Source organism: Maylandia zebra, linkage group LG14 (assembly GCF_041146795.1).
Source record: "Maylandia zebra isolate NMK-2024a linkage group LG14, Mzebra_GT3a, whole genome shotgun sequence".
Classification (NCBI taxonomy): Eukaryota; Metazoa; Chordata; class Actinopteri; order Cichliformes; family Cichlidae; genus Maylandia; species Maylandia zebra.
The window spans coordinates 23361208-23433296 of NC_135180.1; the positions used below are offsets into that span (position 1 = coordinate 23361208).

A 72089-nucleotide genomic window follows, 5' to 3' on the forward strand; every position below is an offset into this window, starting at 1 on the left:
ATATGATATCAGATATGATAGTTATCTATTTAAGAAAGAGGGGGGGGGGGCAGGAGGGGGAAGAGAATAAAGATATGATGCACCAATGCAGACCAGTTCATTGCTATTGAGAAGTTGGATATGGTTATTGTCCGTGAGAGGGGGGCAGAGAGTTCAGGAGCCTCACAGCCTGTGGATACAGGCTGTTGGCCAGTCTGGATGTTCTGGCCTGTATAGACCTGTACCTTCTCCCTGAGGGCAGCAGATGGAAAAGGTGGCGCGCAGGGTGATGTTGGTCCCGCAGGATACTGTGCACCCTCCTCAGACAGCGAGTGGGGAAGATATTACTGATCTCTGGCAGACTTGTTCCAATAATTCTGCCAGCTTCTTTCACCACCCGCTGGAGTGCTTGCTGATCGGCCTTGGTGCAGCTGGGGAACCACACTAGAAATCCATACGTCAGAACGCTGCTGATGGCACAGTTGTAGAAGTTCAACATCAGAGATCAACATCAGAGATCTGGGAATGTGTGCGCTCCGCAGTCTCCTCAGGTAGTAGAGGCGCTGTTGGGCCTTGTACATATATTTATTAGTTTCAGATTTAGCCATTCTTGTATTTTGCTTGTTTACATTATTGTATTTTGCACAACTCTGTTTCTTGTGAAGCTCGCACACAAGAATTTCACTCACATGTACTGTACCAATGTACCTGCACATGTGATGTGACAATAAAAGTGATTTGATTTGATTACTATACTCAAAATAACTACTGACATTAAATAACCTACCACAAAATAACTATTTAAAATAACTATTTAAATAAATTTACATGATTAAATTGCTTTATTTTACCATCATGCAATTCTGTTATTCCAACTTAATGTACTTGAATTGGACCAACTTAATCAATTAATGATGAATCAATTTATTTACTGCAGTTGAGTCCAACTTAATTTAATCCTGCTGATCCAACCCACGCAAATTATGTTAGTCGAACAGAATTATTGCATCTAATAGAAAGCCATTTATTAACGTGGAAATCCTTTTCATGATTATTTTAAATTCATTTAAAGCGTTATTTTTTGGAGTGTTCAACAAAGTCTAGAGTCTGCTTAACATTAAAAAAAATCTTTTTTTTCCCTGCACTTTGATCAGTTTTAAACAAAATTCACGTAGCTGTCGCTCCATCCATCCTCTTCCACTTGTCCTTTTCAGGGTTTCAGGGAGGCAGGAGCATATGTCATGGGGCATTGGAGGAGAGGTGGAGTATACCCTGGATAGATCACCAGTCTATTGCAGGTCTAACACAGAGAAACAGACAACCATTCACCCTCACACCTATGGGCAATTTAGAATGATCAATTAACCTAGCCCCACTAACTGCATGTCTGCGGTCTGTGGGAGGAAGCAGGGGTATCTGGAGAACACCCATGCAAACACGTGAAGAACATGCAAACTCTATGAGGGCAACAGTGCTATGCACTTCATGTTTTTGTCCTTGACAGGTTAAACTGCAATGAATAGCAATAGCATACTTGTCCTATGTGTGCATGCTTTTCTGCTTCTTATAACCCAGTGATTTTCCTGTGGTTTGAAATCTTGAAATCAGAGGACAGAGGAGGATACTACGGATAGGGCGAGATCGAGGCAGATGAGTTACTTTGGTGATTTCTAAAAGAGGCAGCTAAAAGAAGAATGTTCTGGAAAATATTTATAACTTTCATACTGACCCTGACTTAAGCATTCAGCTGGGTCTTAAGGGACTATACTTTCTACTTTCTCAATGCATCAGTTGGAATTAGAGTACAGTGGTCCCTCGCTATAACGCGGTTCACTTTTCGCAGGCTCGCTGATGCACAGATTTTTTTGTGCAATTTTGAATGCTTTTTGGGGTTTTTTTACAGTGCATTATGTTCTGTGTCCTGATTGGCTGTAGGCCATTGTCAATCAATCTCGTGCCATGTCTCCTGTACAGTACAGAATGTGTTCAGTTTGTCAAATTTACATAAATCTTTGATCGCTAGCAGTGTGACTCTGAACTGCTGTACTGTATGTTTATAAGTTTTCTCCCCAACAAACACAACAATGTCGATGAAATGTTTTCCACCCTCATAGGCACCTGCAGTAGCACCCAAAGGGCAGAGGAAGATGCTAACCACCGCACAAAAAGTTGGAGTTCTGGACATGCTAAAGGAAGGGGGAAGTTACCTATTTTTCAGACCATAAGGCACACGCATTGTGAGGTGCAAATCATCCTTCTTGCTTCCTCCACTTATGTACCATTGATTCATTAGTGTTAAATTCTCTTACAGCTGCACTATTCCCATGTTCTGGAACTGAAAACAGGGTTTGGATTCATTCTATAATATTGGACTTATTTTTCTACAAAGGTTTGAACTTTGAGAGAGTTTAAACAAGAGAGAAAAGTGTGAAAATGTTCATGCCTGTCTGAGAAAAGTGTATAAAGTGTGTAGTGAGGGGTTATACGGCCTTAAAACAACTATAATAATTGTAAAAAATAAAGCTAGCTACTTTGCGGATTCCACCTATCGCGCGTTATTTTTAGAACCTAACTCCCGCAATAAACGAGGAACCACTGTATACATAATAGACTTTCTGTATAAAAGATTGTACATGGGAACAAGAGGTCAAAGACAAGAGAGTGATCACAGTTGAACAGGGCGAATTAATCTTTCATGTGTAACCCAGGTCCCACGTAGCTATGGTAAAGCTAGAGTATATAGTACAATGAGACTGGGCCTGGGTTCGTAGTGCTACTAGTAATGATACCTGATACTAGGGCTGGGCGATATGACCCAAAATTCATATCTCGATATTTTTTAGCTGGATGGCGATATAAGATATATATCTCGATATATTTTTTTAAAGTCATAAAGTAAGAACAAAAAGAGAGTTCTTAGTCAAAGCTGTGTCCCAGATGTCACACAGGCACTTTTATTAACATAGAGCAGATGTACATAAAATTTACTCAAAAATAAATTATGAGCATTTATTAAATAATAATGATCCATAAATAAAAGAAAATAATGTTGTTTTTGTGCATAACAAAAAGCTCACAATTGTGCAGTCAAAATGTAAACTAAAAGACGCTAAGCATAGTAACAAAGACAGATTTCACAGCTGCTCTGTTCCCAACTTGTACTGCGTGACTGACAACCTGGAGTTTGAAATCCGCTTCGCAACCACGTCTCTTAACAGGTGCCATTTATGGTCCTTATACACAGTAGGGTAATATTACGTTGAAGCACAGTACGTATCACTCCGCGAGGCTCAGCCGTAATCCTCCGACAATCCATCAAGCGGTGCAGCTCCGTAGCTTATCAAAGTCGTACTAAAGCATTTTTTGACAGATTGCTGAGCGCCGTGTTCCACATAAAATCGGTTCGCGGCCATCAAGCACAACCAGAATTCATACATAAGGCGCGCTGTCAACTTTTGAGAAAATGAAAGGATTTTAGTCCGTGCAGCCCCTGGGCTGCATGGCGTTAGCGTCGTTAGCTCGTTAGCGCGGTTAGCTAGCTAACACGTTGACGTCGTCCAGCCCCACACACGGGGCGATGCGCAGTAACTCGTTAACGGAGATTTGCCGTGTCCATCTTGTCGCTTCCTGCAGGTGAAGCGATGGGGGAGGAGGGGGAGTTGTGTTCAGTGAAGGAGAGGCGAGGCCGAGTAACGTTGCGTAAAGACGAAAGTGGACGAAAGAGAGGCAAACTTGCGGCTCCACAAGTATAATTATAACGTAACATAGACTATATCGATATAAAGGATATTGTCACATCTTATATCTCGTATAAAAATATATCGATATTTTTTAAAAACTCGATATATCGCCCAGCTCTACCTGATACCCTCTAATTTAACTAATAAGGACCACCACAACTGTATTTTACACAAATTTATCCCTCACCGGGTATTTATTTAGACAAAAAGAAATGAATAAAATAAACAGTTACTTTTATAAAATGAATTGAATTCAAATAAACAAACAAAAATACTGTAAATGTGACTACATGGATTATAAATAAAAGATTATCAACACAAAATACCTCTTTCTTAGGTGCCAACTGTTATTTCAGTTACAACAGCTCACACCTTTAAAATGGATGAATTTCAACCTTTGATAATAACTTTGATTAAAACTACACACTTACTCAATTTAAACCAAATTTGTAACAGTGGGCACACACACACACACACACACACACTTTAACCTGTCCACACTACACCTGTAGCACGGTGCTTGTTGCAGGCCTGATTCGAAGTTCGGGTGCGGTGAGGCCTAAAACTGATGGCCGCTTCACTCAAACTGAGCCATAAAACAAAATACGTGCACTTTAGTTCCAGTTAGTACTCACGAGTCCAATGAGTTTGTTAGTGGGGCAATCAGAAATGGGCAGTTAGTTCACCAGTAGTGAAGACAGTCAGGGGTGAGAAAACAGCCAGGGGTGAGAAAACAGCCAGGGGTGAGAAAACAGCAGGGTCCATCTGGGTAGACACCTCTCTCTCCCTCTCCTTTCAGAGCGTCCCTTGGCTTCTAAACATATTAAAACACGTGAGCTACAATACCAAATGCTATCACATAACGATTTAGCATTAGCATGCTTTGACTGAAAATCACAGAGCTAAACATACAGCATGGCATCACAGCACATAACGCGGTAAGCTGCACTAATTAGCAAGCCGCTAGTTAGCATCACATATCACGCTATTTTATCACTATAACGAATAGTTACAGTACAAATGTCAAGGCACACAGTCTCATTTACCTCTTGCAGATCACAAATAAGTAATATCAGGACCACGGGTAGTCGACCTCAATGATACACTTAGATGCAAAATCCACACCACGTTTGCCTTACGACATCTCTCTCTTCGGACTTAGCTTCTGTGTCCGCTCCCACAGATTCACACAAACATTACCACTCGTCCCGCCCCCATAACATAGAAGAGTGACATTGACTGGCTCGTCAGCACAACAACCAATGACAATACAACATTGAGGTAACTGACATTAGATGGGTAAATAAACTTAGGTTACACCCCAACATATTGATTCTGCACAGAAAATGAACTCTAAATCATGAAACCCTTTTATTTATTGGACTCTTAACTGTAAATGAAATACATTTGTACCAAAGCATATGATTTTAAACCTTTTATCAACTATTTATATTTTAACCATTTTTTTATAACAGTAGACTTTTTTTTCTTTACCCTGTAAGCCTGAATAATTTCAGACAGGGCTACACATGTATAGAATAATTTTGACATTTAATACCGTTTGATCACTCTGCCTTCAAGATTATAGTTCAATGCATTAGAAAGTGGTTTAAATAAACTTAAATATATACAAAATTTAGTACAACAGTCAAACCTTCTTTGGAAAATCTATGTTGTGTTCCTCTTTGTGGTTCCGCCAATTACTAGTAGATTGCCTTCAACTTAATTCTGCTTTCTTACTTCTCCTAATTCAAGTCTTAAACTTTGTCTCCATAGTATGCAAATGTCAGTGAGTTCTGTTGTCCACATGTGACCAGTACATAGCCACATACATAAATCGTAGTTAGATGGATTGGCAATATTCATCTTGGCTACTGTATTTAAGATGGTGGTGCAAAAAACTGGCCCCAGTCTTATGTATTTTAATGGATTCATTTTAAGCCCTTGAACTACATCGGTTTGTTGGAAGACAGAATTAGACAATAATAAATGTGCATTTATGAGTACAATATTGTTTTCTTTAATAAATCAACTCAAAAAATGACAGATGTCAGCAACTTCTAATAAAGCAATATACAGTACAAAAATGGCAAACCTTTACCCTGGGTCAATTGCAGACCATATGAACTGGAAGAACAACCAACTTTGACAGGAGTCATTCAACACAAGTCACATTATTATTCTATAGAAAAATTAAATATAAATACATGCATAGCACCAAACATTCACAGAGAAATATTTAAAAAAAATGCATCTGTCTTATATTGCAGAGGAAAAGAGACAGAAGTGCAGAAGTGGCTCAATAAACCTAAGTAAATATCTTGAACAGATTTCCATTTATTTCGAAACCTTTGAATAGGGTCATGATTTAAAACTAGCTTCACAACCTGACGAATCTTTCTTTTTTTTTTTTTTTTTGTTTCAAAGAGAAAGGCACTTCCCAAAGTTTGACCTGGATGGGTCCAAGGTTTGTTTGGCGTTTTTTTTAATCACCAAATTGTGTGAATTAGTGTAACTTAGTTACAGTATAGCATACAATTCAGCTCAGGAGGCACTATAACTTTATTGGGTGAGCCTGGACCCCTGGGGCTCATCCATAGTACCCACTCTGCATCTGCCAGTTACAGTACTCTATCTTTAATCACATTACGTAAATCACATTCTCGTTAAAAAGTAACTACAGCTTACACAAAGGTGAACACAGTTGGGTAGTTAAGAAGAAATAGCAATTCTTATAACATCTATGGCATTCAGAAGTAAGTGCTTATTGTTCTCTAGCTTTAGCTAGTAAAATAAAACATATGATTTATAATACATGCATACATTCAATAGTGTGGGTTTGACTTAAAAAAACAGTTTTAGCTTTTTCATGTATGCAACAATGCAACAATTAAGTGGGCTCACCTTGCAGAAACACAAAAAATACAGTGGTGTACAACATTGAGCAATTGAGATTAGTGCAATACATTGATTTCACTGTGAGAAGCATCTATCCATTGCTGCAAACAGGATTCAATTCTTGTCAAGAACCTGAAAAAGGACCCTAAGACCCTGAGCAGTGCTTAAGATCAGTGGTCCCCAACCCCCGGGCCTCGGACCGGTACCGGTCCGTGAGTCGTTTGGTACCAGGCTGCGAGAGTAGAGGCTCAGGTATGAAATGTATGGTTTTCAGGGTTTTTATCAGTTTTCAGCGTTATTTTGTTATCGTTTTGCTCGTTAACTCGGTTTTCCTGGGTCTTTTCACGTGTGTTAAAGGTCCGTCCATGAAAATATTGTCGGGCATAAAAAGGTTGGGGACCGCTGCTTAAGATGACTGTGTCAATTCCAGAGAACTCTACTGAACTGGCTATTTGAAAATTTTGAGCTGTTTTTCCACTAACTTTGCTGGTAATTGTGGCTATACCTAAAGATGATCACGTTTATATCTTCTTTTTTTGTTGTGTGGGTCTGTAAGGTTGAATGTTGTACTGTTACATAAAGATGGGATGGTTCCCATAAACAGTAAGAAATTACACATTGCTCATTGTTTTTTTTAAAAGTAACACAAGTAAAGACATAATTGTAACTAAAGTAATTAAAGTTTGACATTTCTTGGTGATTTTGAAGTAGTTATTACTTCCTTAATTACTTTACATTTTAAATAGTTTTATAAATAAATAATTTTTATTCATCTTATCTTTTTTTGCATTACTCTAACATGACCTTAGGTGTACCATCACACTAGTTAGACTACAGTCCCAAATAAACAGAATGAGGACTCTAGCTGCTTGGCTGGGATCAATGTGCATGTCACTTTCAAGCTCGAAGTAGTTTGTACTTGCACGTTCTTGTCCTTCAATGCACTAAAATGAAAGAAATGCCCATATGGCACTTTTAATGATTTTCTCTTCTTCTAATCTGTCTTCAAGGAGATGACCTTTGTAACACAAGTAAGAATACAGTTGTAACTAGAATGTGATTACTGGTCTAAGGTGAACACTTGGAAAAAATGAAATGCAGTGATTGAAGAACAGATTGATGATTGAAATCAGTGAAAATATTAACGTTGTTAAAGATATAGATCTTCCCAGGAATCAGTTTAGGGGAGCTGCAGTGATCAACTATTTTCAGGGTGTACGGCAAAGACAAAGCTTTGACTTTGGCCTTCTTCCCATGGACTTTTAGCATGCTCTTGAAAACAATGCTATGCAGAGACACACTTTCCACAATCCCAATGCGCACTAAACAGAGATGCAGAACATTGCATTACAAATACACATTATTTTTCAATGGCATTCCAATATGTGTATATATTTCATACCTTTATTGCAAAGAGAAGTTTTGTTCAGATTATTCACAGAGAAATGTCGGTATTCTGAAAAAAAAAGTGTATAGACATATTATTGGTAAAATGCAGAATCTGGGCTGTGCCATCATGTTAAAATGACACAAAATGAAGTTCTACTTTGTGAGAGGACATCTAAATGTATGCGACTGACCATTAATCATCTTTCTCTGATCCTGTTCTGATTCATTGATTAATGTAAGCCTCCCAGCGCAGCACGACCACAAAGTGGTGTTGTAATAGAGGTGACCACAGCATCCAAATCCTGTCTTGACAGTGTAAAGCACCTCTTTGTCCTCACCTGAGCAGCAAATCTCCTGGTTTTGAAAAGATATTATGTGTTATTGTTAATAAAAACATAATTGTTTGCAGTCACTGAGGCATTGTGTTAATTCAGTCAGGCCACATTACATGTTAAGCCAATAATCTTGCTACATCCTCAGTTATCAGCTCTTTGTTACAAAAACATTGTAACATTAGCAGAGAAAATTTGGCAAGCTTTTTATGGGTGCAACCCCGATATTCAACTTTGCTATTTAGAAGATTTCCAGTTGTATAACATTCATTACTAAACAGTACTTTCAATGGCGTAGTGGGAGGGAGCTGCTGCTTTCTTAAGTTTTTCCCCAGACCTATATCAATTAATTTTCTTCAAAAAATACGCTTCATGTTCCTTCACAAAAAAATCTAGCATTAAAAGTTAGCATCAGTTATGCTAACCACTGTAGCCAAAAGTAACTTTAAATCATGTTTCGTGCCTACAACAGGCAGAAGCCTGTTTAAAGGGGGTGAAGCAGTGGTAGGAAATACAAAATACTTTGTTGACGTCATCAATATCACTGACTCTACCTGTGGCTTTTGCAGAATGGATCCACAGCACTGTGCATCCCCTCCATGCTCATCTAATGATGTCAGATTGTACAGTGTTCCTGCACAGCACTTCATCTGTGGGTCTTTAATGTTGTAGGCTTTGACCCCACAGCAGTGGATGTTTCTCAGTCTGGGATGTCTGGTTGGAAAACAGAGGTATCAATTAATATCAAATATGGAGAGTGAGATGAAAAATGTAAGCTTATTGGAGCCTGAGTTATATGAGCCATTATCTATATTGATAGATTTCAGCCTGAAAGGTATTATCTTCATTTCTTCAGCACAGGGTTTACACAGTGAAAGAAAAATATTGGAGCTGCAGTTTCAGCACTCCGTCAGGATCTACACAGAATGCATTTATACCCAGAGCCATTCTCAACCACACTTTCACAGCTACTACAAGTAGAAACGAACTTATGAGAGCAGCCAAGACTCAACCAGTTCAACTGATACAAAACTGAACATAAATGAAGAACTAAAACCCAGATATAAATAGCTGCTGATTTGGGTGATAACTCTGATAACATTACAACGGTTTCCAACCCATTTATCAATACAAAATATTGAATGGTACAATAAATTAAACTCCTAAATATTTTAGTTCTTCTAAATAGATAAATTACTGGAATGGTGGCAAGCAAACAGACAGTTTTCCACAATAAATTTGATCTCAAATTGTGCCAAATACTGTCAGAGACTCAGAAAGAAGAAATTCTTTAATAATCCATGTGAAGCACACACACACACGCACACACACGCACACACGCACACACACACACACACGCACACACACACACACACAATCACCTGTGTCCATTGCAGCAAATCTCAACATCAGGCTGGTAAATTTCAGTCCCACAGCAGTGTTGTCCTGGGCTGCCATGAAAGTGAGAACAACACATGGTCCCTTTAGCCGGGTTGTAAGGAATACCTATCTCCGAACATTCCTCTCCATCGTCTCTGCCCTCGTACAAGCTCTTATTACAACACAGAACTCCACGTTGTGCTGAGCCATACGGCGTCTCTCCACAGCACTGGAAGAATCAGAGATAATACAGTAACATTGCAGCGTTGTGACACAACCTGTCTCTGTAACGTTAAAATTTTATTGCACATAGGTGAACACAAAAATGTATTAGTTTTGGAAAATAAAAAGATGAAAAATTGAAAATCAGTAATATTAAAAGCAAAGAAAAAGGGTTACAATTTTACATTACAGTTTTTTACAGCCGCTAGGACACATTTCACAATACTTAGGTCACTTTTGCAAAACTCTTCACACAATTCTCCTAACTGACCTTCAGCTTGGCAAAGCAGTTCATTTCACATTCAAAATGCACTACAACTACCAAAACACTTTATTCAGGTCTCAAATAAACTCATTCTTCCAGAACACTAGCAAAGGTTGACAGCCGACAAACACACTTTGTCACCCACAAAACAATGACCTAAAAAACACTAACAACATGTAGCATTACACAGTGTTTTCTTGTGTAAATCAAGGACACATCTCTGTTTATAATTTCAATATATGTTACTGGAATGAATCGGACATCATGCAGAATTCGTTAATATTTGTTTATGTATTTTTTTGCACTAAGTAATCCCAAAATACAAGAATTTGTATACACACCATCCACTGATACACATACAATAGTAATGCTAATCTACTCGGTCTCCTCCATTTGGCCACAGGTTCTCATCCACATCACATCTCATGTCATCTAGGGCAATACACCTAGGAAAGAATCTTCTGGCATGCCAGAATTGAAGGAGTTGAAAAATTGAAGGAGTAACACCTGTGTAGATGTTCATCTACAATGAGAATAAGCTGTGGCTGGTTAAACTGCATTTTTAGATTTAAAATATGTTTCACTAAAATATTGCTGTTGGATTTTGCTGTCTTTTTAAGTTTTGCATTGTGTTATTGTTTTGGCCATAAGTTTAACAGTTTTGAAAACAGTATGTAAGCACATGCAAAATGTCCTGTACGTACAAAGATTTTTGGCAGTTGTTGTGTCTGAGTGAGAAAATAATTCATGAAATTTGAGAGATGTAGTCATTGAATGCATTTTGTGCCAAAACAATGATAACTGATCCTCAGTTTAGCCCACATAGACTTCTGTTGTGCTCACTGTGTGAGGAGTTTTGCAAAAGTGACCTAAGTATTGAGAAATGTGTCCTAGCGTCTGTAAAAAACTGTAAGTACATCTAATTTCATAATGTGTCTTGTTTTAGTCTTACCAGACTTGGTATCCTTTTGCAGCAGTGGTAAGTATGCCTTTAGATGACTTTTACGCACCACATTAAAAACACCCAGTTACTTTATAAAAGGAGCGGGGTGGAGCTCCATGCTTTCTCGTGGAAGGTGCATACAAAGAACTTGCATTTCTGGAATGACTGGGACCCTGTTGTTAGCTCTATACATTTTAAGTTATTTTAACTGAATTTAATACTGTAATGTATGTGCTAACATTTACTTAGTCAAAATCTCACTAGTATGGCCTTAATACATTTTTCTCTCTCTTTTTTAAGGAACAGTGCTTTGGTCTTCTGGCTTCATAAGGAAAGAGTGGGTTGATTTTGCCACAGACATTGTTGACTTGCACTGAAATGAAAAATTCATCTAGTTGATCAGGGTTGAAAAAAAAATGAACAATGAAAACATTACTTGATCTATCCAAGGCTTCTTTCCTGATACACATCCATCACAACAGACTTGTGTATGGGGGTTGTACACAGTGGGTGGTGTCTTCCTTTGACCTAAATAGAGAGGTGTGATGGTCAGAAGGGTGGAAAGATGAGTGAGTGCAGAGTAAACATGTTGAGATGAATAATGTCCACAAAAGATGACTCAAAGGGTCTGAGAGAGAACAAATTATACATGTTCACATTCAGCATGTTTACTTGTAGCTGCATTTTCTAATACAATACCCTCTTTCATATTCACAAGTAAGAGCCTGCTTATTTTCCCATCCTTTGCACTGTACTGATGATAAAATTGAGATTTCAGCTCAGTCATGTCTGTGAAGCAATCAACAATCTGATCTTCCTTCCCTCTCCTCTGCCATGTATTGCTTATCCACATGTTAAAAATGCTAAAATGCCAAATCATGCTTTGTTTTTACCAGCAAGAGTTGGATGTTTTATATCTTGCGAAACGTAAGCAAGAGGTGATGTAATCTCCTCAGAGGAAGGGAAAGACCCTAGTGTGGGCTTAACCCATATTCACTTTTAAAACCCTTAACGTCTGGGAAAAACTCCGAAAGGCAAAACATTAGACAGATGTGGAGGAATTACCAACCACAAAAAAACTGAAGCATGTGAAGCCAAATGTGCGAAAATCAGAGTGAAAGAGAAACAGTGGTAAAGTGGAGAGAGTGGAAAACATCTCGTAAGCAGAAACTAAAAGTTGGCTGACTTTCTGGTTCAACAACTGCCCCTGTAACTTGACATAACAAGTTACAGGGGTACTGCAAAGTTCATGAACCCATTCAGAGCTCCAGGCAGTTTTTTTTAAAACAAACAAGCTGCTGTTTGAAGTTTATTGTTACGTCAGTAATCTTTTTAGTGCCTCTAATGATTATTCTTTAATTATTCTCAAATCTCATTATAGTTTTTAAAGGATTTATCAAAGAATGTCAGCGTAGGTCTCAATCATCCAGGTCATCCTGGTAATCTAAGGAGCCTGGAAAAACAAAATGACCAGACTTCTTTGCTTCACCTCGTATCTGACAAGCTTCTTCAGTCCAAAACAAATGGTGGAGACTGAGAGTCCCAAATACTTAAACCGTAGTGGGATTTGTCCCTTAAGAGAGTCATTGACCCACTATTGATCCCATACCTCATCAAATGGGCCAAGTTGTGGAAAAGGATGTGAGTCATTATTAGCAGAGGTTTCAGGTGAAACCATCATGTGACCTATTGAGGTTAACTGACTGAGTGAAGATGTGAGTGGGCGTCAAGGCCCCTGGGAAGGAATCTCAAAACTGGATTGTAGGTTACAGTCAGTTGGTGTCGTAAGGAGTTTGCCCTACCAGCATGACATCTCAGCGCACTTCGAACCCAGCCAGACACTCTGGTTAATCCCAAGGACAAAATGCTCAAACACAAGCTAAACTAGTGTTTCCTACCCACCTGCTGCTCATAGGTGTGCTGTGAGAAATGATCAGGTGTACCGTGGAAGATTATGTGGTTCCACCTGATTAGTACTGTAAGCGAACGGTGCGAGTAATGGGCAGAACAATTACATTATCTACCACTAGAGGGAAGTACAACTACCTCCTCTAATTAAATAGGTTGCCAACTGCCAGTAAAACAGAAGAAGACCAAGGAGAAATTACATAATAATCATGCTGAGTGAGACAACTCAGTGTGTAAAAGCAATAAATATTGAAAAGAATAAGTAGTCAATCTGACCTGGATCCTGGAGAAAATTCTGACCCAGATGAATGCCCTAGTATGAGTAGTGGTCTGAAGAAAGCAAAAAAGGTATACTGGGGACAAACCGAGCCAATTCTGCTATGCATGGTGTGCCGGGAAAAATGATCAATGGTGGTGTGCTGTGTGATTTTACTCATGTGAAATATGTGCCATGGTTCCAAAAGATTGGGAAACACTGCTCTACCATTTTTATTTTATTTATTTATTTTTTATTACAAAGCTTAATGATTTATAGGATGATGGAAGAAGATATGTGATAAGTTACGGTTGTCATGTGGGCCAAAATGCCAGGAGATTTTTTATGACACATTTCAGCCCTACACTAATGCTGCACATAATGACAACATTGGCACTACAGACATGTTACATTAAAACAGGTTGCTACTAAACATTTAGATGTCTGTATCCATAGAGTGAAAATAAAAGCACTTCAATACATGCAGGCTTGTTTACAACCTTTTTCAGACGTCATTGCATTGCTTTTCTTTTACGCATCATTCCATCTTTCCTGATGGAAGACAGATAGTACTTCACTGTCTGCAAGTATGACGTGACATTCTTCACTGTCATTAAATATAAGACATAATTTTGCGAAGTACTAAATCTTTCAGTTTGTATGAAGAAACATTGTTCACTGTTTTATGTATTTCAGCAACCTGGGGGACTAAAGTCGGACAAAAACAGCTTTTGTCCTTTTGGTTCTTTATTCCCAAGAAAGTATAGTAAACAAAAAACGTATTCACACACCTAAGATTAGAATTTAACACAACTTGTTTCTGCTCTTTTTGTGTAAAGGTAATTCCTAAAAAATGTTTCTCTGGTAAATTTTGGTAGGAAGGACACTTTCTTGGCAGGCTTATAGCAGTCTTTTTCTTAAGATGACAGCTTAAATGCACCCATTTTACTACATGCCAACAAAAAAACATCAAGCCATTCACTTCTCAGTAGTGCGCAGGACTTGAGTTACTTGTACCATGAAATTCCTATTAATGCTTTGACATAAATAGAGGATTTGGAGGAACTTCTGCCAGTTCTGCAAGTTAGACGATGTAAAATGATTGCTTATAACAGCATGACTCTGTAGAAGAGACCTGAATTGACTTGAGAACATTCAGAAAATACAAAGTGCAATTCAAAATCAAAAATACAAAAAAAGAAGTACAGAGGTACAGATGTTCCTTTCCCAGAAGGAATTGCATTTGAGATTTTTGACTTCCAAATTAGCAAAAATCCATCAAAAATAAGTACAATATCTCAGTTTCTTAATGTGCTATTCTGCCATAGTGTTACTTCAGATTTAAGATATTTAGTTTGAAAGTGTTTCTTTGAAAGATGTTTTTCTCTTTCACACAAGATAAAAAAAACTGAGCTAACTGCTTTGCTGGAAGCCGTGCTGGCATCACAGAGTGATGGGTAAGTCCCATGAGATGGTAACTGACAGATAAGGCAACCACATATCAAAACAAACAAACATGGAGACGGTGTTACCTGAGGCACAGAACCAGTGAGATTCTTGATTTCTCTCACAGCAGCGACGTTCCTTTGGATTGTAACATAACGACCCACAGAGATGTGTTTTTGGTTCAGTGCTGTGGATGTACAAAGACAAAAATAAACACAAACAGTCCACATCAACTTGTTATTATTGTGATGATCTATGTTTTTTTTGTCTTTATTTGGCATTTTCAGTTTCCTTGTGCTTCCTGGTTTAATCATTTGTATTGATAGTTATTAGTTACTTGTTTATTTAGTTTTAGTTAGTTATTTAGCTCATGTTCTCGTTGTCTTGGTCTCGTCTGTGTTCTCCCCGGCCTGTCATGTCTCCCTTGCTCTCTCACTGTCCTCGCTCTCTTGCTGTCCCTCGCTCTCTGTCTCTGTGTTGTGTTTCCTGTTTTATTTTGATAGTCCATGTCTCAAGTGCATTGTGTTCAGTTTTAATTCCCTTGTCTTGTTATGTCTGATTTTTTCCACCTGTTGCCCATCCCCTTGTTATCCTGTGCATTTAAGTCCTCAGTCTCCCTCTGCTCATTGCTGCGTCGTCCCAGTTTGCTGCATTTGCCTGCGTGTTCCCTTTTTTATCCCTAGTTTTGAGTTCCTAGTTTCAGTCCCCAGCTCTTGGTTTTTGAGTTTTGTATACTTGTACTTTTAAGCATTTTGTTACAGTGAATTAAGCTGCCTCCTTCAGTTAATTCCTTTGTCTCTGAGTCCTGCATTGTGTCCTGCCTCTGCTTTTCATACAGCACAACAATGACACTGCAGATGTTGTCCCTGGAATCTGCTTGAGCCAGTCTTCCAGTATTTGGATTACAGTTCCTAATGTTCCTACCACTGGGACCACTTTGGACTTTGACTTCCACGAAATCTGAATGTTGTGACATTTGAATAAAGTTATATTAAGAGTAAAACCTTTAGTCAACTTACCACTTAGACTGGCGCTCAACTGTCTGACAAAAAAAAAAAAGAAATAAAAAGGATGTTTTAATGCACCCATATTGGCAAATAAAGGACCAAAATGTTTCTTTACTGATCACTGTATGAATGAATACAAAGAGAATAAGAACCCTACATTTATTGGAGTGTATTTCTTACCTTTTCTCTCACACCTGTGGACATAAAGGATAAAGGCTTTTGACTGAAAATAAACAAATAAATAAAACAAATAATAGGATTTGGTTTATAAAATGGTGCCAGATGGAACAAAGTGTAATCTTGACATTGTTTTTTTTTTACAAGATTTTGAATTGCAATTAAATTAAATATAAAGTTAGGTATAAAACTTTTAAACTACTAAAAGTAAACACTTTTTAAAAATAGATTTCTAATATCTGTATGAATTTGTCTTTGGCAAGTTCTGACTTTCACATAAAGCTGACTTACAGCCAGATGGATCCTTAGGTTGAATCTCAAGAACACCCTCCTTATTCAAAAAGCAACACTGAGTGTCAGTGTCATAATGGTTGTGACCACAGCACTGGTGATTACCGGAATTCCTCATTAGAATTATTTTGTTATTACTTGGGCCACAACACAGCTCCTTTTCCACATCATATGCCCCTGTGGAAAAGATCCAGATCTTAAAAACTGAAACACATACAGTGTATCGTAATCGTAGCTAAGTTCATGTTATGCTACCACTGGGTTTACCTTTTTATCATGCAGTATAGCTTTAAAATACTGTTCTTGTGTTTAAGTGGAATGCTTATTCTATAATTAGCTCGACTTACTTTTATCACAACATTTGTACTTCTGTGGAGACTTGTGAACAACATTTAACTGACAGCATAGTTGCGTATGTTTGTTGAAGGTTATATTTCCACATGGAAGAACTGCAGAGACAAAGAGAAAGTCAACATACAGGCATCAGCTACAGTAATTTACACAACCTTCCTTTAACTACTGTATGATTAGTTTTGGACTTCGTGAAGATAAGAGATGATCAAAGGAAAATAGAAAATACAAAATTTGTTACTGTTTAGCATAAGCAACATTGTTGTTAGCTGTTGTCATATTGATAATCATCTATTACTGCTCTTGGCGGAGGCGGATGCATCCTATTTCCCTCTCCCTCCCTTATCTTTCCTGTTTGGCTTCTATGTCCTTGTCTAGTGTTTGGAACAATGATAACAGAGTTCTGGCTGATTGGAGCTGGCTTGGACCTGTTTTATCATAGAACAAAGAAAGTAGTTACAGTTGTTCAAAACCCCACAAGGCTGGCCGACACAATTGAAGATGAGTGAGTACTCAGACTGTCTTTATTGAACGCAATATTGATAAGATCTTGGAGAAGCTCATGGCTCTGCAATGGGAATTGAGAGACCTGATGACCAGTGATGGACATTCAGACCAACTTGGAAATTGGAATGCAGTTGTTCGTTCAAACCCAAACAACTATCTCCTACATGTGGCTACCCAAGGTCAAGACTGGCCAGAACAACAATCTTCATTGATGACATAACTGTGTTTTGACTATCTGCTCCTATCCTTTAAGGTCACAGGTCAAATGACACTCTCTCTCAAGTAGAACTTGTGTTCTACTTGAGAGAGTACTTTACTCCCACCGTGCTGTCTACATGGGTTAATACCTAACCTCGCCACCCCCCTTGCAAGTCATGTGATTTTATGTCGTAAGACCTGAAGATTTAGGTGCTTTCTGTGCTGAGGTGTTTTTTTCTGTTCTTAAACTGCTCTCCCCTTGGAGCTCAGTCTGGGAGAAGTTCTTTTTTCTCCTCCTCTTTTCTCATGTATTGTGTTTTTTTCATACCTCTCTGACCTGTCTTCCCAATGTTATGTTTGTGTACTCTATGTATGGTCAGAAGGGGTGCACATGATGGTGCCAGAGCATGTAAAACAATTCCCCTCTGAATAATTAAAGTGTTATCACTCAATCAATTATAGTTTTTTTAAAGAAAGGAAAGCTGGCTCCCTATTGGTAGCCATGTTTCTATTTTTTTCTTTCACCCTCTCTCACTTTTTTTCGCTTCACACAACACGTGATTTGTCAATGTGTGTTTCTGCCTTGTGTTTGCAGCACTTGCAGCAGCAGTAGCACACAAACAGAGCAGGATGGAGAGAGAAAAGAGAGGTGTGGGCAACAACAAGAGTCAACATCATCAAATTTGAAAAGTATAGTAAAGAAAATGAGTTACACCAAGAAAACACGCAAAATCTGGACACAGAGACTGTGCATTATGGCAACAGTCCCCTCTGAGAGGATCTTCTCCAAAACAGGACAGATAATTACTGACAGAAAAAAATGGATCAGCTTCTCAAAGTTGAGGCACTTAGTATTTCTAAATGGTCTGTGTGTTCACTTTTTTGTTTTGCTTTGCATATTTGAATCTATATTTTATTGTGTTGTGGTTTGCAGTGTTAAGAGTTGAAATGTAAATAGTTGTGATGTGCAGTTACGTGAGCTTACCTGCTGGAGAGTCCTCCATGCAGCAGTCTGAATCTTTAGGTTGTATCTCCAGAATGTTTTCCTTATTTGTACAGCAGCACTGAGTCTTGGTGTCATACTGGTTGTGGCCACAGCACCGGTGGTGGCTAGAATTCCTCACCAAAATTATCCTGTTATCAGTTGGACCACAACACAACTGCTTATCCTTATCAAAAACCTCTGTGGGGAAAAACATGTTTTTTTAAAAAAAATCATACTCAACCATAACTTAGTCTTTATTTTGCTGATAGTCCTACTGAAAACAATGATGCTTGTACTCAGCATCACCATTTGTTAAACATCTTTGTTTCTCACAAAGACATGTCATCTGGAATCAAAAATCTCAGTTTTGTTGTTTCCTTTGTTTCTCTTTAGTTAAGTGGTTCTTGGATTGGATTGTACCAGTAGCTGTAAAGGACTGTTTACTGTATATAACACTATTTACTTTGGCACAACCCAACTGAAAGTTTCAAGCACGTCAAATAATTCTTTTTTTTACATTTGCCTTTGACATATGAGAAAAGGCAACTAACTACCTAAGTACAACACATCGTACTATTGGATGATGTGTTGTACTTAAAGAAAGTACATCAAAGTACGTCAAAGAAACACAATACAAGAAATCAAACTCAGTATTAGAAAAATGAAATGTAGAGAGAAATCTAAAACTACATAAATGCTAAACAGTGGCTACAACTCAGACACAACTCAAAATGTTTAGAACAAACATTAAAATTAAAAGAGAATCCAAAATTTAAACACTAGAAAAACAATGAAAAAAACAAACTCAAGAATTCACAAAAATAAAGCAAAAAAACAAAATAAGCTGCTTTGAGGAATCTAAAATAAAATTGTTACACCTTACTGAAATAAGGAGCCTGACTAGCTAAGCCTCAGTGTTTAACACTCAAGCAAATCAGATTGTTAAAAATTCACAGACACCTGAGATCTTGTGATGGTTTAGATGTAATGTTATGTTTTAATTGTATGCTGTATGTTTGGTGTGATGTTTTTCACTAGTTTGTCCAGCATTGCTCACCTTTACCACAACATTCAGCCATTGGTCCAGGTTTTGCTGTGATGGTTGACTGACAACACATTTCATTGACTGGGTTGTACGCCTTCAGGTCACAGCACTTGGATACCTTTTCATTCAGACCCTGGTCAACACTGGCTGTAAAAACAAGACACGGATACCAGAACCACAGTGTAACTGCTGAACATGTGATGTCTGTTCATGTAAACAGTAATGTGTAAAATGTTATTGCCTGTCTGTAATTTCTATTAAAGCATTATTTTTTCCATCACATTCAGTTTCTTGCACAGTTAATGTCACCACTACAATTTTAGTTTACAAATGCATTACCTATGATGTCGTGCTCATGCTGTACTTTACAACAAGTGGCTGTTTCCAGATTGTAAGGCTCATTTCCACAACAAGAGAGACTTGCACCAGGGTAAAGTTTGTTTTCACAGCAAGTAGCCTCTTGGATGTCATACCATGTTCCATTACAGTCTTTTCTAAAAATAAAAGATAACATAAATAACAGTAAATACAGCTTTTGCTGTAGAACATATAATATTTCAAAGTGAGACTCTAGAAGATGCTTCCGACGTTCTGTGCTTACATTTAAAGTTTTTGTGAGGTTGTTTGGTTCATGCGCTTATAGCTTTCGCAATGTTTGCACTTTTGTGACAGACACAGGATCAGTTCTGATCCCATGATTTAAGTTTAAAAACAAAATGGATTGTGCCCTTCCAGTTTTTTCCTCTCAATTTTCGGTACATTCTGATATGTAAATCATAATAGTGTCATCTTTAAAACACCGCATTGCTACAGTCTACATAACCATTACGTCTCCCCGTCTGTTCTTGTGTGAAACATGGCTTCTAATGCAGAGCTTAACCTGTAAAGATGGGTCAAGTGATTGAACTACAAAACACAAATAGTACAGACAGTGAGTGAGGAGGACTCACCGATAACAGTTGTTTCTGGAGGCTGCGCTGGTTCCTCCTGCAGAGTTTGTCAACAAGCACAGTCACGTGAGTCGCTTCTTAGTTAAGGCTAAAACAAGTTCATTTGTCAACATTTTTTTCTACATGATGAGAGTTACACATGGACTACTGCGACAATGGAGCCTATAATGGTAAAACAAAAGTCCTTGGTGATCTGGGAAATGAGAATCCGTCTACCGCCCACAGTCACGCTACCAGCTGTGATTTTTCACCAGCACTACTGTAAATTGCCGAATCGACATACATAACACGTTTTCGCACCTAAGGAATAACCGTCTGTTTCTGGTCGTTTCTGGTTGTTCAAAAAAGAACATTTATAATGTTCTTTTTTGAACAAAATCAAGAAAAAAATAATAAAAAATAATAATATCAAATATGTATCATGCAGTGTTGTGCAAATAAATAAACCTTAACCCTACTTACCACAAGCAAAAATCACCCAAGCTGAAAAATTAGCACAAAGCATTATTATTCAATTAAAACACACACGCGCGCACAAAAACCATATAACGCATCAAAACCGATTTCGGCAAATGATGTCGAATAACTTACCAAATCGTAGCGCCCAAAGCACGAACATTTTGAACTCTGATTACCCACTGAAAGTGAGATCCAAACTGACAAAGGGATGAGTTTAAATACTACGTTAGCCACACCTCCCTTGTGAGAATATCAGTGGCATTTATAAACAAACCGTGAAGCTGGTGTGAACACAAGACGGACGTGCAAAAGGCGTATGCACAACACTACTACTACTACTACTACTACTACTACTACTAATAATAATAATAATAATAATAATAATAACATTAAGCTCATTCTTGCCTTCCTTGTTTCCTTTCATAATGTTAGGTTCAGGTTTTATGGACTGGCTGAACAACGTTATGTTTGGATATTTTGTCCTAAATTGTCATACTCGGGATGTTTTCCCACAGTCCCACCGTCAAGGTTACTCATACAATAACTGGACCTCAAGCAATCTCCTTCCTGTCTCCGTTATTGCAGCTACTCAGTTTGACTGCACGGGTTAGAGTGGCATGATACAACAGCTGTTGTCTTCTTTCCCAACATAGTATTCTTATATTGTTTCTTCTGCTTCCCAACGTCTAATAACTGCAACTTTAAATTTACTCAAAGTAGAATGGTGACTGAAAATATAAACATCTTGTGCAGCTTGCCGTTGTTGCAAAACAGCATATAAGATTTTATTTTGGGAGATCGCAGGCATTTATTTCCCAAAATAAAGCACTTGGGATTTTAAGGATTATGTAGCCATATAAAAGCAGTTTTTGCAAAGCATCAGAATACTGAGCAGCAATTTAACAGGTGGTGCACTACATCAACATCAAGAACTCCCAGTTGTCCCACAATGCGATTGGTCACTTGCAATGTTGAATCTGGAGCAACCTTAATTATGATGATGTGGGAACAACACCAACACGAGGATATCAGATCGTGCACATCTTGCAGTCACGTGCACTTCACTACAGCACAAACACGGGAAAACGACCATTCCAAAACGAATGACATTTAGAAGACTCCATTATATTACATTTCTTTGCTCTCAATGTTATGATTGTCAATAAACGCTTTTTGTATAAAATAGTGCAATTTATGCCTTCAGCATCCGTGTGTAGAAGTTGTTAAACGGTTTGTTTGTTGTTTAAAGATTAAATAATAGTTGTTGTTTAAAAAAAAAAAAAAAAAAAAAAGCTAAAAAGAGACACACAGTGACCGACATAGAGGGATCATGTTTTAAGCGTACAATCTGTTTGTTTACTATCCGTTTTTTCATCAAGAAAAAAAACAAAACAAACGAAAACACAAAAATCTAGATGCTGCAATAAAGCTGTGACTATTTGGAGGAGCGTTAATATGTGTGCATAATGTCTTGAAGTTTGTTTCTCGCGTGCGCTAAAAGACGCGGGCCAAACAGCAAGTTGGCGAATGAAAACCTCAGGCCTGGCTGGCTGAATTTCCTTAACATCAGCAGCGCAAACAACCCTTGTATTATGTTGAAAAGAAGCTTCCTCAGTACTAGAACTGAAGAAGCTTCTCGGATGAGAGGTGAAACGTCTTCAAGCAACTTAAAGAAGTCCAGATGCTTTTCTTTCCAAGCTCCTTAGATCATGCACCTACTACTGCTGCAAGTCAGTCTGATCCAGTGGCTTCCATTTCTCTTGAAATGCACGCCTCCCCTCCACGTTAGTTATGTCCAGTATAATCCTCTCTATTGGAGGGGATATGAAGAGCTGAAATGTTGATTGAATATCATCAACTCGTATGGCGGCAAATCTTGTAGGACCAGGAGTCATTTTGATGACGTTAGAAGATGACAGCCTGCCTTGACTTGGTGTGGTGATAATGACCATTTTATATTACCATCATCTTTAGATTTCCATGTATCCTCTGTGGATGATGGTTGCTGCATTCCTTGGTTTTCATTTGATGTAGAGATGGCAGCATACTCCGCCTCAGAATCCTCCTGTCCTTTGGAAAATTGGCAGTCTGGATCATCAGCAACAGTGTCCTCAGCCTCTGAAAGATCTTCTGTCTCTGAAACATTTTTTCTTCATCACTATCCCAGTTATAAAGCAGTGATAAAGCTTTTTCAGCCGTCAACCTTCTGGAGCTCATTTTTGGTGTGTTGAAATGACATGAAAACATGACAAGAGCAGGGGAGAGAAAGTTTCTTGCATACACACCTGGGTCAGAATGTATTTTCAGAGGCAATCAAAACAAAGTACATCAAAGAGAAATGTTTATTTTGGATCTGAACATGTTTTTACTTACATATAAGTATGTGGGTCAAAATGACCTGCAACATAATTTTATATACAAACATTGCAAAGACATTCCAGGACACATCAAAGTGTCCATAGTTTACACACCCGTTCATGATCCCAGATGAGGAAAAGTCATGAATTTTCATGAAGAAAATGAAAGGATGACCAGTACTTTGGTCAACGCACAAAGAAGAATGGGTCAAATTGACCCTTAACATAATAAGAAGGTAAACATTGTGATCCTCAAACTTCCGTCGATTCAATGAGAGTGTGACCGCACCGCTTCCACTTCCATTAATATTACACACGCAGTGTCTGTGTGGGTCTTAGAAGTGAGGTGTTGTGTTCATTTACTCTGTTCCCTTCTGTTCACAGTCTGTGTGCTGGAAACGCAACATTTGTTTTGCAATCTGGATCCATAAAACAAAACAAAGTGTGCAACAAAAAAGAGATAAACAAAAGAATATGCCCAGTTAATTTCCTGCTATTGAAGTTGATATCACTAAAAATGGGTACATATGAAAACCAAATAAGATTTTGAAATCAATAAATGGACTTATTGATTGATTGATTGATTGATTGAAAGTGCCAACCATCACGCTAATGATTCTCAGTAGAGGTGAGCTGAAGCACCTTAAGATTCACTCTCACAAAATGCAGACTTTAAGAGCAAACTTGTTCAGGAAACACTAAAAAACATTAGAACATGTAAGAAAGCAAACTGTTCCCTGTCTCTGTGTACCGTCTTCTCATGTCCCGAGACCAAAAAGGAAGTGAGATGGTTCTACTACCGTCAGTTTGTGCCTGGCTTTAAAAATCATTACAAACATTACAAGCTGCCCAGAGCTGTGACTGGAGTTACAGTTGTACTAGTGAGGAAATGAATCCCTTGTGACCAGCAGGGTTTAAAACACTGTATCCTATTTTGCGAACATCCCATGACCAGTCAGGAAGTCTTGGAGCTAAGAAAAAATTTGATTGTTTTTTTTTTTTGGTTAAAATAAGATGGGTCAGCATACACTAGAAATTTCACTTAACTGGAAAGCTAAACCAAGGAGTTAAACATACCACAATAAACACAGGTCCTGGGCTGCAGTAAACCACGTGAGCGCATAATTGACTGTGAGTGGCCTCTTAAGTCAGGTAATCAGACAATATCTTTGATTAGAGTAGGTAATGCTCAGATGATCCATTTTGTGCAGAAGAAAGTCACATGATACCTCAAGTTTGACTTTTTGTGAGTGCAAACGAAGTTAGCAACAAAAGCTTATGACCACTATTGTGATATGATCTTTGCCTGCTATTGAAGTTGATATCACTAAAAATAGGTACATATGATTGAAAGTGTCAACCATCACGTTAATGATTCTCAGTAGAGGTGAGCTGAAGCACCTTAAGATTCACTCTCACAAAATGCAGACTTTAAGAGCAAACTTGTTCAGGAAACACTAAAAAACATTAGAACATGTAAGAAAGCAAACTGTTCCCTGTCTCTGTGTACCGTAACATACACAAATAGACAGACCTGAATATTAATAAAGAAACAAAAAATTATAAACTGACAATTGCATCACCCCAGTCACACCTGGAGTCTCTGAGGCAGAGAAGGCTCATGGCCAACCCAAAGGAGTGTGCTGTTGGACAGGGGAAAGTGGAGTATTTGGGGACCACTTGGGAGGCGGCCAGGTGCATCCTCAGGTGGAGAATTGCATTCTTCTCATGTCCCGAGACCAAAAAGGAAGTGAGATGGTTCTACTACCGTCAGTTTGTGCCTGGCTTTAAAAATCATTACAAACATTACAAGCTGCCCAGAGCTGTGACTGGAGTTACAGTTATACTAGTGAGGAAATGAATCCCTTGTGACCAGCAGGGTTTAAAATATCCTATTTTGCGAACATCCCATGACCAGTCAGGAAGTCTTGGAGCTAAAAAAAATTTGATTGGTTTTTTTTTTGGTTAAAATAAGATGGGTCAGCATACACTAGAAATTTCACTTAACTGGAAAGCTAAACCAAGGAGTTAAACATACCACAATAAACACAGGTCCTGGGCTGCAGTAAACCACGTGAGCGCATAATTGACTGTGAGTGGCCTCAGTAATCAGACAATATCTTTGATTAGAGTAGGTAATGCTCAGATGATCCATTTTGTGCAGAAGAAAGTCACGATACCTCAAGTTTGACTTTTTGTGAGTGCAAACGAAGTTAGCAACAAAAGCTTATGACCACTATTGTGATATGATCCTTGCCTGCTATCGCCAAGGAAATGTGGAACACTACACCCTTCAAGCTCCATGAAAGGAAAATCTTTTTTTTTTTTTTTACTAAACAATACAACACACAGCAGGCCAGCACACATGCAAAGATCTATTTTCTCTGGTAACTTTAATTCTGTTAACTACAATTAAAAGTCTTTGTTCTTAATTTCCATTGCATTTGAGACAATCTTTCTGTAGTTACATGAAGGTACTATTACAATTTAAAAAGACTCCCGAATCCCCACTGCACCAAAAAACATATTTAAATCAAATTAATGATATAGCTGCATTTTTATTTTAGGGGACACCTTGTAGCCACAATAGCCATGAAATGTAGTGGAGAGACAAGCAAAGTAATGTAAAATGCATGTCAGTTCTAACAGTACAGTCACTGAGAAACTGCTTTCCATGCACATTTTTAAATTCTTCATAGTCCCATTCTTAACTGCTATTACACAATACATCGCACACTTCTCCTTTCTAGAATCCTTCATGCCTTTTTAGGACTCTTCAGCTTTAGGTGAACTGAACCTCATATTTTGTATCACCCCAGAAAGAAAACCCCTACATGTAATACAAAATACATTCATCTGGTATGATAAGATAAGATAAGATAGAACTTTATTAATCCCTCGGGTGGGTTCCTCTGGGAAATTCGATTTCCAAAAAAGCACAGCACCGACAGAAGTTACAGAGTTATACACACACACATATATATAAATACAGAGACAATATAAATAAAATATACGAAGGGGATAAATAGAATAAATAGGAATAAAAATAAAAATACAAGTGAATTGCACATTTCAAGTATTGAGTCTATTGCACCGTTGACTATTTACAAAAGTATTGCACAAAAGGTATTGCACAGTGAGGTGAAGAGGCACTAGGCACTGATGTGACATTATTTAACTTACAGCTCAAACAAACAAAAATATTATGTAAAATTTACCAGGGCCAAAAGACTATTATGATCCACCCACTATGCTTCCTGCTTCCCTTTACTTTCAGCAGCAGATTTGGTGGAGAGTCAGAGAAGTGGCTGCACCTGAGAGGTGATATTACATCCCAGTTGTGTCCTATGTCCTTCCCTCATCGTCTCCCTGTTAAGTCAGTCTTGGCTTCATGTTTATTTGCTAGTCATGTCTCTCGCCCTCTCAGTCCCTCACTCTCAAGTGATCTGTCAGATATTGCTGTTTATCACTCAATAGATTAAAACATTCAGTTATTCATTTGTTTATTTTTGTGCAGAGCCCAGAAAATGGCCTCTTCTTAAAGCTGTTGTAATGTTATTTCAGCCAGTTATGCAGGTCATTTTATATTTTAGGACTGGAGGTTTTAATCAGCTGGTGAGGCAGAGGTGGCCATTAGCCCTGAAACTGGTATTCCACTTTGAGTGTTGTAAAGGCTCACCTTTCAGCACACTCACTTCACCAGATACACCTTGTTTCTTTTCCTCACCTTTGATTGGGTGTGGTGATTGCCCTTAATTGCACTCACCTGTGTTAAATTCCCCAATTCTTTGATCTTTGGGCTGAAGGAAGAACAACACTCGGGCAGTGTTTAAATGCTCAATCAACAATCAATACACTCTTATTATTCCATACAAACACAATAAGCAATACAGTCATCTGGATGGGAGATGCGCACAAAGAGGGTCACAGCGGATCTCAAAATGTCGGACCGTTACTCAAACTCTGGTGGCCCCCACCTAATCATAAAAACCTAAACATTCACATTCGTTCCATCTCTCAGTGAACCTGAGTTATGACCTTGGCTCCCTGTTTTCCTGCTTCTGACAAAGGTAGGGGAGAAGCTCTCGTGCAGTATCCTCTGCTCTTTCTACAATCAGAAAAGCAAGGCCATGATTCTCTGCAAACAGTGTTCTCTTTATAAATCAGCATAGATCAGCAGTATGAAATGTCATAAAACAGTGTAACTCATTCACAGTAAATCAGCAGTATAATGTAATACAAATCAATGTAATGAATCTAATGATTTTCACCGTCTTCTGACTCAGGAGTATAAAGCAACTTAAAACTATGTAATGATTACACAATCTTTAATCAGGTATAATGTGGCCTACAGCAGTATCATGAATTAATAATTCTTTGATTAGAGGTATAATGTAACATATGGCAGTATAATAATGTCACACCTGTCACCCGTTATATAAGTTCTGCACTTACCTACAGCCCACTCCCACATGGGGCGGCAGCTGAGAGATAGCAGTCCATGTGTATCTTTCCTTTTGCTCATTATTCAATAAAACGAAAAAACCTGCAAGTGATTGCTGACTGTTCATTCTCATCCTGACCGGATGAGCCCATGATGGTAACAATCTCCAACCTCCTCTGAACCTTCCTCCAAAACATTGAGCATTTTGAGATGCACATTACTGCTAATGCATTCATCTAGAATCATTAACAAAATGATAGGTGTATAAGCTTTAAACAAGTACAAAGTGCAGCATTACAAAGTTACATTATAACTAAGCATTTGACATATATATATCTTGTTTCATAAAACAATGAAATGCAAACAATCAAGTTTTCCTTTACAAAAATATTGAACAGTTGCTTTCAAGTCTTTAACAAAAAAGTGAAAAATCATAAAATATAAAAACGTAAATTTAACAATTAAAATAAATTCATTAATACATTATTGTCAGTTTTCTAACCCTTCGCGTGCACGCATGCGCGCACACACACACATCCTCCAACCACACACACCCATATTTTGCTCCATTGCGGGTTATTTCACACCTGAAATATTTTGTAAACAATTAAGCAAATACAAGTAATCTGCAATAAATCACAGGTAGTCAGAAAATAAACTAACTCTGTTACGCTACGTCCGCACCTACACGGGTATTTTTGAAAACGCAGCTGTTTCGTCCACACGTAAACAGCATTTGGAATCACAGAAAAAAAGATTTTTTAAAACTCCTTTTTTTTTGCGTTTATGAGGTGGATGAGGTGTCGTCACGCAACATCAAAGGTATGTGCCTTTTTTCATGTCACGCTGTGCGCCACGTTATTGTTTACATGAGATGAATTGCAGAACGGCAGATAGAGACAAAATACTGTTAATCTGACTATCTTCAGGTTTTACAAGCTTACATACGCAAGCAGTTAAGGTCCCTCCATTTACAAAGGCAGAGGCGTCACGATGTGATTATTTTACGTGTAGTTGTTTTTTTTTTCCTGTGTAATAATATTCAACATCGCTATCAATACATTTTTCAAAAAATGCCTCTCTGTGCAAAATAGGTTTAAAAACATAAACAGCTGTGGGATACTGTTTGTCTGTGATTTGAACCGGGGGAACAAATCGTGGCAGGATCAGCCGGATGTTATTTGTATCCCACTGTAACGTTACTGTATAAAGTATAGTATAGTATGTATATCTCCAAAATGTCAGGAGTAGTTAGTCATTACAAGAAGTGTTTGTGAACTACAAATCACAGATGTGGGATACTGTTTGTCCGTGATTTAAACAGGTTCTTCCTTCCTTTAAAGTACGTACGCAGATGTGGGATACTGTTTGTCCGTGATTTAAACAGGTTCTTCCTTCCTTTAAAGTACGTACGTACATACATACACGCACACAGATAACACAATGAATACATGTATTGTTTAATTAAGAAAACATCAGAAAGTGATAAAACACATTAGAAATAGCAATAGCTTCCTAACAGACCAATAAATCAACACATTTTCATCAGCAGATGTTTGCATGTTCAGTAAAAATATTTCAACAAGTTTATGATTAAAATGATCAATGAACTTCAGCCTTACACTATGTAATGTACGTTTCATGTTGTACTCATGGTCCTTTGTTAGTCCAGTTTAGGACAATGTCTCTGACGTATGTTTCATATCAGATATATGTCATATCAAAACAAGCCCACACCTGCAGTTGTTTCAGTTTTTCACTGGTGCTTCCTGTCAGCTGGTCAACCTCATCCATATCAGCCAACCAAATGACAAGTTCCTCCCTTTGTGCTTCAAATCCCTCCCACTCTGAGACAAGGAGCTGAAAGAGAGAGAGAAGAGTCAATTATAAAGAAGAGAGAAAAGTGAAACCCTCCTCAGAAGGTCTGACTCGCATACCTGCAGTTGACCTGTGATGGACTCCAGTTTGGCGTTCACGTCATCCCTCGTCGATGCCAACAGCCGAGTCTGCAGGGTGCCCTGGAAGAGCTGAGTTAATGTTCGACTCCTCCTGGTCAGGCTCTCCAGCTGGATGAGCCGAGGTCTCCCCTCTCACCGCTGCCTCTGAACACAGAAACACAAATTGCATCTGAAGCAGGAGGTGCAGATTTTTTTTTGCTATTCTTTTCCAAATCCAGGCTAGATCACGTGGAGGTATTTGGAAAACTTTTTTGGCCAGCGGACGACTGTTGTCTTGCAGAAAGTCAAATCAAACATATGCGATACACAATCAATTCACAAGAACACATAAAAAACAAGTCCAGTTCTTGCCTGATTTCAACTGAATTCTGCATCAAAACAGGGTAAAACAAGTGTTTGCAGCAAATATGAGCACAAAGCCTCAATTTGTACAAGCCTGCTACTACAGTTCTCCTCTATGCAGACGACTTTCCTGTTTTCAAGGCACAACTTGGTCTGCTGTACGAATCTCATGGATACACACTAAATGAAACAATAGTGTGCATGACTCCAGATTCTGATCCCTCATCCTAATATGGTCCCAACATAGCAACAGCAATAAAGCAAATGTTGAGGCTTCAAAATACAAAGTCCATAAACCAATGGCTGACATGGGTTTTATCATAAGGGTGATAAATATACAGATTTCAGTCTGTCTTAGAGATTTGATGTTCATTTACCTGCAGATGCACTATACGTGCCTGTTCCATGGTTTTCCACAACATTTTGCACATCACTATTTAATACAGGAAGTAGGTGAACTAAAACAAGTCATCGTTCTTTGTGAGAGGACCATATTAATGAAACAAACCTCAATGACATGATAGGGATCCCTAAAGATGCTCCTGCTGCTTCTCTTCCTCCTCATCCTAAGCTTCCTTCTCCTTGTCCTCAACTTCCATCCAATTGTAATTCAACCTAATTGTGTTTCTCCCCCTCCTCTTCCTCATTTTGTTGGAGCTGTGAACACAATTAATGTGAATCTGGATTAATTTGTGCAAACAAGAAAAATCTACAGCTTTTTGGTCAGACGTGCTCTTGTGATTTAAGCCGGGTAGAGTAGATTTATGTGTTGATGCTACCTGCTTCAACTCTGGCTGCTGAGTGATATTTACACCCTGGCTGGATTACAAACTTTAACCATGTGCTGAACTTTGGCCCAGCGTTGATACCTCTTGTTAGTATAACGGCCTCTTCTTAGCTTGTATGTATGATGTATGATGGTGGATAAATGAAATATACAAAAAAATTAACTATATTACAAAAGAACATCTATCTTGGAAACATCAAATGACCGGAGCATAACTTGTCAACTAGTCCGAAACTAAGTTATGCAGGAACAGTCAAAGACACACCTTCTCATGTCACATTTATTCATTTCTATATAATTAGATAAGACAATAAAGAGTTATCTAATCTAATTATTCATTCAACACACTTATGCATAGCTGTATTTTATACAGCTCATACAGAATTCAAAGTGCAGGTTCATGTGAGTATTTAATGTACGGCTCAGATCTACAGAATTTCAGAGTTTCTAGAGCAGACACAGAGCTCACGCCACAACAGGCTTCAGGCGCCATATTAGACTTGTGTCAAGCCAGCCTCCAATTCGAGACTTGCAGTCAAGCCAGCCTCCAGTTTGTTTTACGTTCCCTGTGTATTCAAAGTATTACGGGAATGGATGTGGAAACCGGATTTCAAAATAAAAGCCAACTTCGAGTGAATTAACAGATATGTTAAGAACATAATAACATATAATTTAGGCTTTTTTTTTTTTTTACAAACTCTAATGTTAGATCTATATGACACAGCCTTGTACCCTAATTGTGCCCTGTCACTATCAAGGCCATCTTATTTTGGATTTCAAAGTAAAAGCCCTGTGAATCTTCATTTTTGAACTACTCTTTCAATGACTTAATAATGCTCTTAAAAGCAAAAGTCGTATTTCCAAATACTATTTGAACTTTATATCAACACTTTCCAACCACAGTCTTTTTACAGTGATACCATATCAATATCAAGTCAGTCTGATTTTGCCTTTCATAGTAATGGCCCTTTGAAATTGTCCATAATTGACTTAATCTTCTAACGATTCAAAATGCTCTAAAATGAAAAATTCTTGTTTCCACAGGGTAATTCCACCTTAGATCAACAGTATACAGCCCCACAGTGATACCATATCAATATCAAGTCATTCTGATTATGCCTTCCAAAATAAAAGCCTTTTTAAATTGTCCATAATTGACCTAACTTTCAGTGATTTCAAAATGTTTTAAAATGGAAATTTCCTGTTTCCACAGGGTAATTCCACTCCAGATCAACAGTATACAACCTCACGATGTTACCATATCAATATCAAGACATTCTGATATTGCTTTAAAAAATAAAAGCATTTTCAAACTGCCCATATCTGACTTGATCCTGGAACAATTTCAAAATGCTCTAAAATGGCACATTCCTGTTTCCACAGGGTAATTCCACTTTAGATCAACAGTATACAGCCCCACAGTGATACCATATCAATATCAAGTCATTCTGATTTTGCTCTCAAAAATAAAAGCCTTTTCAAATTGTCCATAATTGACCTAACTTTCAGTGATTTCAAAATGCTCTAAAATGGAAATTTCCTGTTTCCACAGGGTAATTCCACCTTAGATCAACAGTATACAGCCCCACAGTGATACCATATCAATATCAAGTCATTCTGATTATGCCTTCCAAAATAAATGCCCTTTCAAATTGAGCATATACGGCCTACTTTTTTGACGATTTCAAAATGTTCTTAAACAGAATTTTGCTGTTTCCACAGGATAATTTCACTTTAGTTCAACAGTATACAACCTCACGATGTTACCATATCAATATCAAGTCATTCTGATTATGCCTTCCAAAATAAAAGACTTTTCAAATTGCCAAGATACGACCTACTCTTTTAAAGATTTCAAAATGCTCTAAAAGTGAAAATTGCTGTTTCCACAGGATAATTTCACTTTAGGTCAACAGTATACAACCTGACGATGTTACCACATCAATATCAAGTCATTCTGATTTTGCTTTCAAAAATAAAAGCATTTTCAAAATGCCCATATCTGACTTGATCCTGGAACAATTTCAAAATGCTCTAAAATGGAAATTTCCTGTTTCCACAGGGTAATTCCACCTTAGATCAACAGTATACAGCCCCACAGTGATACCATATCAATATCAAGTCATTCTGATTTTGCCTTCCAAAGTAAAAGCCTTTTCAAATTGTCCACAATTGACCTAACTTTCAGTGATTTCAGAATGCTCTAAAAAGGAAATTTCGTGTTTCCACAGGATAATTCCACTCCAGATCAACAGTATACAACCTCACGATGTTACCATGTCAATTTCAAGTCAGTCTGATTTTGCTTTTCAAAATAAAAGCTTTTTCAATTTGCCCATATATGACTTACTCTTGGAGCGAATTCAAAATGCTCTAAGATGGAAAATTGCTGTTTCCACAGCATAATTCCACTTTAGATCAATAGTATCCAACCCCACAGTGATACCATATCAATATCAAATCAGTCTGATGTTGCCTTCCAAAATAAAAGACTTTTCAAATTGCCGATATACGACCTACTCTTTTAAAGAATTCAGAACGCTCTAAAAATGAAACTTGCTCTTTCCACAGGATGAATCCATGTTAGATCAAAAGTGTACATCCACACCATGGTACTACTTCAATTTCAAGTCATTCTGATTTTGCCTTCCAAAATAATGGCCTGTTGAAAATGCCAATAACTTACCTAACTTTCAGTGATTTCGGAATGCTCTAAAAAGGAAATTTTCTGTTTCCACAGAATAATTTCACTTTAAATCAACAGTATACAACCCCACAGAGATACGATGTTAAGATCAAGTCACTCTGATTTTGCCTTCCAAAATAAAAGTATTTTCAAATTGCCCGTAGACGACCTACTCGTTTAACGATTTCAAAATGCTCTTAAATTGAAAGATGCTGTTTCCACAGGATAATTCCACTTTAGATCAACAGTATCCAACCCGACAGTAAAACCATGTAAATTTCATGTTGGTCTGATTTCGCCTTTCAAATTAATGACTTTCAAATTAGTGACTTTAACAATGTATACAATTTTAATTTCGGTCTAGCTGACATTAGGTTATGTACGCAGCACGCAATTGAACCACATATTTTAGAAACCAAAGGTTCAAATTAGCTGGGAGCCCCTTCACTTAATTATAACAGTGGTTTTATTAGGAAAACAGTTTCTGTATACCAGATACTAAATTGCGCTGACGTCAACGGCTAACGTATCTAGCTAATCGCTACTGTTAGCACAGCATTAACAGCAAGCCACAATGACAAGTAACAAAAACAAAACTGTGATAAGGTTTTAATGAAAATGTTTTACCTTTTCCATCAGTCCCAGAATTCGGAGCTTCAAAGTCCAGCAGGTACTGAAGACTGTTTTCCGTTTCGCTGTCACCGTCCGTGAGAAAGAGTTTTTTTCCCCGAAAGGTCAAGGCCCGCTGCTTGCGGACTCTGTCTGCGCATGCGCATCCCAATGACTGACCCCTCCGTCCGCTCCCGGGAGGTTATAGTATGACGTGTTCTGACGTCACTCTCTCTCTCCCTGTCATTTATTTGGCTCGAAACACATATTAACAAATTGCTCAGTGATGAACAACTACTCAGATTATTTACCTAAGCAGTGTGCTTTGTCAAAACGAAGTGTGTGTTCATTACACTGACATTCTGTTCTGCAATTGTTATTTACTTGTATTTTATAATTTGACTTTACATACTGCTGGGTGGTTTGTAAAGTTTACAATAACTAGTATTATCATTATGCTATATTTTCAAAAATACATAATAATCTCAAAAGTAATGCCTTGGAGTAGAAAATAGTAATGCTTTATTAAAATTTAAAACTAATGTACAGTATTTGAATGTGTGTATTGTGTCTACTGTTTGTTAACTCACCATATTCATAATGGGTTTGGGGTTAGGGGTGTGTGTGTGTGTGTGTGTGTGGGGGGGGGGGGGGGGGGGGGTTAGGGTCTTTAGGCTTTCCCCCCCACCCCTGCCACCAGTATATTTTTAAGCAAATATTTCTAACTTTTATTTGAATATTCAGTTTCCTACCATGTTCTCTTAAAGGGTAATTGCCAGGTAACCCGCCATCCCCCTTCGCACACACATGCACACAAAGAAAACACACAGTATAATTCACATCCTCGTTATAGTGAATAAATATTTATGCCATTTACACCATCAAACTTAGATTGCTAAGGATGAAGAACCTTTTGTTCTTTAAAGAACCATTTGTAATAGCTGAAGAACCATCCACAAAATCAAAAGGTTCTTTGACGTATGATGGTTCTTTAAAGAACCATGAAGACATCTGAAGAACCATTTAAGAACCATAATTTTTCTGAGTGTACCTCAGCACTTGTGCAGGTGAAGCAAAGGGAAGATATGCTTCACCATATTTTCTAGTCTTTGGCTTAGAATGAAGTTGGTTTGGAAACATATTCAGCGATGCTTCATCTCCTGCTTTGCGTTTCTGTAGGCGCCAGTGCTAGCAGTGTCCAAGCATTTTGTTTTTTATTCCCCCTTTTCATCCCGCCCCCGGCCATGGCTCTGCGCCCCCCTAGGGGGCGGGCCCCACTCTTTGAGAAGGTCTGTTTTAAGATCTCACTGTTGGGTTTGTAAGGCCATGTTACTCCTAAATTTCTATCTTGTTCAAAGAGAAGATATAAAACAAAGTTCTAAGCTAATCGACCTTAGTGTTCTCTTTTAAAAAAAAAAAGAATCGATAAAGAATCGAATAGTTAAACAGAATCGAAAATGGAATCGGAATTGTGAAAATCTTATCAATACCCATCCCTAGTTATAATCAGTGTTAATTCTCAACAAATAACTGATCCTGTGTAAAGTGTTTTGATTGGCCTACAGTCTCCTAGTGCTATCAAAAGTATTTTCCTGGGTTTGCTGTTTTTCTAGTTTTGTGAAAGTCCATTGTTTTCAAAGTCTTTACACTGAAAGCAGAACACCAAAGCAGCTTCAGCTCTCCATTACTAGCTACATAAAATACATTCACACCCAGAAGTGCTGTTGCCCCCCACACTTTGACAGTTACTCTAAGTACAAATAGGGTTGATGAGAGCAGTCAAGAAAAAACAAGAGCTGGAAAATATGCATGATGCAGAGACCGTGTGCATTCCATGAAATATATAGACATATAAAGATATTCCATGAAAGACCTGACTGACAAAATGCAAAACGGTGTTACATACCAACTGATGAAAAAAGGAAAAAGTGGCTGTGTGGAATCACAGATCACAACAGATTTTCTGTTTCCGTCTCATTCTATACTTTCCTTCATCTGCCTGGACAGCATTCTTTGTCCACTATAGTAGTAATGTAGATGCACTTTGTTAAGTTTAAAATTCATTCAAGGATACTAAGAATGATCTTTTACTAGAAGTCAAACATGTTAATTCTATATCTATGTATCTATAAATCTATAGCCAATTACATTCAGTATTCTGGACTGTCCCTGTTAAGTGTAAACCTTTTCTGTATTTATGAAACAAGCTCACATAGGTCTTTTTTTCACTTACATCCAACCAGTGAGGGCAGGGTTAACAAACAAGCAATGTGAATCATTTGCTTATGCCTAAATGTTAAGGATTTGAAAGGAAAAAAAGGAGAAATTACAACAAAATAATATTAAGACAAGTGAACACAAATGTGAATCATACACAATAAAAGACATTAAAGATAGTCACATGGACCAAAACAGCTATTCTCTCACTCCTTGAAAATACACTTCAACTCTCCCATCACAACCATTGCAGCCCTTATTTAAAGGGTCCTGACGATACAATCATTGTTTTGGATAAATAAACTTAATAATACTCTTCAAAGGATTGGACAAAACTTTACTCAAAGTAGCTTTTTAGCTGTCACTCACAGACAGATGCATTATCAACATGGCTTGGTTTCGATGAATTAATTATCACTGGTGTTTTATAGTGCATAGTAAATTGTTTCCCCTTTATATTCTTGGGCCTGCCATGTAAACCTTAATACAGTGTTTCCCAAACTTTTGGAGCCATGGCACATATTTCACATAAAAAAAACAAACATTTTATGGTCTTCAGTAGCATGTATCCTGCAGATGATGCACAGTACGTACTGTAATATTCATGACAACCTTTTACTAAAAAATTAGTTAAAATTTTTGACTGTTGTAATTTTACAATCTGTATTAATTTCAGTTAATGTATCATACAATGGCCATGAAAAAAATCTCCACTTAGGACAATGTACAAATCCAGACTTTTTTTTTGTTTTGTCTAGTAAAACACCTTTAGACCAAGACACCCATGTACACTCATGGGGAGAGAGAATGAATAGCCTTAAATGTGTAAAGGACTATTTTAAAATTAATGCGGAGTTGAGCTGGGAGCCAGCGACGCTGCTTCAGGATAGGGGTGATGTGGTGAGTAAAGGGAGTCCTAGTAATAATACGGGCAGCAGAGTTCTGGACATGTTGAAGCTTGTTGATGGATTTTTGTGGCAGGCCAAATAAGAGTGAATTACAGTAGTCAATCCGAGAAGTAACGACACTACGGACCAGAATAACAGTGGCATGTGGAGTGAGGAAGGGGTGGAGGTGATTGATGTTACGGAGTTGGAAATATGCTGAGCTAGTGATATTATTGATGTGAGAGTTAAACGATAATGTACTGTCAAGAATGACACCCAAATTTTTCACAGATGGAGAGGTAGAAACTGACAAGTGATTGATAGTAACAGAAAAAGTGTTAGTCCTGGATAGCGATGATTTGGAGCCAACCAGGAGATGCTCTGATTTGTTGCTGTTGAGTTTAAGACAGTTGGAGGAAAACCATGAATCAAGTTCGGCTAAGCAGAGGGTGACGGAGGGTGGAGGAAGAGTAGACAGGTAAAGCTGGGTGTCGTCGGCATAACAGCGGAACTGAATATTATATTTACAGAAAATGTGTCCAAGTGGAAGGAGGTAAATAATGAAAAGGAAGGCCCAAGGACAGATCCCTGGAGCACCCCAGAAGACAAAGGAAAAGGCTGAGGGGTGGAGGATTTTAATCGAATGAACTGAGTGTGGTCAGACAGGTATGATTTGAACCAGGCTAGTGGGGTATGAGAAAGGCCGAAAGAAGCTAATCTGCTGAGAAGGATGGTGTGAGAGATGGTGTCAAATGGTGCACTCAGATCGAGGATAATAAGGATGGAGAGGAGACCAGCTGCCATAAGAAGATCATTTGTTATTTTTATAAGAGCAGTTTTGGTGCTATGAGAAAGACGGAAACCAGACTGGAACCGTTTGTAAAGGTTATTATTGGTAAGGCGTAGATAAACTTATGAAGCAACTATTTTTTCAAGAATTTTTGAGAGAAATGGTAGATTGGATATAGGACGAACGTTATTAAGGTTGTTGGGCTGTAGACCTGTTATTTATTTATTTTTTTCAGAACTGGGGCGAGCGGCAACGTTGAAAGAGGAAGAGAGGATAGACACGCCTTAACTAAGACTGTAGGAAAGGGGTCAAGGTGACAGGTAGAAGGCTTTGATTTGTGGATGAGATCAGAGATATCAGTGACAGAGGGAAGTTGGAAGGCAGAAAGGCAATGTAATGGGGGTGGGGTTGAGAAGGAGGAGCTACATGGAACACAGGAGCCAGGTCTTGGTGTATTTTATAAATTTTTAAAGTGAAGAATAGCTTTAGAGAGTCACAGAAGTTAGACGAGTAGAGATGAGTGGGTAGAAAGTCAGACGGCCTGAGAAAATACTTGAATAGTGAAAACAGTGTCTTAGTAGAATCCTCGCTTGAACAAACAATGGTAGAGTAATAGGCAGATTTAGTTTGGTTAATACAATCTATATAAAACAGAACATGATTGTTAAACATTTTCTTATGAATAGTAAGGCCGGTTTTCTTATGGAGACACTCAAGTCGTCGGCTTTTAGCTTTCCAAAGTCAGAGTTCAGGTGTGTACCAAGGTGCTGAGTGAGAAAAGGATACAGGTCTAGTTTTTAGTGGAGCGAGAGAGTTCAAAATACTACTAAGGCTATGATTATAATAAGAGACCAGATCATCTAGAGTAGACAGGTTGTTGAGAGATAGACAACTAGAAAGAGCAGAAGAAAGGATATCAAGATTTATTCTCTTGATATTCCTGAAAGACATGGTGCAGGGGTTTTTGATTATGGAGAAAGTCATTAGGACATTAAAGGAGAGAAGCAGATGATCAGAGGTTGGTAGCTCGTTGGCTGTGCAGTTTGAAGGAGTAACTCTGGAGCAGCAGACTAGGTCCAAGTATGGCCCTTGGTGTGAGTAGGGAAGTTTATGTGTTGTTTAAAATTAAAGCAATCAAGGCAGGATAAAAGGTCTTTGGTAAGAGGATGGTCGGAGTTATCCACATGCAGGAGCCTCGGTGAATGTACTTTCACTGAGGGAGGAACGTAGACACCAGAGGGCTGTACAGGCAGGAATAGGAAAGGAATTTGTGGGAGAGAACAACCAGGATGCCAGGAGCCAGGACGTGTGGAGATGAAGAGCAGCCGGTGGTGGAGCAGCCAGGGAAAAGCGGAGTCGGAGAAGCCGTGTGTATTGAAGGAGTCCAGTACTAAGTCGATAGATCAATGACACAAGGATCCAAACCCACACAGACAGTACGTAGAACCTGGGACCACATCGCGCTCAGGAACGGAGACACCGGAGGGCCATACAGGCAGGAACGCAGGAACAGGAAAGGAATCCGTGGGAGAGAGGAGTTACAGCAAGACATTTAATAGTTTAAACATATGAGTATGAATTATGTCTAGAAAACATGACTCACCCACATCAGTTAGGGTGAAGCTGCAAAAATTCCTTTGCCAAAACACCATAGCCTGTGTGTAATCAACCAGTGAGAGCCTGCATATTTTCCCATCCTTTGCACTTTACTGATAAGAATTGTTTTCCCACTTTGAAGGAATTGAACCAAATTGTGTCATTAGGCCAATGCACTGGCTAATGCTTTCCGGGTTTTGTAATAAATACATTTGAAAGTTCAGTCATGCTAAAAGAATGAGACAGTTCTACATTTTTGTTATAATCTTTGATAAAAGCTAAATTCGTGAACTTGGAACTTACAGCCAAAATGAGTCACACAGCAATAAAACGTCTTCCTAGTGTTTCATTTTTGGTGTCATGTTCTTTTCAACAGAAGATTTTCACACTCTGTGCAGCAGTGTTGGTCAAGTTAATTGAAAACTAACTAACTAACTAATTACTTAGTTACTGATTACTAATTAATTCTCCAAAAAGTAATCATATTACTTTACTGATTACTTATTTTCAAAAGTAATTAGTTACTTAGTTACATTTTTAAAGCATGATACACAACCTGAATACGTAGTAAAGCAATAGACCCTTCAGCCCAATTCTATTTTTTATGCATAATCCATCATATAAAATTGAATCAAATGGAAAGTCTCTTTTAAAAATTGTTTTATTAGTTTTAATCTTTTAATTTTATGCACATTGCATTAAGCAAAAATTAATTTATATGCAACTGTCTTTGACTTGAAGAAATTGTTTAACATTTAAACCTATTTTCTGCATATTCCAGCATGTAAAATAAAATAATGTTTTGCATATACATGGACTCTTTCAAATTGATGCAAGTAAAAGTAAGCAAAAAATAAACAAAATCAAAGATTCAACAGTACTAAGTCCTGTCGCTTTTAAATCTATTGTCACCTGTTTAGCGGTAGTGGGGCCGGTGCTGCCCGGTGCCACAGCAGTCATTCTTTTATTAATGGTGGCTTATCATTCAAAGCAGAGGATACCCAGAGTTTACTTTTAAATACATTTCTAAGATGTGTATGAAACTGGATTTGGCCACTTCTGACCTTCAAGTACAGCTGATTCTTCTACACTATGATGACAGCACACATGATCTGTGGAGTTCCTCTTCAGGATCTTCTTATCATTCATCAGAATACAACACGGCTGTAGAAAAAGCAAAAACAAATACTAAAAACTAAAACAGATATGCTATACTTTAATCATATCCAAGTGAAAGTTGAGCTTTTTAAAGCGGGATCCTGGGTTCTTACATTCTTCATACAGTAAATCCCATAACTATCGCTCTTTATTATGTAATACTTCTTTTGATTAGCTCTACTTACCCTTTCACAACATCTGCACTTTGGTGAAGGTTTTGCAGTAACAGTTAACTGACAGCATAGATGTGTTTCTTTGTTGAAAGTATTAGTTCCACATGATTGAGCTGTAGAAGCAAAGTCAAGATGTAGGTATCACTCGCAGTAGCTGGTATCTAGAATAGATGAAGGGCTAGTCATTTTGAATAGGATACAATGAGATTCGGAGTGCTATTGCACATTGGTATGTCAAGTTTAAAGCTACATAAAGGCATTTATGATTAAATAAAGCTTACATAAGAACACCAAAAGAATGTTACTCAAAAAATAAGAATTAAAAACTGAGTACTAAAACTAACCTTTATTTGAGAGTGGTGTAATCCTATTGTAAACTAATTCATCTACTGCAAGTTAAAACATGCACACTAATATGGCAGGTTACTCATCTCAGTGATGGTTGTGTTTTTGACTGTCCTGCTGGGTGCTTCTGCCGCCTTCTCTCAACCACTGAATACGACCCACATTCCTGTGGCCAGTCTATCTGTCATGGTGCTGGGTCGTTGACCCAGCGTTTTGTGTTTTATATGATTATTGTCTTCTGTTCTAGTTTATTCTGATGCTAGTATTCTGTGTCCTGCCCTTGTGCCCTGGGATTTCCTGTTTTATTCTGAAGGTCTGTGTCTATGGTCATTGTGTTCAGCTTGTATCCTCCAGTCATTATGTGTATTAGAATCAGCTGTGCTCCCACCTGTATGTCATTACCTGGTCTCCTTGTTTGTGTGTGTGTGTATATATAGTGAGTGTTGGTCTGTGCTTGTTGTCGGCTCGTCTGCGTTCCATGGTGTTCTGTTCCTTAGTCTGCGTCTCTCTGCCCCTCACCCCGTTTTGTAGTGATGGGCAGATGAAGCTTCATGAAGCACTGAAGCTTTTCATCCAATTGGTTCACCCCAACGCGAAGCTTCATGAAGCTTCATTTGCTCTAGCAGGACACCTACTGGACGTAAAAATAATAGCTGGCATGAATTTGAAGAGTGTGGCATTTTGCACACAGCCTGTAAATGTCAACAACAAAAGGAGTGTGTAAAACATGTATATTGTAGTGATGGCAGTATACTGTGTATATTTATAGTGGCAGTATGGGAAATGATTATTTGGAAATGCTTGAAATGGAAATGATCATTTACTGTGAGGTGAGGTGTGGTTGGGGTGTGGACAGTAGTTGTGCGTTTGTAACGTTGAGGTATGGACAGCTACACACTGAGGCTTTGAGCCTCAGTCCTGCCTGTTCACATTTTATTCTGTAAAAACTAAATTTTCACTGCTTTGATGACCTTTTTAGTGGGGAGAACATAGTTAGGATTTAATGATTTAACAAATCTTTTGAATCCTTTGTCCTCCACAATGCTAAATGGCTGGGAGTCCTCAATCACCATGCTGACCAGGTCTTCATCTATTTGAGATTGTTCTCCTGAGGAAAGACAATAAAGATAAAGCACAAATATAAATATCACACGTAACTTATAACAGTTGTATAATATTGTTATATCATTTAGTAACATTACTGCATCCTATATTATCATTGCATTTGATGGCTCACCTGGTCTTGCTCCACAATCGGTGTCCCCCTTATTCTCATGCAAAGCTCTGTAGTGCCTAAGCATGGATGAGGTGTTGTTGTTGTTATATCCCAGCTCCCTGGCACACAGCAAACACTTCACCTTGTACAAAAGTCAAGACAGCTCAACATAAATTGTATTGCACCATCAGTATCATGAAAATACATCTTCTGTAGAAATTTACATAGCTTGTTGGGAGGAATAAGATCAAAATGTTCCCACACAGGGGAGGACATCCTCCTCTTCTTAGCGGGCTCCATTCTCTCCTAACTTTCTCTCCTCACTCTCATAAACCTCCAAACGGTCTCCAAACTCTCACTAACCGCAACTCTCCATCAAACACCCACATTTTTGAATGAAGTCTGAGGGGTTTATATCGCTGTCATATCTCGCGGCAAAGTTCGAACAACTTCCTGAACCAGTCACGTGGTACAGCCGGGCAGCGAGGCTTCGGACGTCATCATTTTCAGCTCCTCCCATAAATGAAGCAAGCCTCGATACGCGCTTCGCGGAAACGCCCCCTCCATTACTCGACACACGCTCCGAAGCCTCGATACAGAACGTCCCATCACTACCGTTTTGTATGATCTCAGGTTTGTTATTTAGTTTTCCCAGTTTAGGTTTCTTCAGTTATTTGTCATCCCTCATTGCCTGTTTTGCCACTCCGCCACTTTGTAAATAAACGTCACTCGTATCATCAGTCACGGCCTGCATTTTGGGTCCTTTTTTCCTCCAACACCACGCGGCTCGCCTCGTGGTGTTGTTAGTTTAAAGATGTTTTTACTATGTTATTTTGTGAATAAAATATGGGTTTATGTGATTTGCTATTGTGCTTGCATTCTGCTTGTATTTACATTTTACTCATCATCTCAACTTTTTTCTTTGGAAGTCGGGTTGTAACATGACATTTTCCATTCATTTGTCCAAGTTTGCTCACCTTTACCACAACACAATGTTCGGCAGCCTTGCCTCTGTCAGTGCGCCCCAGGGTGGCTGTGGCTACAATGTAGCTTGCCATCACCAGTGTGTGAATGGGTGGATGACTGGATGTGTAAAGCGCTTTGGGGTCCTTAGGGACTAGTAAAGCGCTATACAAATAAAGGCCATTTACCATTCAGCCTTTGGTTCAGGTGTCACTATTGACTGGCAGCATATTATGTTGACCGGATTGTAGGCCTTCAAGTCACAGCAGCTCAACACTTTTTCACTCAGACCCTGTGTAACACTGACTGTAAAATCAAGACACAGATACCAACACCATAGTGTAACAGTTGTAAGTTTGTTGTATGTGCATTACATAACTAGGAAATTAAGCCTGAAGCATAGTCTAAAAGTATCCTGGTGTGTTTCCCTTATAGTTAAGCAGCAGTGAGTCAGCAGGGAACAATCTTCTTGTAGGTCTGGAACAAATTATGGGTTCAGGCAAAACTGCAGGAAAAGAAAAAGTCAGTAAATCTCTGGTCTTTCATAGGGTTTCATCAGACAACATCAAAGTCATCAAAGTCATTATAAACTCTAGGGACAAGTGGGAGACTGGAAGAAACGGATCTCTGATTTCCTCACCGACACTTTTCCAAAAATGCCTCAATCTGCTTACTGCACACAATGTCATGGTGAGTGGTCCGCACATGTTCATAGAACTAAAAATAAGGACTGTTGCAATAGCTTTGAATAAATGGAAACATCTAACTTAGTTTAAGTGCTTGTAGATGGATGATTCATATTTTAAAAATGCTTTAAAAAGCAAGCAAATAAATATTTTGTTGTTATCTTCTGTGTTTGGCTGTTTCTAATCATTACTCACTGAGAAATTCTGTTAGCAGTTATATAGCTACCATTATTTATACCAGTGTAACAGGTATATACTATACATAGTATATACACTATGTATATACATACAGCTACCAGTTATTTCTTGCAGTATTAAATAGTCTATAGCAGGACAATTCGACTGCTCCACAGACTGCAGCCTCAAAAATAGCCAAACACTTGAACAACCAGGCACTGAAATTACTGCTTTAAACATTTTTAGGCTTTTCATACCATTAACTAAACCGATTATTAAGTTATTCCATGTTCACCTCATTTAGGTGCTCTGTTTCTTGCAAAAGCATAAAGTCAAAATTCTAATTCAAATTATTGTTATTCTTTCATTAGCCAGTTTAATAATTCATTACCTGTGATGCTGTGTTCATAATGTATTTTACAACAAGTTCCAGGATTGTAAGGCTCCTTTCCACAAGAAGATAGACTTGCAGTACACATATCATGTTTAAATATAAACATTTTACAGTTGAAATATTCACTCATCCTCTGCAATACTGACCTCTGATGGACATGTGTGATAACACTCAGTGAGAACAGCATCATTAGCACCCATAATCTGTACTGACACAAACGTCTAATTACTTTTTGTACATGCACCTCCTCTAAAAAATGTGCTTCCTGTGACTATAATATTCACCAAGTACTCACCAATTTCCATGAGTCACCCCTGTACGAGTACACTATTTCTTTCTACTTTTCTTTCTATTGACTAGGCGAATGTTTGTGACGTTGGACCAACACGTGTATGTGTGGGTTTTTTCCGCCAACGTTACGAGACTACACCCTCACATATGCACAGTGTGGGTGAAGACATGGTGACTCACTGATGACAAGCCTTTCTGGAGATTGCATTACCTCCCACTGCAGGCCCTCTCAGTTAAGCTCCAAAGTGGGAGTTACTAAGCTTGATATAAGCTTCCTAAATGCTGAAGGAAATTGCAGTTGCTTTTAAATCTATGAGTTATTTAGTAATTACGCAGGGTATACATGATTGTTGATGCACTTCTACACAGTTTAATTTAAAAAGAATGATTTTGGGTCTTTTCAGATGAAAGTATCAGTCGCTTTCACACATAACTTATGCTGCCAAATAGATTGTCCTTTTCCTTTTTTACAGCATTATCACTATAAAATGCTGCATCTCAACATTAGTAGGAGGGTTTCTAAATTCCCCCAAAAGAAGAAAGGAATAGCAAAGGCGCACTGAAAATATGGGACCAGGTGATGGCGGGGCCTGGCACTGGTGGCTCGGTTGGGCCCCTTCCAGGGGATAGGGGTACCCTCGGACCTTGAGCCTTTGGGACCGGGGCTCGGATGCTCTGGCGACTGGCTGGGCCTGTGGACTCGTCACTGCAGCCCACTGTGGCGTCTGCACCGTGGCTGCTGGGTGGTCCCACGTCTGGGGCTCTCCTCAGCTCTATCCAGGAACGTGGCGCGGTTGCTGGCTCAGTTTGTCTACCGATACCTTTTTTGTTTTTTCTGACCACTACTCATGCTAGGGTCTTCATCTGGGTTGGAATTTTCTCCAGGATCCATGTCAGATTGACAAATTTTTCTTTTCAAATATGTATCTATTGCTGTTATGCACTGCGTTTTCTCACTCACAGGATGACTATTAGGCCTATGTAATTTATTCTTCATCGTCTTCTGTTTTACTGGCAGTTGGCAACCCATTTAATTAGAGGAGGTAGTTGTACTGCCCTCTAGTCATAGAGAATGTAATTGCTCCGCTCCTCACTCACGCTGTTTGAGTACTAATCAGGTGCAACCAGACAATCTTCAACGTCACACCTATATGCTGCGGGACAGTGGCTGGGAAACATTGTGTTAGAGGATACAGTAATTAAGCGGCTTTTATAGGTACAAATTTCCAGCACACCTTTAACTAGTCCACTCTGGTGGAACTTAAAGGATTTAAAACTGGATCATCAGAGTTCAAAGTATAAACCGTTTGGAAATAGTCCCAAAACTATTTCCAAAAGTTAGATCCTGCTAACGCAAAAGGTTTTATGTTTGGGTTTTTTTTTGTTTGTTTGTTTTTTAATGCAACCTTGCTTTCCTTTCTTCTTGTTGGCTGAACACTTTTATCTTTGTATAGTACTGCTCCGTATTTTTCCTTTGATGTTGCCCTCAAGCTGCTAATTGGAGTTTGTTGGAGTTCGATAAAAGTCCATTTTTTATTTTTATTTTTTTCAAACAGCTTGATACATGTTTCAGTGAAGTTTTCTTGAAACTGGCAGCAAAAGAAAATTATTTGTCTGTAAAAGACACTTCTTACCGTTATCATGCCTCACAGATAGCCCATATGGCCCCCATTACCCACACCATTGTGTGTCAGCAACGGCCACCTACCTGCTGATCGTTGCCTGGGGCTGTCCTGGCTTTCCTTCTAATACTCACCTCCTTATTTTCATTTATATGCACTAGCTATATAAATGAAATGTTCTCTGATATCTCAGGAAAATGTAGTTACATAGCCCACAGGCCACTGTGTTTATCAGACTAACTTACTGCTGATTTTAAAGCCTAGCCCTATAGGCCAGAGCAAAGTGGTGCAGGGGAGGTTGTAAATTTGGTAATCATGTTTATCTGGGAGGAAAGTTATCTAAGTTCCCAAATGAGTCAGTGCTTGTTTGCACCTTTGTAATGCTGTGATTGCCAAGCCAAAGATTATCTCAACTCACAACCTGAAGTTCTGCTTTGAAGAGATGTGTCTGTCTGATATGTTTTGCCTTTGATGTCTTCAATAAAATTTTCTTGTACAGCCTCTTTGATGTGTTTTTTTTTTTTTTTTGGAAAGACGTCATTAACATTATTTAGAAAACAGAAACTATGATATCTTATACTGAACTTACTAAACGGCCCCAAAACCTCTACAGAAAAATGTAGATGAGCAGAAGTAGATATAAAAACTGCAAGAACTCCAAGATTGTACTCTTATACCACAGGCTGCTTCAGTCAAGGACAATGATGACCTTCTTCTTTCTATGAAACACATTCAAGTACATCCAGTATCAACCCATGTATTAATGCATCTTGGCAAACCACAACCTGATTGAATGGGTGTGTCCATTCTCTCTGAATGGATGGATCATACCATTCATACTATGTACCTAGAAGCAAAGAGCAAGACTTCAAAAACACCCTAATATGTATAACAGCTATTCAGATATTTGTAAAAGGGTATTGCACACAGGGATACTGTGCAGTGGCCTTAAAGTCATAACAGTCACCATGACCAGAAATCCACTTCCTTAAAACTGCTTTAAGGTGTGGTGAATCCACACGGCAGGGATCACTCTCTCAGCCAAAGCCTTGGTCAGATTTACTAAATGAGGCAAATTTGCACAAAGTTTTGTGGGTGATATGCTAACACTGCACTAATTTCAATTTTCAATTTCATAACGGTTTCATTTTTGAGTTACTTTTAGTAAATAAATATTTTAGTCAACAGCAGCAACTTCAAATTAACTCTGAAGGCAGGCTAATTGACCAAAACAGGAGCTTTTATGGAAAGTGCAGAACGTCATCAGCTTTCAACCCACAGACCTAACTCAGGGAAACATGGTTTTCAGTTCCAGAAAACGTGACCAGATGTAATTCAGTCAACACTAACCAAGTTTAGGGCCAGACTCAGATCACTAAGCAATCATTTCTGGAACAGGCCCCTGGTTGACTGGATACATGAGATTGCAGGTTTTAAACATGTCCTGATTTTGTTAGAAATAACAAATTAAGAAATTCACTGAAAGACAGAAAGAGAGATTTGTGTGTTTGGCTACAGGATGTTTGTACAACCATAGGGAGTGTGTGTTTAGTACACTTCACCAGCAAATTATACTCATTTCTCTTTGATGTTAGACTTCTCTGGATGTTTTTTGTCACCGATTCTAGGCCAAGCAGGGTAGTGTGTGCGTTTCAGTTGCTTCCAACTGGCATTGCTACAGTGTATGAAGTAGTGGAAAATGAACATAAGTCTCAACAACAAAAACAACTCTAAGGTTGTCAGCTGGACAAGGGTGGAGTGCCTACTAATGTGTTGGGAATGTGTTGCTGCCCCAGCATATGTAGTTCAAGTATTTTGGTGGTTTTCATGAGTCAGGGGAAAAGTGGAATGGGAGACTGTGACAAAGTGGAGAAGCAGTTGCAATTCTCTCCATTTGTCCCATATGTGTTTACCTTTTTTTGCACATTGTACACATTATTCTGTTTCTAGGTATTTGCTATGATTTGCTATTTGTCAAGTAACATTGCTTCACTCACTATCCCGGGTTTGTTTGTGTAAGCGTTTTGTTGCCGGCAAATCAAACATTCTGCAAATTAAGACAAATACTAAGTTATGTTTCTTTATACTTTATTATGTTACAGATTAACTCATTTGTTCATACTTACTCTGTTTGTCTTTTCAGTCATCATGAGTGTCAGGTGTGGGGAAACGCCCGCCTGGCATTTCCTCATTTTAAAGTCCTGATCATGTCACACATGACATCATCAGGTCAAACCATGTGGAGGGGTTTCTTTTTCCAGAGAGATGCTTCCTTTTGTCTGTCTTAATGTTTAAAGGGATTCCTTTTGTTAATACTGCCATTTAGTTGTGTAAATGTGCATGTTAGAAGTGTGTAGAGGTTTTGTGTTTTTAGATAACCTGAGTAGAGTTTTAGATCCCTCAGTTGAGTGAGTGGTACTGGCTGGGCAATTGGAGGGAAATTGATGGCCCTATTTAAAGCCAGTCTCTACCAGATGCAGGTGAGAGGAGAGGTGTGTCACCAGAGCCATGTTATGGTGAGTTTTGTTAAATGAATTGATTTGGGGGAAGTTTTAAGTTATACATTAAATTAAGTTCACTGTAAATAAATTGCTCACCTTGGAAACCTAAAATGTCTGCATAGTCTGCTTCCCTACCACCTTCCTTGACGTTCGAGTCTGACTACTTCACAGAGACTGACAAACTGATTGGTGTATTGATCTGCTGTGGTAAAGAAAGAGATGTTACCTTGACTTATAGCTACTGAACTGTATCTGGACTTTCTCTTTTTCTGGGCCTCCCACACACCTCTGATGGTCCCAGATTAAACAGTTTAGATAGTGGCTGTCAAAGCAACAGCAGGGACATGAGCGCAATTTCACAAAAAAAAAAGACTTCCTGTACATTATGCTTGATTTTCTCTGTAACCACAACAAGGAGAGATGGGCATTTGTGCTGCTCTTTTGTGATAAGGAAGAATCTGGCACTTATTTGACCGCAGCTGTCTGTGTTTCTCCTTAGAAGATGCATATTTACAAATAACTTTCCAGCTTTGAAGGGAAAAAAAAAAAAAATCCAGCTAAGTGAGAACTAACTTGGACATGGATCAAATGAAATATCTTAGAGATGGTCGTTTACTGGAGTCGTCGGCTCTGTCCGTGTTTCCCTTTACAAAGGGAATAAATAAAGGGCTCCTTACATCTTCACCATTGCATCCTGCTCTCTCTCATTCATACACACATGTTTGTCTCACATATACTAATAGGAGGAATCTGTCAGCCTGTCTATTGCACTACAAACAGGAACTACCCCCACTTTGAACCCATCTGTGAAAAAGACTTGATTTCAGTTTTTTTTTCTTTTTAATGGCCCATCAACCTACTTTCAGGCCATTTTTTCTAAGGCAACGTTTTTAAGCGGATAACTAAAAACCTATTAAAGATAAAAGCTGGAAATTTCTATCATCAAAATGAATGAGGATCTGGCACTTTAGAAAAGAAGATAAATTCAAGTTGTTCCATAAAGTAACATATTTTAGCACAGACTAAAAAAAACTTCATATTTCAAAAGAGAACAGACACATGTTTAACTATGTTTTAGTTTGGGAGTCCCCTAAACCTAAGAGATTAAATCTGGACCTTCTCCTTTTATGGCCCTCCCACACACTCCTGATGGTCCCAGATTAGGCACCTGAGATAGTGGCTCTCAATACAACAACGGGATATGTGCACAGTTTGAATATAAATAAATATGATTTCCAGCATTATGCTCTATAGATGCTCTGTAACCAAAACAAGGTAGTAAACTGCTCTTTTTTGATAAGAAAGAATCTGGCACTTATTTAACAACAGCTCTGTGTGTATTTCTCCTTGGAAAATACATATTTATAAATAACGTACCAGCAAGTAAAGTTAGCTTCGGATTTGGAGAAAAATCAAACGAAATATCTCAGAGACAATCGACTACAGGAGTCATCTGTGGCTGGGACCTGTGTGTTAAAAAACTCAAAAGGAATATGTTTAAAATTGAAAAAAAAATTACACAGTGTGCAAATACCCATGTGCTGCAAGGCTGAATGCAGCAACCTGGATTTCATTTCAGTTTAAGGCCCTTTGCTTCATGTCTTCTGACACTCTCTCTCTCTTTAATTCAGTTCAATTCAATTTTATTTATAAGGGCCAAATCACAACAACAGTCGCAGTCCAACAATCAAGTGACCCCCTATGAGCAAGCACTTTGGTGACAGTTGGAAAGAAAAACTCCCTTTTACCAGGAAGAAACCTCCAGCAGAACCAGGCTCAGGGAGGGGCGGCCATCTGCTACGACCGGTTGGGGTGAGAGAAAGAAGACAGGATAAGGACATGCTGTGGAAGAGAGACAGAGATGAATAACAAGTATGATTCAATGGTCTATTAACACATGCTGAGTGAGAAAGGAGAGTGAAGGGAAATACTCAATGCATCATGGGAATCCACCTATTGCAGCATAACTAAGGGTCACCTGATCCAGCCCTAACTATATGCTTTAGCAAAACGGAAAGTTTTAAGCCTAATCTTAAAAGTAGAGATAGTGTCTGTCTCCTGAATCCAAACTGGAAGCTGGTTCCACAGAAGAGGGGCCTGAAAACTGAAGGCTCTCCCTTCTACGCTGCTTTAATTCCTTGATGTCTTGCATACTAAGGCCTGCAAAACCCCACACTGAGAAAATGAAATACATAAATGAACTCTATTGAGAGTTGGTGTCGGTGTCCTGCAGTTTTTAGATCTCACCCTGGGTCAACACACCTGAATCAAATGATTAAACGGTAAATGGCCTGTATTTGTATAGCGCTTTACTAGTCCCTAAGGAGCCCAAAGCGCTTTACACAATCAGTCACCCACCCATTTACACACTGGTGATGGCAAGCTACATTGTAGCCACAGCTGCCCTGGGGCGCACTGACAGAGGCGAGGCTGCCGGACACTGGCGCCACCGGGCCCTCTGACCACCACCAGCAGGCAACGGGTGAAGTGTCTTGCCCAAGGACACAACGACCGAGACTGTCCGAGCCGGGGCTCGAACCCCTAGTTCATTAGTTCATTACCAGGCCTCTGGAGAACTTCAAGACATGTTGAGGAGGTAATTTAGCCTTTAAATCAGCTGTCTTGTATCAAGGTTACATCTAAAACCTGCAGGACACCAGCCCTCGAGGCCTGGAGTTCGACACCTGTGATTTAGACTGACTAAGCTGTGTTTTTTTTTTTCTTGCTTGGATGTTGATGTTTTTGACTTTTTTTCCTCTGTCTGGTTTTGTGTAATTTTGAACGTAAAATCTTACAGTCAAGGAAAGTTTGCCCACTAACAAGAAATGATCATTCTATTATTTCAATAGTAGGTTGACAGAGATGACACAACAATAACAAAAAAAAATTTAAAAAATAAAAAATCCAGAAAACTGCATTACAAAAAGTTTAAAAATGAATTTGCCTTTTCATGCATTTCTAACTAAAATGTGAAAGTAGTTGCTAATCCTCTTTGTTTTAGTAGTTGCCATAGGAGATCATCTTGTGGATTGTCAGAACCAGCACCCCAATACAGGAAGTGGGAATCAGCTCTCTGTTTAAAAAGCCCTAATCTCTGATCTACAAGTATTACCCAGCAGGCGATCCAGGGTTCAGATTAAGCTAGTGAATGAAAGGACTCGCCTGGTCCTACCTCTCTCTCCAAGAATGTCCACCTACTCTGGCAAAAACTGGGGCCTGAGCATACTTGCAGGCCAGGTATCTAATCACCACACCTGTTACAGCAACTCCCAATGGACTTGGAATATAACTAGGTACAATTTAGGGGCCTGACGTAGGCCAAATTAGTCTGAAGCTATCTATGCAGGATCAAGCTATAAGTAACTAAGAGTAATGCTGGTCTTTCAGTAGCCAATTCACCACTTTAGATCAGAGTGGACTGGCTGAGCAACTATTAAATTGACCATTTTACATATAAATTTTACATATAAATATACTGATCCGCTATATCCTCCTGTTTATGGTGTTGTGGCAAATCCACTAGCCCAAAAAAATGGATCGGACATCAATTGGAGAAACGATAGTCTTTATATAAGGCTTCAAAAAGGGGAATGTACAACAAATAAACTGCTCGACATCAGAGCAACATATAATGGCTTCCCAAACTTTCTTTGCTAGCTAAAACCCAGAGTAACTTTCATCTACCACAAAGGATTCTGGGAAACGCAGTTTCTAATGAAAATAACTGTTAAATGCTCCCTTTTAGCAGAAATTAAATCTATAATTAACAGCCCTCACTAAACATGTGACTAACACTTAAATCACTTACAAAATAATCAAAATGCTGTTATCAAACAAAAACTGCAATAAAGTTACAACATCCTCCCCCCCGATGAACAATCTGTTCATCTAAAGCTCTAGGTTATACAACAACTGAATCGGTCTTCTTAACAGAGTCCCCGTTGTCGTGCGAACTAAGCAAGATCTAACAAGACCGTCTCGACCAGGAAACATTTCTTCAATTCTTCCAAGTTTCCACACTTGTCTGGGGAGGTTGTCATGCCCAATGAGCACGACATCCCCTAGTTTTAGGGGTGTAGGCTTTGAAGCGTCACAGCAATGAGCTGACTTCAACTCCAACAGATAGTCCCTTCTCCAGGTGTTCCAGAAGTTGGTCATAAGTTTCTGCCGGTATCTCCATCTCCGAGTAATATCCTCTTTGTTAGGTGTTGGATGGTGTGTGTCCTTCGGGATTGACTTGGGTGGTAGAGATGTCAGTCGTTTGCCCACCAAAAAGTGGGCTGGAGTAAGTGGTTGCGGTTCATTTACCTCGTTGTGCACAAAGGTGAGAGGCCTTGAGTTCAGAGTAGCTTCGACTTCCGCCAACACAGTACACATTTCTTCAAAGTGGAGCGAAGCTCTACCTAACACCTTCTTGAGACAGATTTTCACTGATCTGACAAGACGTTCCCAGAATCCACCCCACCAGGCTGCTCTTTCTGCAATGAACTTCCAAGTAATTCCTCTTTCCGAAAAAAACTCCAGCAAATGTGGGTCTTTAATTGTCTTCCACAGCTCCTTCAAATCTTGGTCTGCTCTCTTAAATGTTCTGGCATTGTCAGAATAGATAACTCTGCATAGCCCTCTCCTGGCAATGAATCTCTTCAACGCTAGCAAAAATGTCTCAATTGACTGATCTGACACAAGCTCTAAATGGACCGCTTGTGTCACAGCACAGGTAAATAGGGCAATGTAGGATCTTTTCACAGAATCCTCTGTTTTCACATAGAGTGGCCCAGCAAAATCCACACCTGTAACTTCGAATGGTGGTGACTCGGATATTCTGTCCCTAGGCAAAGGTGCAGTTAGCTGATGCCCAGCTTTTGCCTTAAACCTCTTACACACAGTGCATCTGGTCACAATGCTCTTAACCAGCTGCCGAGCCCGGATGATCCAATATCTCTCTCTTATTTGTACAAGAGTGTCCCTCACTCCTGAATGCATCACCCTTTTGTGACAGTCCTGTATCAGCAGTTCTGAAAATCTGTGTTTGTTTGGCAGAATCCAAGGATGCTGCTCTCTGAATGTGAAGTCCGACTGCTGCAGCCTGCCTCCAACACTAAGGAGCTCATCTTCATCAAGGAATGGTTTCAGTTCCTGAATCTTACTGTCATTCATCATAGGTTTTCCTACTTTCAGTCTCTGGACCTCCTGGTGAAAACTGTGATGTTGTGCAACCTTAATCCAGTACTTCTCAGCATCAAGAAGCTCATTTGCTGTCAGCTCACCTCGCATCTTTGGTTGCATCGTTGTTTTTGCATTAGCTATGAATCTCCTAATCCATGCTGTCACTCTGAGCACTCTCTTCAGTTCGCTGTAACTCTCAAGCTTCAGTATTGGTTCACAGATATCAGTGTCATTAGCAGCAAACTGCATGGCTATTTGATAACTGGATTTAAGTTCTACATTCATTTCGTCTGAAATGTTTTCATCTTCAGACTCAGGCATCCGATCTTCTGATACAAGAAAACTAGGGCCATTCCACCACAGCTGGTTTTGTAGTAAGGCTTCCACTGATTGTCCTCTTGTGGGCAGGTCAGCGGGATTAGCTTTCCTTGGGATGTGTGACCATGAAGATGGACTCGTAAGAGTCTGGATTTCAGTCACTCGGTTTGCAACAAACGGTTTCCACCTTTGTGCCGAACTGCAAATCCATTGCAAAGTGATCATGGAGTCAGTCCACATTTTTATTTGGGCTTGCTCCATCTTCAGCGAAATGATCAAGTTGTTCGCCAGTCTGGCCCCAATCACGGCTCCCATGAGTTCCAGACGTGGCAACGTCATTTTCTTTAGGGGAGCCACCCTGGCTTTAGATGCGACCAAGCTCATTGTCGTTTCTCCTTCTCGTGTTTTGCCTTGCAGATAGGCCACAGCACTGTATGCCCTTTCACTGGCATCACAAAACACATGTAATTCCAAGCCATCCTTGCTTTCTTGTTGCATATTGATTTGGTACCACCTTGGTATGGTGAGCTGGTGTAACTGAGTAAGCTCTGAACACCACTGTTGCCATTCTTGTACCAGATCTGGTGGCAATTCTTCATCCCAAGAGAGCCCCCTCTCCCACATTGCTTGGAACATGCACTTGACCCTAATGGTGAAGGGGTTCAGAAACCCAAGTGGGTCATAAATTTGTGCTGAGGACTGCAGCACGCTTCGTTTGGTTCCTTTCTTCTCTGTTAGAAGCCTCACTAGAGAACTAAGGTCAAAGGTGAAATCATCAGGCTCTGGCCTCCACACTAATCCAAGCACCTTTAATGCTACTCCATTCGTTTCAGGTGCCATCATGTAGTTTGTGGAGCTCTTCTCCCATTTCTGCCTCAGTTCAGCTGAGTTTGTCATCCATTTGCAAAGCTCCATACCAGCAGCCGCCAGTATTTCTTTGGCATTCGTCGTTACGTGATACGCCTCTTCCACTGAGCGTGTACTTAAAATGAAGTCATCTACGTAAAGTGACTCCCTTATTGTATTCACCACTTGTGGTTGGCTTGTTTCATATTGTTTTAGATGTCTTTGAATTGTCGCTGCAAGCAGAAACGGGCTTGGTGTAACTCCAAACACCACTCTCGCCATCCTCAGAATGCGCAGGTGATCATTCACTTCTCCATTCGGTGCACCTGAGAACCACAGGAACCTGACTGCGTCTCTGTCCCTTTCTGCAAGACGTATTTGCAGGAATGCTTGTTTTATGTCTGCCAGAAAGGCGATTTCGTGTTCCCTAAATCTAAGGAGAACACTGAGCAGATCTGGATTCAAATTTGGGCCCGTAAATAAGCAGTCATTCAGCGACAGACAGCCTTCTTCATGGGACGATGCATCAAAGACCACTCTTAATTTTGCAGTTGCTTTGTCCTCTCTCAGCACTGCATGGTGAGGCATATAATACATTACAGAATCTGTGCTGCTGTTTGGTGTCACTTCCTCTGCAATGTTCTGGTCCAAGTAGTCCTCCACCACTTGATTATACCTGCTGAAGAGTGTGACATCCTTCTTAAATCTTTTACTCAGACCTTCCAGCCGTTTTTTGGCAACTCTGTAGTTGTCTGAGAGCTCTACCCTTTCTGGCTTCCATGGCAACTCCACCTGATATCGTCGTTCTTTAAACATAGTCGTTCTCTCAAACATCTGCAGAGCCTCATCATCTTCTGGGTTCTTTGTTGTCTCATTTGTAATACCCAGAGACTCTATTTCCCAGAATGCTTTCAGTTGCTTGGAGAGGAGTTTCTCTTCCTCACACGGAAGGAACATGCAGGCTGCCTCTGTAACACTTGAGGCAGAAACCGGCCCCTGAACAGACCATCCGAAGGTGCTCTCCAGTGCCACCAATGTTTCTGTAAGTCTCTCCACCCTTCCTGTCACGATCTGCCAATAGTAGTCAGCTCCTATGAGGACAGCAAGCTCTGGTTCCTCATTGGATCCTGGGAAGTCAGCCAGTTGTAATCCTCTTTTCTTAAGCTCATGCTGGATCTGTTCACCAGGAACCTTCATTATTGCCGAGCACACTTGTGGGGTCTCCACAGCTTCTATTACAATACTCTGGCTAGGATCCCAGATATTTTTTAGCATAACCTTCACTATGCCGCGCTGTGATCTTGTGGGAAAGGAGGACCCAAATGTGTGTAGTGTCAATGTCTCTTGCCTTATTACTGGTAAATTTAGGCACTTCACCAACGTTTCATGTATGAAGCTTCTTTGGCTGCCTCCATCTAATAAGCAACGAGCTATCCTTCTGCCTGACGGGCCTTCAATCCACACCTTTGCAGTCTGTAGCAACACAGTGTTCTGTTCACCTGGTTTCACTCTTACTGAATGAGGGAGCACGGAGGAGACCACTGCTTCTTCTGGTTGGGATGGGGCCTGTACATCCACCCTTTCACCACCGTACACAGCAACGTGATGTCTCCGTCCACATTTCTCACAGGACACATTCTTGGTCTTACAGAATCTTGCAATGTGTTTCTGTCCCAAACACACAAAACATCTCCCCATTCTCTTTAACTTGTCCTTTCTTTGAAGCGTGTCATTATTTGGGCAGTTTTGCGATTTGTGATCGTCACTCTCACAGAATATACAGGTGTTTTGTTTCTGGCTGGCTGTGTACAGGGCAGCAGTAGATTGTATGCTAGGCCTTTTAAACCTCACATCGTTGAACGGTGGCTTGTACAGTTTATTTTCAGCTTTCTGTGGGTTGTACGACTTTGTCATTTGCAGCGTTCTTTCCCTGCTCTGAACCTCCTTCTGTAGGAATGTGACCATTTCTGACACTTTCCACTCTTCATCTCCATTTCTCTGACGGCTGTATTCAAGAGCTATATCATCTGGAATCATCTTTAGCAATATTGGGCATAACAAGCTTCCGTAGCTTTCTGACACTACACCCAATGACTCTAAACTTCTGATCTGAATTTCACATTCATCATATAGCTGCCTCAAAGCATGCACATCAGAGGATTTTTTAACAGGTGTGAGGTTCAGCAGTTTTGACATGTGCGCACTAATTACTACATCCTTTCTTCCAAATCGGTTTTGCAGTAACTCAATTGCGTTGTCATAATTTTCATCCGTCAACATTAGTCCTGCAACTGCCTTTGCTGCTTGGCCAGTGAGATAGGTTTTCAAATAGGTAAACTTCTCTCTTTTGCATAGTGCATCATTGTGGTGAATAACAGCTTCATATTGACTCCAAAACTCCTGCCACAAACTGGCATCTCCATCATATTTGTGAATGATCAGCTTAGGAAGCTTTACCGATGCTCTCTGTGCCAATGAATGAGCAGAGTTAGCGTCACTCACCCTTTGATGTGCGGCTCGTTCGCGGCAATCCTCATTTCTCTTAATTATGCGCCGTGCACGGCTCTTGGACAGGATGATGCGCTCCTTATATTCCTCTGTGCTTTCGATCTCCATTTCCAGGTCATCCAGAGCTGTTTTACGTTCTATTTCACTATCTAAGGCATACAAGCTGAGCTCCTTTGCCGACAGCATTTCCAGTAATGCGCTCAGATGGTCAGTGTCCGGATCTGGTTTAGCCATTTCGGAGTCAATTTGATGTACAAGTCGTGTGGTAGCACCTCTTATCGTCCCACGTTTCCGTTTTGTTCTTTCCATTTCTCTCTGATGCTCATCATCTGCCACTCCCGCAGCTTCGGCGGCCGCGGCTCCACGTAAGTCCTGTTCGCTCATTTCTCCCAGGTTTCGGCACCAAAAAATGTTGTGGCAAATCCACTAGCCCAAAAAAATGGATCGGACATCAATTGGAGAAACGATAGTCTTTATATAAGGCTTCAAAAAGGGGAATGTACAACAAATAAACTGCTCGACATCAGAGCAACATATAATGGCTTCCCAAACTTTCTTTGCTAGCTAAAACCCAGAGTAACTTTCATCTACCACAAAGGATTCTGGGAAACGCAGTTTCTAATGAAAATAACTGTTAAATGCTCCCTTTTAGCAGAAATTAAATCTATAATTAACAGCCCTCACTAAACATGTGACTAACACTTAAATCACTTACAAAATAATCAAAATGCTGTTATCAAACAAAAACTGCAATAAAATTACAACATATGGCTATCTTTTGACTTTTAGTGGCACCTTTAATAGTTATCCTTTATAATGTCCTAACTTAATGAGTTTAATGAGTCATATGATATAGCCAATGTCTGGTCTTGGGAAAGGTTAACTTTATCTTCTGTGTCAACTAGTCAAAGTGTGGTTATATCATGAAGTGACTACAGTCAGTAACAAATATAGAAGATAGTGAACACGATAGGAAGTTAATTCATTTATTCTTTGAGATGAAGCTGGTTTAATTTTCATTTTACAGATATAATTTTCATCTATAAATTCACACAATGAAAGATTGACTCCCCACTGAACTCTGTTGCATCAATATTGCTTCAAATATCTACTTTATGCACCACAGTTATTCTGTGGTGCATACATTAAAGGCTGCTTAAAAAGCAGAATATTAAAAAGAAAGTTCACTGTTTGATAGATTTACATTGAGAGCTTATTAAGGTTCAAAATTGAGGAAGGAGAGTACAAACCACCATGGTCCAGAAGATCTTGGTCAAACAATGATTTTAATGAACACACACGTGTGGGAAGACAACTCTGTACGCAGACAGCAATTGATCTTCGACTTAAAGCATAAACAGATATTTTATAGCATCAGGGTTTGATTTACTGACGCCCCTTCATGCGTCACAGATACATTTTATACATAGATCAGATCAACACCACAATGACTTTTAACCCAGAAGATCATCTTCTATTTTCATGGCCGATTCCTCCGGTCAACCTTTCAATTCCTCTTTCTTGCCGAGAAGACAAGGACGGTTCCTCTTTTACCGAGACATGACTAATCTCTCTCTCCTCTAAATAAATCTAACTCGTGTGTGTGTGTGTGTGTGTGTGTGTGTGTCACGACCTCACATGCTCTTTCTCAATTCACCTGTTGCACTTCTGACCTTTCACTAGACCAGAGGCTCACTGAGACTATGTGTATGTCTTCTACTAAATAAATGTTTTAACCAAGAACCTCTACTAAAACCTTAATATGAAATGACCTGATATATAAGTGTTTTGTAAGCATGTATTGCAATTCCTTCTATGTTCTAGTTTTCCCTCAGCATGTATCACCTGAACAGTCACGTCAGTGAAGCTTAAGACCTTTAAAGAACCTGAACATCAACTCAAATAAGCACAGATATGCAATGTGTACAAAATAGCCATAACTGCACCTGGAATACAAAGTTAACATCATCATAAACATCTTAAGGCCATCTTAAAGCTATCTGTTACATTGTTAAAGCAATGATCATACTGCAGATTATATTATTAATGCAATGGTAATAATGATGATTATTTAACAATAGCAGTAAAATAATTTCCCTGCTCCACATTCCCTCTCTCGACCTCTGGAACACCAGAGGTCGCAATACATTGTGTCCTCGCTCAGACAACCTCATGTCATCTAATTGGTCCAGTAATAAACACCCGCTCCCATTCGAGAACACTCCATGTGTAAGCTTAGGTTTTCTCGGTCCCTCTCTGGTGGTCTCGGACCTCCCTGTGGTCGTCGAGATCTTCTGCAAAGGAAACAAAACACCTTTTCCTGCACCTCCCTAACTTATCCTATTTGGGACTCTTTAATCAAAAGCATGATCCTAATTATGCTCTTAACTTATTGACTTGTATTTATATATATTCTTCAACGTTCCTCATCACTTTAAAATTCTTTAAGCGCTGGTTTCACGTCCGGTTGCTCGCTCTATTTTTCCCTTATCTGATCATCAACATCCTGTGCACAAATTGTCGCTGCTGCAAGTTCCTCTACTCTAATCTTAAGTCACCTTTTTAACAAGAAAATCATCGTAAGCGCCTATTCTACTAAAAGATCCAAAAGAAAACAACCACTTTAATCAATTAAGTTTAAGCATATAAGCAATTACTCCTGTATACATTTCATCATAGCTAAATGCTGCCTAAAAACAACTCCTATGTGTTAACTTCATTTTAACCTCACATTTCCTATGTTATAACCCGTTTTTGGTATAGCCTTTTTATTTCATTTGCTCCTTTTAATTTAACAATACCTTCTAATTCTAGTTTATCAGACTTAACCAAAATATATGCTTTCCTTCCTCTTTGGTCCTTCTTTAAGTTCAGTTAAAAGCTAAATGAATTTGAGGCCTTTTGCCTGGAATCAATACTGTCATGTGTGTTTCTGTGTAATATCTGTCTGTGTAAGCCTACATTATAACCACTACTTCTAGAAATCAAAAGAAATCAAACCTGTTCTCCTCCTTCAACCCTCACTAATTTTCCCCAAAGGATATCTTTTTGTCAACGTGTCCCACAATTTCCCTCTAAGATTTGTACACAGCTTTAAAACCCTGGTATTGTATCTTCTAAACAGGATTCAGTTCTTTAATCCTTTAACCTTAACATAAAAATAACAGTTTCAGTTTTACCATACCCAAATGACCAAAAACCCCAAAAAGTCCTGAAATAATCCTAAATTATTAAACCCTAAATTCCCCCTTTTATTTTTTGACACATTTCATGTGTCAAAAATACTATACATCCACAATACTATACAAAACTTAAAATGCTCAGTTTTCCCCACTCATGATCCAATCTATGTCATAAAAATAAACTTAACACAGAACAATTATCAGTCATGTGTTTCTACAATTAATGGTAACTGAGTTATATCAGAAAATGCCTCCCCCGTAACATTTGGCCTTCTCCCAACAATATACTATAATCCCATAATCTAACCCCAGTCAACAAAACAAAACAGAAATTTTCTCTGGTAAAAACAAATTGTTTGTCCACATTTATTCATCCTCACATTCACTCACACATTCACTCCATATTTTTGCTAATAGTGGAGCTTCCCGCGTCAGATTCTCCACCCTCAGCAAAATGAGCTCAGTCCTTTTTTATTTTCCATAGGAAAATATTTCTTTATGCTTTTGGACTGGATTGACTCGCATAAAATCCTTTTTACAGGGACTTACGACCTGAATAGTCCCCACAGGTAGCTTTCTCCTCAGCTAATTGTAATCTGGAAAGCCCCCTTATATTTGCTCTCCCCGAGAATTTGTCAGCGCTGTTGCAGGCCTGCTTAAAACAAAAATGAGAACAAATAGAGCTGATTATTAGCTCATGAGAACACAAAACAAAATCACCTGACAGGTTTTCTTTAAGTGCACTGTTACAAAATAATGGGCCCAATTCTAGACATGTCCATGTTTAATCAAACTTCCTTTATTAAAAACAAAAACAACAACAACCCGAACCTAACGGACAACATCAACCCATCACCACAACAACTTCAACAACCTTAAGCACACAAAAGTTTTGCCATCACATAATTTCACCTCCTCAATACACCGAAAGTCTCATTAAAACCACACAATTTGCACACAAAAATCACCCCCTTTAACATACTTAAATTCAGCATAAAACCCCCTTACGACAACATATAATCACTAAACTATAAATTTCCTACCCCAATCTGTACTTCTCTTGTCTGCCATGCTTCCTCTTCTGAAAGTCACTTCCTCAGTCACACACACACACACACACACACACAGGAAGTTCCTTCGTCACCACTCACTCCAACTAATTTGCATACTGAGTCATCTCTCAATGAGTTGCTGTAACAACAGAAACATATGTTTAAACATTACCAACTCATTAAATCATTTTATTTCTTTCTACAGTGATCACTACTTGATCACTCAGTACGAGAGAGCACTCCTAAGTCACTCTTTTTAAAACTACTTTAATCACCGTTTGTTTTCATAACTCACTCCCTTCGTCATATAACTTCTTTGAGTTATTCCTCAGCTTCAAACTCAAGTTTATTTCATTAACCATTCACACCATTCTACCACTCATAAAAGTAGCAAGCTGATCTTCATTGCGTATCTTTGTGTTCTAAGCCAGGTTTAATCAGTATCTATACAAATAATCATCATGAGCTTGTCTTGTCTTTATAAGGTTAATGCATTTTCTGTTTGTGTATGTTGCTTTTGCAGTGTGTCAGACTCCTTCATAATTCTCCACCAAATTTACTAACCCTCATTTTGATTTCCCCTTAAATAACAGCATTCCTTGTCCTCAGCCAGAAGTTAGGGCTCCACTTGCCACTTACCCCCTCCGCCTTAGCCCAGCGGCTTTACCCTTGAGGTCCCGTCTTCTTCACTTCATCTCACCAGTGAGTCTGAGCTCACAGGGACTGAGTGAGGCCGAGTAATCGTGACTGTGCCTGCCTTAGGTTGTCCCAGGGTTTCGAGGTGGGATCTTACCCGTCATGGGCTATCCAGCCTTCCATACTCGCCTGATACGGGGCCCAAGTGGGCAGGGGAGGGAACACACTGGCTCTGGAAATTAAAGGAGTGTAAGCTGCTTCCTTCATTGCATCTTATATTAAACTATCTCACTTCTGATTCCTTCCTAGAATAATTTCACATATGGCACTTTGTGTATGTGTGTTTTCTATTCATTAATGTAATTGTCAGTTATTTTCTCTCTTCATTTTACTTTTTTATCTGTTGGTTTGTAACGTTCTACTTTAGTTCTACTAAATCTTGATGTAAAAACAATACACCCTTATTTCACGCACACACACTCTGCAGACTTCCTCTGTTCACACACCGCCTTGCACTCACTCTACTATAATCTTTCATAGTGTTATTATTATTTATTATTTTGTACACATCACACAGAATCATTCAAATCGAGTACTCACAGCATTCACATCACAACGTTCAACGTGCTCACTTTCAATCCTGCAAGACGCAGAGATGGACATCTCCTTCACCTAACATAAACTAAATTACCATATCAACATACAATTACTGAAATTCAGACTCAAATACACCGTCTGTTTTAATAAAGTCAAAGAGTAAACGGGTGTACCAAGTGTATGTACTTATGTGTTTTTAAACTGAAAGAAAAGAAACTCAAACTCTTATAACATCACTCATGCCTCTCTCAAATTAAAAACACTTTCAAACTTTAAAACATCCTACTTTACATCACCAAAGAAATACCTCTCACACCTTTATTCATCATTCAAAACCTTCTAGTCACCGCATTCACACTTAAACTGTGACCAGAGTTGAGGAATATAACTCAAAACACACTTTCCTAAGAGTATTTTAGACATGCTTGTCATAATCAAAAAGTGCAAGTAAAAAACAAACAAACAAAAAATTGAAACCTCCATTACTTCTCACCGCACACACAAGAAATTGAAAAAATAAACCACACCAGCAACTAATGCTGGAGAAAAGTTACTACTGAAAGTAATATGTTAATCTTAAGTATATACAGTGCACTCAATATATTTATATATCTACATCCAAACTCAGTCAATTACTATACATCCACTACGGCAACTCAATACTTTATTTATAGTCCTCTAATAAACATAAATGGCATTTTAAACACACTCAACAATGTTTGCAGCAGTATTTGTAAAACCAACTGTGGTTTAAACAGTTCACTGCTTACTCATTTGCATTTTCACTCACACACACACCGTCTAAAAATAGCTCCAGCATTGCCTCAGACTCCTTTCACACAGAGATCTCTTATTTTATATTACAAAGACATCTTATATTTACAACCACTGTCAGATCTGTCAGCTTTAGCGCCTACACAATTTCGACAAATTTAAAATAACCGCCCAGCGGATAAACTCCCTGAGTTTTTTGCGACCAATTAACCAGTATCAGACTTTAACTGTTTCTGGCCTCATCTCTAAAATCCCTAACTCAATTTAAAAGCGTCAACCAACCCAAACTTTGCCTGAAGCTCTATTTTTGGCATTACACAGCCAAGGCTTACCCCGAAGTTTTAAGTTAAAGTTACACGCCCGAAGTCCAACTTCTTCTGACCAAAAAAGCGCAGGTACCGTTCGAAACGGTAAGGAGACTCTAACTCCTAGCTTAATTCCAGGATGCCCTGTACCCCACAGTTAAGCCAAACTGAACTAACCCTGTTCACCGACAGGTCAATGTCGCGCGTCCACGACAAGGAGGGAGCATAACCTCCGGGCTCTGCGCTTCCTACCAGTCCAACTGGCGTTCTTGAGTAATTTATAATACTTTGAAACAACAGTAAAACACCCAACAAAGTGTATGACTGAGGCAGATCGACCCTGATGGACAATGGGGACTCTAACCCACAAATTGACCAACAAAGGTCTGACCTAATGACCAACCGGGACTTTAACCCACAAAATGACCAAATTCCCTACCAAACTACTTGAGACTCTAACTCAATTTCTTTGGGACTTCAACCCAGTATTTAAACTTTTCCTGGCAGACTCTAACTGCTTTAGCAGACTTTAACTGCTTTCATTTCTTCTTTCTTCTTAGCAGAACTCTAACTGCTTCAACTCATGAGATTTTTCATCAAAATCAAAACAGACATCCACCAGTAATTTCAGTGAGTAGACTTAAATTTTATCATATCCAATTTGGCACACTTTGGAAATAATTCAACAGGTAGTGCCTTACCTTTGGATAAGCCGGCTTATGCCCACTCACTTTGACCACTGGAATTCATGTCTGCCCGTCAGACCACCTGAGACCACGAATTTCACCGTCTACACCTCCAATCCTCCCTCCTCAATTACCGGACGAAGCCCCCAAATATTAAGGTTCAAAATTGAGGAAGGAGAGTACAAACCACCATGGTCCAGAAGATCTTGGTCAAACAATGATTTTAATGAACACACACGTGTGGGAAGACAACTCTGTACGCAGACAGCAATTGATCTTCGACTTAATCAAAGCATAAACAGATATTTTATAGCATCAGGGTTTGATTTACTGACGCCCCTTCATGCGTCACAGATACATTTTATACATAGATCAGATCAACACCACAATGACTTTTAACCCAGAAGATCATCTTCTATTTTCATGGCCGATTCCTCCGGTCAACCTTTCAATTCCTCTTTCTTGCCGAGAAGACAAGGACGGTTCCTCTTTTACCGAGACATGACTAATCTCTCTCTCCTCTAAATAAATCTAACTCATGTGTGTGTGTGTGTGTCACGACCTCACATGCTCTTTCTCAATTCACCTGTTGCACTTCTGACCTTTCACTAGACCAGAGGCTCACTGAGACTATGTGTATGTCTTCTACTAAATAAATGTTTTAACCAAGAACCTCTACTAAAACCTTAATATGAAATGACCTGATATATAAGTGTTTTGTAAGCATGTATTGCAATTCCTTCTATGTTCTAGTTTTCCCTCAGCATGTATCACCTGAACAGTCACGTCAGTGAAGCTTAAGACCTTTAAAGAACCTGAACATCAACTCAAATAAGCACAGATATGCAATGTGTACATAATAGCCATAACTGCACCTGGAATACAAAGTTAACATCATCATAAACATCTTAAGGCCATCTTAAAGCTATCTGTTACATTGTTAAAGCAATGATCATACTGCAGATTATATTATTAATGCAATGGTAATAATGATGATTATTTAACAATAGCAGTAAAATAAGTTCCCTGCTCCACAAGCTCCACTGTAAATCTATCAAAGCCACATTCAACACATAGAATAAACTCAAGATCATTTATCTGCTTTGTTTGCAACAATGAGGAAACAGGCTTCATTTGGCCATAAAGCTGCATGCATATCAATTGTCCAATATACAAGTCCCAAAGAGTTCACACAGTCCTGAAAGGATTGACATTTTAAGGATTCCATAAAGTATTAAAAACAGTCCTTATATTGAAAATTAGATTTGAATCTTAAGCTACAGAGAGCAAAATTAAAAACCAGCTCAAAGACAAAGTAATCCCCACAATATATCTGTTTTAGAAACATGTACATTTAGAAGTGAAGGTTATAATGCTACCAGCCTATCTGTTCATTATTGCCTTTGTTACATTTTGAAGTTCAGGGTCTAGCTGCTGGGCTGGTGTCAGCATACACTCAGCTTTAGTGTGAGTGCTCAGTATGCAAAAGGCATATTGATTAATTTTCGGTGAGTGGTGATCCTAGGTGAACACTTGGAAATAATGAAATGGAGTGGCTGCAGAAAAGAATCATCGATGAAACCAGTGAAAATATTGTCTTTGTTAAAGAAGTAGGTCTTCCCAGGAATCAGTTTAGGATAGCTACAGCGATCATTTGTTTCCAGGACGTAGGGCAAAGGCAGAGCTTTCACTTTGGCCTGCATCCCATAGACCTTCAAAACATTCCTGAACACAACGCTCTGCAGAGAGACACTTTCCACAGCCCCAATGTACACTAAGGAGAAAGATACACAAATATATTACACTACTAATTCATATCAATTCATAAATATCATTTTTTTTACCAATATGTTTTTATAATACCTCTGCAAAGATTAGCTTTATTCAAATTATTCACAGATAGAACTCTGGATTCTGAAAAACAAAGAACATTATAGACATATTATTGGTAAAGTGAGATCTCTAGGTTGTGCAATCAAGATAAATTGACATAAAATTAAGTCCTACTTTGTAAGAGAGAATGTGTAACATCTAAACAGACCTTTTATCATCTTTCTCTGATCCTGTCCTGCTTCATGGATTGATCTCAGCCTCCCAGCACAGCATGACCACAGGCTGGTGTTATAGTAGAGGTGACCACAGCAGCTAAACCCTGTCTTGGCAGAGTACAGCACCTCTTTGTCCTCACTTGAGCAGCAAATGTCCTGGATTTGAAGATATATCATCAATTATGGTTAATGAAAGCACAACAGTTTGCAGTCATTGTGCTAATTCAGGCAGTCCACAATCTCACATTCATGGTAAAAAAAACTTCCTTGACTTACTTGAGTTATAGTATATACCTGCTTAAAACCTAATAATAATAGTTATGGTGCAACATAAGCTGTATTTAAATTAGAGATCCTTCTTTTCTTTAAAAAAAATCACCTGTGTATATCAACGAGCTCGTCAATAGCTTCAATGCTAAAATGTTAAATGTAATGGACACTATTGCTCCCATTAAGGTGAAGGTTATCTCTGGAAGGAAAAAGTCTCCATGGAGAAACTCCACACTGGTGAAAAATGAAAAAAGAGTGTAGGAAAGCTGAGCGCAGATGGAGAAAAACAAAGGTTCATTATGACATCTATAAAGAGAAACTTCACAATTATAATTTACAACTGAGGAGTGCAAGAAGGTCCTACTTCTCTGACATCATCACTAAAAACAGTCATAATGCTCGGGTCTTATTTTCTACAGTTGACAGGCTAACAAACCCTCCTGTGTCAGTGGCAGCTGAACTTCACTCGACCATGGCCTGCAATGACTTTGCCAAATCCTTCACAGAAAAAATCCAAAAGATTAGACAAGCAATTGGTACATCAAGAGCAGATCCAGGATATGTACTGTGTCCACCAAAAAACTGTTTAAACACCATCAAACGGTTTCACCCGATTAACAGCAAAGACCTGGAGGACATCTTAAGTTAACTGAACTCCTCCTCCTGCTGTTTAGATGTCCTGCCAACAAGTTTTTTCAAAAGGTCTCAAAGACTTTAGAGTCAGACCTGTTACAGATCGTCAACTTTTCTTTAATGTCAGGTGTGTTTCCAGAACCACTAAAAACTGCTGTAATCAAACCTATACTGAAAAAGGACAATCTTGACAAGACACAAATGAACAACTACAGTCCGATCTCAAATCTCCCATTTTTAAGTAAGATCACTGAAAAAGCAGTTTCTCAACAGCTCAGTTACTTCTTAAAACAGAATAATTGCTACGATGCCTTCCAGTCAGGTTTTAGACAGAACCACAGCACTGAAACCGCTCTGACCAAAGTGTTTAATGACATATGTCTGAATACAGACATTATAAAGAACAACAAAATAAACTATCACAGCTATGCAGATGACACACAAATATATATCACAATGTCACCAGGAGACCGAGGCCCTGTACAGGCTCTTGGTAAATGCATTGAGGAAATTAATGACTGGTTGTGCCACAATTTTCTCCAGGTAAACAAAAACAAAACTGAAGTAATAGTTTTTGGTGCCAAAGAAAAACGATTACAGGTCACCAGAGAACTCCAATCTATACACCTAAAAAACACAAACCAGGCGAGAAATTTGGGTGTAGTGATGGATGCAGACCTAAACTTAGAAAAACACATTAAGACAATAACAAAATCAGCTTACTATCACCTCAAGAATATTTCAAGGATAAAAGATCTGATGTCTCAACTAGAGATGGCACGATACCACTTTTTTATGTCCGATACCGATATCATAAATTTGGATATCTGCCGATACCGATATGAATCCGATATAGTGTTTTTTAATCAACAAAACTGTTTTTTATATCTTGCTGCATTTTGTATAAGTTCATACTCAAGTTTAAAACAACAACTACACTAAAGCTATTCTGTTATACCTGTATGCAAAAAAAAAAATTTCATAGTTCAGCAACACTGATCAATCTAATAAACTTAGACCTACACCATCCTCCCTATTCTGGTATTTTAAAGAGTACTTAGCGTAAATATTAAGCAACCTAACTAATAGGGTTCCAACTCCCAGCAACAACAAAAATAAATAAATAAAAAACAGGGAACCACCCCTCACGCTCCACCTCATGATGCTTAATCGACGTAATCAACCTTAATTTGATGCAGTGTGAAAAAAATGCACAGAAATCAATTATTTTTCAAGAAATATTAAATAGATTCAACATCTTTCTTCAACAAAATTGCAGACTGCACAGATGGTACATTCCCAAAGGAAAAAGTACTATAGCTTACTAGAGTATATTAGACTTAATAGTTACTATATACAGTAATTGACTTCTATTCATTTTACATCAAATTAAAACTTTGGGTGTCAGATAATTATTTATTAAAAGCTCGACATTTTAAATGAGAATAAGAAAGAAAAGTATGTCTTTGTGCCCCCTTTTCCCTGTTAATGCCCTATCGGCCCCCCTGGCTAAACTTTGCTAGATCCGCCCCTGCACAGCTACCAGCGTCAGCTACGTAGAAAAAGATCCTGGTGTAGAAAGTAATATTAAATAAATTCTAACAACAGCTGATCAAGCTTAAACGTGCTGCTGTTGTTCAGCCGCTGGTTTCCTCTTTCTGGTGCAAAGTGGGCCAAAAGCAAACAAGAGACACGGACTCGCGACAGAAAAGCCGATCAGCTGATCGTTAAGCAGTTTCATGATTGAAGTAGCAGCAAGAAGAGGCAGTCGCTTGTTAAGCTTAAGGCAGGAATGCTTTACAAACATTCAGAGATGGACTTACACACTTGCTTTACTTCTCTCGGGATAACTTTGTCGGAGATGAAATGCCGGGTTGCTAGCGAAGCTCCACATGTTATCCAGACCACCAACAGGTCCCGCATGCCACAGCCGCTCTATCACGTGATGCATACTGCTCCGACGTGCTAACGTTCTGAGGTGAGTTACGGCGTGTTGCAAGTTTTGTGAGGTGCTTTCGTGATATTTAATGGATCGGATTACATTTTTTATTTTTCTCCGATATTTCTGGAACAAACTCCCAGAAAGCCTCAGATCAGCTGAAACACTCAGTTTATTTAAATCCAGGTTGAAGACTCACCTATTCTCAGCTGCATTTGAATAAAGCACCAAATCCACACTTTTAAGCTTAAATTTCAAAACTTACATTTTAACTACTGATTTTATCTACTGTTCTGATTTTATCTACTGTTTTTTCTATCAATTTTAAATCATGCTTTTTATTTGTTTTTGTTTTTTAATGTCTCTGTAAAGCATCACCTTGTTGTTGAATTGTGCTATATAAATAAACTTACCTTGCCTTCCCTATGTCTTTAAGCTCTGCACAATACAGACAGTCGGAGACCAAATGCATTCTAACATGCTGTTAAACAAAGCTTCAAACAAAGCTTCTGTTCAGTAAATAATACTTCAATTGCATAGTGGTGTGGACCTGCTGGTTTCCTCAGGGTTTTTCTCCTGCCCTATCATTTTCTATCAGTTATAAGTTTCCTTTCTTTAAACATTATCCTTCATATTTTTTCACACAAAAAGGCATAAAAATCTGCCAAGGTTTACTAGTCACTGTGATAATCCCTTGTGAATAAGAGAGTAGCCAAAAGTAGCTTTTATAGTAGCTAAATCATGTTTTGTACAACATTTTAAAATGACCACAAGAGCAAGATGAAGCCTGTCAGAATTGCGCATAACAATAGTAGAAAATACAAAATGATTTGTTGCTGTCATTTGTGTCACTGACTTTACCTGTGGCCTTTGCAGAATGGATCCACAGCATTGTGCATCCCCTCCATGCTTGTCTAACGATGTCAGATTGTACAGTGTTCCTGCACAGCACTTCATCTGTGGGTCTTTAATGTTGTAGGCTTTGACCCCACAGCAGTAAATGTTTTCTGATTTGAGATGCCTGGTTGGGAAACAGAGGGACAAATTAATATCAAATAAGAAGAGTGATAAATATGTTCATAAGAGGGCGAATTACATTAGTCTATATGTGTATTGCTAGATGTTAGCATAAAAGATAATGTCTTCATTTGTGCACTGAAAAAACAGAACATCGTCAGAGTTGCTGGATCTGCGTCTATATGGCTCTGTAGTTTAAGGTTTGTATTCTTAACTAGTGATTATATGATCATGGGTCTAATGCCACGTTAGAAAGTAATGCAAAATATTGATAAGATTATTTTCTCCAGGGATTAAAAAAGGAAAAACAATGCATCATGTTTTAAAAAGCAATGAGCAATGTTCATTAACTTATTTTTTTTTTTGTTATAACATTCCTCTCATTGACATATGACACATAACAAATAAAGAAAGACATAAACATAAATATGATCTTCTTTTGGTATTTAGGTATCGCCACAACTGGCAGCAAAGTTCGTGAAAACAAGCTCTGATAGTTACTGCATCTTACGAGCCACCAAGATTCAGCAAGTTCAGCTGTTACAAAGCCTACCATAAAACAGCAACTGAGACCTGGATATGAATAGCTACTGAGTTGTGTGATAATTCATACATTAACACTGGTTCCAGCCCATATGGCAATACAAAACATTGAATGTTGCAATAAATGCAGTTACTGAATATGAATGTACATTCATTGAACACTGGAGTCATGACAAGCATGCACATGCACAGGTTTTAAGCACCAAGCCCAGACAGAGACTCAGAGTGATGAGGCAGAGAAATTCTTTTAGTAACTCAATGCATTGAAAGGAAAAATAGGTGGGAAAGACCTTCGGTATGTCTGGAATTTCTGCCTGTCTCGTACAGTGGGGCAAAAAAGTATTTAGTCAGCCACCGATTGTGCAAGTTCCCCCACTTAAAATGATGACATAGGTCAGTAATTTGCACCAGAGGTACACTTCAACTGTGAGAGACAGAATGTGAAAAAAAAAATCCATGAATCCACATGGTAGGATTTGTAAAGATTTTATTCGTAAATTAAGGTGGAAAATAAGTATTTGGTCACCTCAAACAAGGAAAATCTCTGGCTCTCACAGACCTGTAACGTCTTCTGTAAGAAGCTTTTCTGTCCCCCACTCGTTACCTGTATGAATGGCACCTGTTTGAACTCATCATCTGTAT

The 72089-nt window shown here is 38.8% G+C and overlaps 2 protein-coding genes and 3 long non-coding RNA genes across 6 annotated transcripts in view; all 5 read right to left on the reverse strand.

Annotated features, from left to right (window-relative positions):
* Positions 1-2590: 2590 nt before the first annotated feature.
* LOC143421947 (uncharacterized) lies at positions 2591-4921 on the reverse strand. Its single transcript, XR_013101548.1, has 3 exons — positions 4766-4921; positions 3841-4533; positions 2591-2768 (listed from the first exon to the last, which is right to left on the reverse strand). It is a non-coding gene; the product is annotated as an uncharacterized LOC143421947 (long non-coding RNA).
* A 748-nt stretch (positions 4922-5669) lies between these two features.
* On the reverse strand, positions 5670-20947 carry LOC101474917 (uncharacterized). Its single transcript, XM_076873235.1, has 15 exons — positions 20861-20947; positions 20732-20752; positions 20270-20306; positions 19659-19813; positions 19332-19466; positions 18275-18472; positions 16581-16682; positions 15778-16410; positions 14845-14945; positions 11585-11676; positions 9721-9947; positions 8893-9052; positions 8198-8360; positions 8020-8073; positions 5670-7939 (listed from the first exon to the last, which is right to left on the reverse strand). The coding sequence occupies exons 1-8, from the start codon at positions 20886-20888 to the stop codon at positions 16175-16177; spliced, it is 912 nt and encodes a 303-aa protein (XP_076729350.1). The 5' UTR covers positions 20889-20947; the 3' UTR covers positions 5670-7939; positions 8020-8073; positions 8198-8360; positions 8893-9052; positions 9721-9947; positions 11585-11676; positions 14845-14945; positions 15778-16174.
* Positions 20948-28975: 8028 nt separating this feature from the next.
* Positions 28976-34053, reverse strand: LOC143421948 (uncharacterized). Of its 2 annotated transcripts, XR_013101549.1 has the most exons (4): positions 33930-34053; positions 30338-30486; positions 29467-29631; positions 28976-29389 (listed from the first exon to the last, which is right to left on the reverse strand). It is a non-coding gene; the product is annotated as an uncharacterized LOC143421948 (long non-coding RNA). The 2 variants fall into 2 exon arrangements; XR_013101550.1 differs by lacking the exon at positions 30338-30486 and having other exon boundaries at positions 33930-34027.
* Positions 34054-40093: 6040 nt separating this feature from the next.
* Positions 40094-41535, reverse strand: LOC143421949 (uncharacterized). The gene is made up of 3 exons (XR_013101551.1): positions 41077-41535; positions 40745-40893; positions 40094-40565 (listed from the first exon to the last, which is right to left on the reverse strand). It is a non-coding gene; the product is annotated as an uncharacterized LOC143421949 (long non-coding RNA).
* Positions 41536-65201: 23666 nt separating this feature from the next.
* The window catches only part of LOC101464947 (uncharacterized), a 16981-nt gene continuing 10093 nt past the window's right edge, over positions 65202-72089 (reverse strand). Inside the window, exons 12-15 of the mRNA XM_004543650.4 lie at positions 70749-70908; positions 67039-67201; positions 66861-66911; positions 65202-66771 (exon numbers count right to left, since the gene is read on the reverse strand). Of these exons, the coding sequence (XP_004543707.1) occupies positions 66473-66771; positions 66861-66911; positions 67039-67201; positions 70749-70908 (673 nt within the window). The 3' untranslated portion in view covers positions 65202-66472. The remainder of the gene's footprint in view (positions 66772-66860; positions 66912-67038; positions 67202-70748; positions 70909-72089) is intronic.

Excerpts from the sequence above, each read along its gene's own strand:
- LOC101474917 (XM_076873235.1), bottom strand. The coding sequence starts at position 20,888 with ATGTTCGTGCTTTGGGCGCTACGATTTG. Across the intron at positions 19,814-20,269 it reads TCCAGAAACAACTGTTATCG|AAAAGACTGTAATGGAACAT; the intron begins GTGAGTCCTCCT and ends TTTTATTTTTAG. Across the intron at positions 16,411-16,580 it reads GTACAAATGTTGTGATAAAA|GGGCATATGATGTGGAAAAG; the intron begins GTAAGTCGAGCT and ends TCTTTTCCACAG.